A 60,855-nucleotide genomic window follows, 5' to 3' on the forward strand; every position below is an offset into this window, starting at 1 on the left:
GGCATTTGCTACGTCCTCTCGGTGAGTGAGTAGATCCTCGCGCCATAGCCGGAGGGCTTCTAATCGTACAGGCCGATGAGTGGACCTTCTAGGCGGCTGCGCATCGATGTAATCGGGTGGCTGCATCTTGGATCTGCTGTGGTGAGGAAGACCGGTCTTGTTCGAGCCATTGCTTGGCCATGTGCCCTTCTTGTCCACATTCAAAGCATCCTCGTGTGCCCTTGCGACAAACCCCTGGGTGGAATCTCCCACAAGTGGCACACTTTGGATAACTGGGTCGCTTGCTAGATGGTCCTCCTTTTGAGTCACTCCCTGATTTGCGCTTGCTGTTGGAGTTCCCTTTCCAGTTAGAGCTGTGGCCTTGCTGTTTTTGAGTGTGAGAGTTTCCTTGGCCCTTGGACTCTGAGGAGACTTGCTTCTGCTGCCTCATGTTGTTCTGGTAATGCTCTGTGGTCAAGGCACTGCTCACCAATTCCTCTGTGGTTTGTGGCCTATGTATGCCACCAGCCACGTTTACTGCTATCTCTGGCCTCAGCATCTTGAGCATCAACCTGATCTGTTCCTTTTCTGTGCCGACTAGCTCTGGGCATAGACGAGCCAACCTGTTGAATTTCTTCACGGCTTCCTCCACTGATAGGTTGCCCTGACGAAACTCAGTGAACTCGTCATAGGGTTTGTAACCCGCATATGAAAGAACTCCTTCTCAAAGTCAGCCCATGTCATCTGGTTCACTGGGCGCTTCGTTCTGATTCTTTCCCACCACATGCGTGCGTCTCCTGTCAGGCAGAAGGAGGCACACTTCACCTTCTCGTGTTCTGGCCAGTCCAGAAGCTCCATCGTGCTCTCCAGTGTTTTGAACCATGCTTGTGCATCCCATGGTTCACTAGTGCCTGAGAAGTTCTCTGGCTTGACTCGCTGCCACTGGATCAGATAGGCTTCCTTTCTTGGCTCAGCTGCTGGGACTGCTGGTGCTGGTACTGGTGCCGGTGTTGGCGCTGTAGGCTGAGCTGGTGGAACCTATAAGACCTCTGGAGTCGTCAGATTCGGTTCCGGGGTGACTGTGGGGGTATTCTGCTGATTAGCCTTTAAGGTGGCTATCTCCTGTTGCTGTTCAGCGAGCTGCTGCTGTAACTGAGCCACCAGTGCTGTAAGGTCTGGAGGAGGCACTGAACTGCCTGCCTCTTGCTGGGGCTCAGTAGCTAGTGCCCTTCTAGCTGGACGTCCTCGTGCCATTACTAAAGACATAGAGAACATATGTATAACTAATACTATCACAGTTCTATAATCACTGATATCATGTTCAAAAACTATCTCATACTAGCAGGAAGTAGGCATATAAACATGAACTGTAATAATAAACAAGAAGCATAAATAAAGTAGAGGTGTTCTTACTTGGAAGCTGCAGGCACAATGCTGATGTGTGTGTAGGAAGTATGGAACACTGCTCTGATACCACTCTGTAACGACCCGCCTTCTACTACTAGGCTGTAAGGCGAATCGCTACAGTTATTGCTAAACTATGTTGTGCGGAAGACTGGGCTAATTAAAATTTTTCTACTAAACTGATCAAAACTTAATGCTCTGGGTGTACCTAAAAGTTGTACACTTGCTAGGGGAGGTATTTACCACTGGTAACATCCTCCGGACCGATCCACAGACCGATCTGCTGACACTGGTACGGTCACAAGACCCTGGATCGGTCGGTTGTCCGATCCCGAAGCTGCATCGCTTCTGTCCCCAGCTGGATCGGTCTACCGACCGATCCAGGTATGTCTGGATCGGTCGGCTGACCGATCCAGGAACCTGAAAATCGGGGATTCGCTACTGTGTTGTACTGGATCGGTCGGCTGACCGATCCAGGAGGAAACAGTAGCATACTGTATCTGGCTGGATCGGTCGACCGATCGATCCAGTGACACAGCCAGGCCCTGATCGGTCGGGAGACCGATCAGAGTCTGATTTCACCCGGGGAACTCTGATTTCCAATACTTTGGCGTGCCGAAACCCCACATAACATCTAACTAATGCATCATAAACTATTCTAACAACATGTAATAACATTTTAACGACATAAACTAGTAATCTAACTTAACATAGGGCATAGTTTAGGAATTCGTGACAACACAACTAAAAGTGCCTAGAACATGAAAACCCAAACCAATAACTAAACTGCTAAAGTAAATGCTAAAGAGTCCAATGCTCAATTTGCACGTCCCCTAAGGACCTTTGATTCCAGTTCCATACACACCCACCATCTTTGCATTGCCCTCCAGCTTCCTCTGCTAGTCCATTTTCCTTTTTCCTGTATCTGCAGTATAAGGAAAATAGTATCTGTAAGCCAAAAAGCTTAGTAAGAAACCATCTACCTCACAAAAACATGCGACGATGCAAATATGCTTTGAAACATGCTGTTTAAAACATATGCTGAATGTACTGAATAAACTGAGCATGGCATGGCATATAAGCATACAATCATGGCATAACATATAAGCATGGCATAAGCACTGAATCATGGCAAAGAAACCAAATAAACACTGAACTGAATATAGCTAAACTAACTGAAACTAAATCTGTAACTGGAAACAAACTCAACTAGCATAATTGATTTTGAGTTTTGAAATCTAATACATAATAGGTAAAAATACTAAACATGCTGTTGGGCCCGGCAACTGTACTTGCTGTGCGCGCATCCCTACTAGACCCGGGGTTGCAAGTCCCGAATTTAGCAGGGTTGTCTAGGCTATCTGAACCTAGGGACGACTGTGGGAGTCCAACCCAATGGATATCTAATCCAGTACAGTGCCACTGAAAATAAAATACTGATATCTATAGCTAACTGATATAACATGCTGTTTCTAGGTTATCTGAACCTAAAGCTAGGTTATCTGAACCTAGAGGCGACTGTGGGAGCCCACCCATTGGACCGTAGTCCCATAAAACTGAAGTAAACTAATGTGCTGGTTTAAATACCTCTAATGCATCTAACTGAGCTATTAAACATAACTGAGGTGGTATTTAGCTATACTAACATTTTACCGAACACTTGGTGTGCTCCAACTCTCTCCTCTAATAGGGAGATCACCTCTAGGCACCCGACAACGTCTAGAATCTCCAACTAAAGGGGAACAACGTGTCCGGCCCGTCTAGAGGTGTTCAACTAGATCCCTAAATCCTCGAGGAGGGTTAAAACACACCCTATGTGCCGAAAAACCTGCATATAGCTAAATCTAACAGTATGCAATCAACGAAAGCTATTATACTGCAGGTGAGGGGTTTCTTACCTCTTGATCGTAATTTCTTACGATTCTATTCGCTAGAGTTCCGGTGGAGATGATCCTCTCGACGATCCGATCACGTCTTCGCGTTCCTCTCGCGGAGAAGAACCTCTTTCGTGTTGGAGTCGTCGCCGGAAGGTGAACCGATGGACCTTGGGCTTGGTGTGCCGTGCGTGAGGAAGGGGAGAAGAAGAGGGGCGCCGGCGTGAGGGTTTGAGAGGAGAAGGTGCCGAACCAAAATAAAAATAACCCAACTCCAACTTAAGTTTATTATTTATATTAAGTGGTTTAATGAACCCAACTCTAATATAAATATATTTGGTTCTCCTTTCTTTCAGCACGGCCCTGCTGGGTTCACCGGTTACTAATCTTATCCGTAAACCATAGGTCTCGGGTTCGATTCCCGCCTAAGCTATTTTACGGTTCTAATTATTTTTGCTACTTCCGATACTCGGAAAATTTCGGAAAAATATCTAAAAATTCCAGCAAAATCTTAGAATAATTCTAAAATAGTTTTGAGAATTTTCGGGCGTTACAGTTAGAACCAAGGTCTCATATCCATCTCTTTTAAGTTTGTTGGAGATATGTTCTTTCATAAACTTAGTAAATTTTGGTATTTGTTGTAGAGCATCCATAAGGGGAATCTTAATGCATAATTATTTGACTTTCTCTAAAAACTTGTCAAATTCTTTATCTTTCTTTGCATTGAAAATCCTTTGAGGGAAAGAAATTGGTGGAACATATTTTCTTGATGGAGGCTCTTCAATTGATACGACATTCTCCACCTCCTCTTGAACATGACCATTGTTAGAAGAGGAAGGAGAAGGCTCTCCATTTTGTTCAATTCCTTTGTATTTAGTGGTCCCTTGAGATTCACCAAAGGTCCATCCACTTCTCATCTTAATCATATTATAGTATTCAATAGGATTAGATTCTGGCTTCCTTGGAAAAGACCCTGGAGTTCTTAAAAAAGAACCAGCTACTTGCACTATTTGATTGTCAAGCACTTTCAAGTGTTTCTCAGCATTTTCCATCCTCACATTAAGTCGCTTGATATCAGTTTTCATTTCCAACCAGGTGGCTTGTATTTCTTCAAGGACCTTTTCTATTCTTAAGGGTTGGTGGCTTTGTTGATAGTCGGATAACTATCCCACTTCGTCTTGATTATTGCGATATGAAAAATTTGGATGATTCCATCATCTGGGATTATAAGTGCCTGAGTACGGGTTATTGTGCCTTGAATTAAAGTTGTCAATTGCATCCACTTATTCAATCTGAGCCAAATATGTAGTTATGGATCCTAGTTGGTATCTTTTGTATGCTTTGAATTCTCGTATATTTCGTAAGTTGTAATATCGTAATTCACCGGATTTGTGTTCATCAAGTCAAATCTTTTTGTTAGGGCATCCATCCTTGCAGAAATTAGATTCAAAGCATCCACATCAAACTTCCCAAGGATCTTGATAGGGTTGCTACATTCTAAAACCCATTGGTGATGGTTTAGTACCAAACTTTCAATAATTTATTGTGCTTCATCTAGTCCTTTGTTCATGAGAGGTTCGCCTACTGCGGAGTCCAAGGACACTTTCGTTTGATAATTCATTCCATTATAGAAAGTATGGATAACAAGTAATTTCTCTAATCCATGGTGGGGGCACAGTCTTAGCATTCATTTAATTATGTCCCCAGCTTCATACAAAATTCACAATCATTCTGTTGAAAGCTGAAAATTAGATTCCTCATATGAGCGGTCTTGCTTAGAGGATAGAATTTATCCAAGAATCTTTATTCACATTGCTCTCATGTGGTGATGTTGTTTACTGATAATGAATTGAGCCAAGTTTTAGCTTTGTCCTTCAAGTAAAAACTAAATAAAAGTAATCTTATCACTTCGGCTGGAACGTCATTCATCTTCATTGTACTATAGATTTCGTAAAATATCTCTAAATATTGGTTAGAGTCTTTGGTAGGTCCTCCTGATAATTTTGATCAACAAGTAATAGAGTTCTTGCAGTGTTATGTAAATATCTTATGATAGTTTTGATGTGATCAACCAAATCAAAGTTATGTCCTATTGTCTTTTGATATCTTGTGTCTAAGTGTACAAGAACTTAGGAGTACATGAAGTTAAGCAAAAGACGCAGCTAATGAGAAGGATGGCACGGGAGAGAGTCGATGAGCTCGGTGTGTCTGAGGCACGAGACGCTGCGGAAGAGTATGCTAGCGAATGAGGAGGCACGTGACGTTTCCAAGGGATGAGAAGTCGGAGCACAAGGTTGCTTGAGAAGGCTGGAAAATGAGCTTAGGTGAGCCTTATTCTGGATGGACAAAATCACCAAAGCGAGCGGAGCCAGAGCGGAAGACCTAGATGAAAAGTCAACTTGAAGTTAGCTGTGGTCCGGGCACTCAGAGCTATTTCAGGCGCCCAAAGTCAGGGCTCTCGAACCAGTCTGGTCCAGCTTGGGCGCCTTGGCGAGGTGCCCCTATGCGAAGGCGGTTCGAGGGCTCGGAGCTATTCCAAGTACCCAGACCAGAGAAATTTATCCAAATCAAGCTGTTGCGATCCGTTGTGATGTGGATAAAGTTTTATCCATACCTAGGCATCAGGAATCCTTCCAGGCCCCCGGAGCAAGGCTATAAATACAGTCCTAATCTTAGTAGTCAATACAACACTTCTATATTCAATTTCTTTCACTCTGTTCTTCATTTTTTTGTGTGTTCAAGGTTCTATATGAGGCTTCTTTGCCTCTGACTTATGTTGAAGAAAGAGTTTATTAGTTGAGCTTCATTTGTCTCGGATTAGCAACCTCCTTATTTGCAAACCAAGTAAATCCTTTTGTCTCATACTTCTTTTATTCATTTTATATTATTTTTAGTAAAGTGTTTGTCTTATTCAAAGCTGTAAAGTCGAGGAAGGTATTATTATTTTCTCAAGGCAATTCACCCCTCTTGCCGACAGCTAAGGGATCAACAAGTGGTATCAAAGTCTAACCGCTTCAGAAGGACTAACCGCCAACCGAAACACAGAAGACGATGGTCGGACTGAGCATCTACCCACCTAAGTTCAAGAGGGAGTTCACGACTTGGAGAAAGAAAATGGAGGTATTCTTCAAAATATATTTTGAATTATTAATAATTATGAAATATGATTTTGTAGCACTGAAGGATCAGCAAGGGAACGACAAAGAAGAACATTAATGGATGAAAAAGGAGCAAGCTAACATTGCGGAAAACGACAAGATAAAATTTCATTTGCTGAGCATTTTACTGCCATAAGAAGTCAACCGAATCGGAGCCTTCGAGTCAACCAAAGAGCTCTGGGAGAAATTCCTAGAACTACACGAAGGAACCTCGGAGGCAAAACTCACGAGATGGGATCTACTTTGGAACCAGATCAGCAATCTCCAGTTAGAAGAAGGTGAAGTCATTACACACCTCCACTTGAGATCAAAGAACTCATTATTGGACTCACAAATCTCAAAGAAAAGATAATCAATCGAGATTCGCTAAGGTATGCAATTAACGCTTTCCCTAGAACATCTGAATGGTCAACCCTATTAGATGCATATTACATCTCTAGGGATCTAGAGGTAAGTACTTTAGATGAATTATTTTCTATATTTGAAGTACATGAAATTAAATGTATAGATCTAAAGAAGGAGCCTAAGCACAATATTGTCTTAAAGGAAAAATTGGACGAACCGGATCCGAGACATCCCTTGACGATGATGAAACAACATTTTTGGTAAGGAAAGTCAAAAAAAATTTAAAGCTAATAATTTCAATCAAGTGCAGGCCAAGAAAAGGAGAAGAAAAGTAAGATGCTATTAATGCAATAAAGAAGGGCACGTCAAAGACAACTACTCAAAATTAAAGGAAAAGGACAAGAAGCCAACTCGTACAAAGCACAAAAACCTAAAGGCGACATGAGATGAAACGTCATCAGAATCGGAGATCGAAGTTTATGCCGGACTTGCACTGATGACAAGTCACCAAGAAGAAGAAGACGAAGCAAGCTCATCCGAAATGAACATCGAGAGCATCGATGAAGGGGGAGCAATATCAGAAGAAAGCAACACTACAAGGGGAACTTCAGATATTGAGATCGACAAGGTAAGTCAAGTACAATCTCTACCTCCTAACAAGTTATTTAAATTTATTTAAATTTTATCAAAATATTCCTATCAATTAAAAAATGATAATAAAAAATTATTAAAAAATAATGAGTTAAAAGGAACTTTAATAACATCTTGTCGATTAGAAGATTTCGACAAATTAAAAATTAAAAATGAAAAATTAAATGTAGAAATAGAAATTTAAAGAATGTTGCATGTTCAAATATAGCTATTATAAATTTTAAAAGACTAAACTAGTATTTTAGATATCATAAGAGCCAAATTAGAAGAATGCCATAAAAATATATTTTGAGAAAATTTTTATTAATCTAGTAGAAAGAAACCTATATTAGGTTCCAAAATCATGCTTAAATTAAATTTTTATACATGTCATACTTTTAAATTTATTTCATATTTGATGTTTGCCTAGAATTATCTAAATAGTTTGTTTGTATAGTTTTTATTCAAAATTAATTAGAAATTGATTTTTTTTCAAAGAAGAGGATTTCATTTTTTAACTATAGAAAAATTTTTAACATTTTTTCGTTGTATTAATTTTTATGACTTTTTTTTTTAACAAAAATCTTAATCTTTAATTTAAAAATATTTGGAGTGTAATTTTTTGCAAAATTTATTTTTCTATCAACATTTATCATATTCTCTATCTAAGAAAATATTTTTTTAATTTTTAACCATTATTGAATTTTCTATGAATTATTTATCCAAATGCTAATTTTTGACATTAAAAATTCTTGAAGATCAAATTTTTGAAAATTTATTTTTTTGTAAAAATACTTACTCTATTACAGTTTTAGAAAATTTTTTATAATTTTTTCAATCTTAAAAACTATTTTTAAGTAATTTTTAAAGAAAATATATCTTTATGTAGAAAAGAATTTATTACTCTTTAAATTAATTTTAATTTTCATGAAAATTTTATCCCTGGTTTATAATATGGCTGTTTAACCATTATAAAAAATTTCATAATTTTTCCATGATTAAATAAATTTTCAAATTATTTTTTCTAAAAAGAGTTTATAAATTGTAAAAATCCATATTTTCAAAATTTAAAGTTCATAATTTTTTCTGGATGATGGTCACTGTATTTTTTATCCCTTAGACTCTATTTTGAATTTATTTCAAGTTATTTTCACAATAAACCCCTACTTTTAATGTAATCAAAGTGGGAGACTTAGATGTTAAGTCTAGGAGGGTACATCTTTATTTTTGTATTTTTTTTCAAGTTATTTGTTTTTGGTTTTCCCTAATTTAACTTGGATTGCTCACATCAAAAAAGGGGAGATTGTAAGTACCCATGGTAGTTTTATGTGTTCAACCAAATCAAAGTTAGGTCATGTTGTCTTTTGATGTCTTGTGTCTAATTGTGCAGAAACTTATGTGCATAGGAAGTCGAGCGAAAGACGCAACCAACGAGAAGAACGACACGGGAAAGAGTCGACGGGCTCGGTGCGTCTGAGGCATGAGACGCTGTGGAAGAGTACACTGGCGGACGAGAAGGAGGTGCGTGGTGTTTCCGAGGGCCGAGAAGCTGAAGCGGAAGGTTGCTCAAGAAGGCCGAGAAATGGGTTCGGGTGAACCCTATTCCGAATGGCTGAAATCACCCAAACAAGCGGAGCTGGAGTAGAAGATCTGAATGAAAAGTTAACCTAAAGTTGATTGTGGTCCGAGCGCTCAAAGTAGCTCAGGGCGCCCGAACCAGTTTGGTCCAGTCGTGGCGCCGTGGTGAGGCGCCCTTGTGCGAAGGCGGTCCGAGGGCCTTGAGCTGTTCCAAGTGCCCAGACTAGAGAAATTTATCCAGATCAATCTGTTGCGCCGTGGATAAAGTTTTATTCACACTTAGGTGCTCGGAACCCTTCCAAGTGTCCGGAGTAAGGCTATAAATACAACTCTGATATTAGTAGGCAATACAACACTTATGTATTCAATTTCTTTCACTCTATTCTTCATTTGTTTGTGCGTTCAAGGTTCTATACGAGACTTCTTAGCCTCCGACTTGTGTCGAAGAAGGAGTTGATTAGTAAAGTGTTTGTCTTGGATTAGCAACTTTCTTGGTTTCAAACCAAGTAAATCCTTTTGTCTCGTACTTATTTTATTCATTTTAGATTATTTTTAGTAAAGTGTTTGTCTTATTCAAAGCTGTAAAGTTGAGGACGATATTATTATTTTCTCAGGGCAATTCACCTCCTCTTACTGATAGCCAAGGAACCAACATGTTAGACCTTCACATAAAAGAGCAAGTTCCAAATCAAAGTTATTTGCAAATTCAAAAATATAGAATTTAAAAGTAGGAAAGAAAATACAGAATATAAGAAAGAAGATTGAATTGCAAGCTATTTGCAAAATGGGAAAAAGGAAGTTGAGCATTAGAATGCTGGGGTGAAACTCAATCCGCTCTGTAATATAGATATGTCGTTCTGTAACATAGATTTATAGTTCAGCCGACCTGCCCGTTCGATAATACAAACCTGCTACTCGGCACCGAGGAGATAAAACACGGATATCTATTAGTCCTTGGAATAGTAATTGGCACATAAGACATTTACCTCAGTTATGCCGAGATTCGAGTCTCAAATCTTAAGTTGACAGCACCTTATACGTTAGCCACTAGATTGTCCTAATAGAACATGATTATATATATATATATATATATATATATATATATATATATATATATATATATATATATATGAAAAAAAAGATTAATAATAATAATTGAAAAAAATATAAGTTTTTACAGGGCGAAGAATAACATACGAAGAAACACTTGTGATATAGAAACTCATGCATCGAGCATATCGATTTTAAAACTGATTTATTTAGAGTTTAGGATTTATTTAGAAGCAACAAACACTAATTATAATATGAAATGAATTTGAAGGAAATTGATTGATTTATCAGTGAAGTTAAAGTTAATGCAAGTAGTTTTATAAAAAATTTAAGACTCAAGGAAGTAAAAGATAATTTCGGTTCAAGCATCTCCCATGGTCAGTTTTATAACAAGATGAAGGAAGATAAATCATATATCGAGTCGCCTCAAGTAAGAGAAAATTTAATTTTTGAGAGAAATGAATTTCGTGGGAATCGGTTCTTATCCAATGAAATAACTTTACCATTAGAGTACTAATTTGACTACAACATGGGAAACAAAATCCACTTGTCATATAACAATTGTAGTTTCAAGACCTCAATTTAACAAAAGATGATATTGCTCCCTACAAGTATTTAGTATCACCGACCCTATAATAAAATATATATAGATAAATTACAGTACATAAGAATCTCTTAAGTGAGAGGACATGACCCAAAGTAATGAAGCATCAACCCAAATTCAATCCGATAAATTTATCATTATTAATTGTGCTATGTCCGCGGGAGAGAAATTTTTTTTTAAAAAAAAAAAAACCCTAGCCTCCAAGACAAGGTAGTTTTGATAAAAAAAAAAAAAAGGCTCACTTACCTTATAACAATTGTATTAAAAGAAATAGAAAAGTCTTAAGTTTTTATTAGACCACTCTAAAATTTAGATTCCTTATATTATTTATAGTTAAATATAATATATGAGTGGAAAAATATAATAAAATCTATTTTAACGATATTGTTAGTATTATGATTTTTTTTTAAAACTTTTTATCTATGATTAAATCTAAATAAAATTAATATTTGTTTTTTAAAAATATCGTCCGTATAATCCAATTTTTAAAGTTTCAGTAAAAATACTTTTAACTTTCTTTGTTTCTATCTAGTAATATTTTATCTTTTATTTAAAAATAATATTTAATTCCCTTACGAAAAGTCAGATGTAAAATTTTTTATAAAAAGTAATTATACCCTCATCTTTTTTTTATTATTTTTCAATAATAATAAAAGGAGAAAATATATTGAATTGACTATTATATATTTCGATAAAAATCTTTATAAAATTCATATAAACACCAACATAAACAATAAAAAAAAATATAACTCTAAAATGGATAATCAGCCAAAAACTCATTTCACCATCCTTATCAAATCAAAAAGAGTCAGAATTTTAAATTGATAAATCAAAATCAAATAAAAATGGAACAAAATTCATTATTAAAAATTTACTTCTCATCACCAAATGTGACCGACAATGTATAAAAGACAATTGTGTATTCTTTTTATTATTTTTTTGATAATAACCTCAAGAGTGGAAAAATATATTAAGTTAACTATTATAGTCTTTAGTAAAAACCTTTACAAAATTCATACATATACCTACATAAACAATAGAAAATTAACAACTCTAAAAGTCATAACTAGACAAAAATTCATTCCACTATCTTCACCAAATCAAAAAAAAGAACTAGAATTTTAAATTGATAAACCAAAATCATTCATACTTCATTATATACTACATTTATTTGATGATGAAGAGATTTTTAATAATGAACTCTATTTGCATTTAATTTTGATTCAAAATTCTAGAATTCTAGTTTTTTTTAATTTGATAAGAATGGTGAAATGAATTTTTAATTGATTATCCTTTTTAGAATTGTTATTTTTTATAATTTATGCTGATACATGTATAAATTTTATAAAAATTTTTACCCGAGGATATAATAATCAATTTAATATAATTTCCCCTTTTAAAATTATTATCAAACAATGATAAAGAGACGAGAACAGAATTATCTCATACAAAATTTCTGACATCTAATTTTTGATCAAATAGGGTTAAATGTTATTTTACATATGGGGCAAAATACTTAAAACATAAAAAATACAAGGGTTAAAGATATTTTACCTATAAACATAAATCATATTCAATTATTCCTTCCATTTTAAGCATTTTTTATTTTTGGTAAAAATATTTGTTATTTAGAATATAGACATATATGCTATAAACTAGTATTAAAAGTCACTAGTATTAGAAGTTAAAAACAGAAAACCAATTGAAAACTCAACTGAAAATTTTAATAAATTTTCTAGTAAAGTAAATATCATATGTTATAAAATAGAGCTGAAGAATATTTTTTCAAAATTAAAATTATTAAAATATATAAGCTGTCTCAGAAAATAGTAAACAATTTAGATTTTTTTTAATGAAAGTTTGGATGTAAAGAGACTACTGATTTCTCAAGAATATTAAAGCAATTGAAGAAACAATAACAACACCAACAAATCCAACCAGGAAGAAATTATTGCCAGTGCCTTCAAATATGTGAAAGAGCCTTCTGAGGAAGTTTCAGCTTCTGCCCCCGCAAGCCGTTCCAAAAATCTCGTGCACTCATGACCTTCTTCCCAGGAGGTTGAAGCTCTAGAACCTGGCAGCCAAATACAAAAGAAACCATCAAGTATTGTCCAAATCCAAGCCTTCATAGCTTCAACAACAAAGTATTCAGTTACAATCCACCTCAAGCCAAGAATCGCCAGCGCATGGGACAAGCAATGCGCTACGAGAGTAAATTATCTCATTTCCACCTCCATCAACGTCAGTGGCATCAGAGATCCTAGTTGTAGTGATCTTTATCTCAACCACATTGGCATTACCGTTCATGTCAATCACTTGAAACTTAGCACGAGTTCCTGGCCAATCTGCAAATGCTCGTACCTGAAAGAGTGTTCTAATCATTCATACCAATGTAATATCTATTACCTGGCCAATGATGCATGAGTAGATCCAATCTCATTTAAGAAACCATGGACGCGGCAGTCATGAAGTTACCTTGTTGTGTATTGTTTTAGCATCTTGGTCGAATGATAGACATGACTCGTCGTTGGTCAACTACAGGAAAAAAAGGAAGAGATATGGATGAATGTGCAAGGAGCGTGCCCACAACTTACACAGGCTAATTATCTATTTTGATTTTTGGGCAAAAAAAATTCTAGTACAAACATAGCCCAAAACTTATTACCTTTGGTGCCGAAGAGGCTTTAGAGTGATCCTGTGGTTGTGCTTTCAATTTTGCAATACCATCCAAAATATGTGGAAGTTCACGAAGAAGTAATCCAGATCCTATTCATACAAATAAAAGGAATAAGTCTCTTCAAAAAAAAAGAAACTTATCATGCTCTCATGAAGTTTCCACAAAGATGTAATGTGAAACTGCATCGCCTATCTACATAAGAGTACTGCTATGAGGCACAATTTTAAGCCATTAACATAAGATAGGAATGGAAGGTCATTTTTTGAAAATGATTCATCTATAATATAGTGGTTGGTAGTTAAAGTATATTGGTTTCGAGATTGTCATGGAGGTCATACATTTTTTTTTCTATTCAAAAGACATCTTTAAGGTAAGTGTTAAGTGATAATTGATGTCTCCCCCAGAAAATATTAAAAGAGGAACTACTAATTCAGATCACTTTTAGCGGATCACAGCATTCAGTTCTGAAGCATATAATATAACTCAAATAAGTATAAGTAAACGATAAAGTAAAAGCACAACAAAATGTGCACAGATTATGGGTCTTGTAAGTTTGCTATAGAGTGCAGCATTATAAGCACAAAAATAAAATACAATGAATATATATATATATATATATATATAGAGAGAGAGAGAGAGAGAGAGAGAGAGTAATTTTATGTTGCCCAACCCGTCCACAACCTACTCAGACTTCCGAGCGCCCTGCACGCTCAGTTGGCAAAATAACAAATCTGTGTGTGTGGAGGGCAAATCAAATCATCCTCAGCGAAAAGAAAAAAAAAAACATAAAACATTTGGGAAAATATTTTTTACCATTGGCATATATAGCAGTCCACAAAACAACTATTTCAAGACCAATAGATCAAGGTCATTTGAAAGTTTTTAACAGGATGAGTCCACTAAAATAACTGGCCGAGGTTCAAAACGGCCCAAAAGAATGCATTTTTAAAGGACTCCATGGCAGGACCTAAGGTACCATTTTGTAGGAAAGCTCTACTTGATCGCTCTCTGAACAGATCCCCCATTTTCCCCCCTCTCCGGTTCATTCTCAGAGGCACTCATTTGATATAGTTGGCCTTTTCTGCTGACCATACTACACTTGTAAACCCAATTGATTTACAAGTTCAGCTATCTGTCATTTGTGAACAGTGAAAAGTGGGGTACTAAGAGGTAAGGTTCAAACAATCATTACATGTATGAGTTTCAGTTTCCGACTAAAAATGGGTACAATTTCACCATGGCAACACTCAATTTTACTCCTATAATCATCTTCCTCTCAGCTGGATAACAGATATAAGAATCTAGTACTCGGAAAGTTGATTCAATTGAAATTTTAGAGCCACAAGTTAAAAAAAAAAAAAGACATTCCAACGTCCTTGCTATATCAAAATGAGAATTGAGCATTTGAGAGGAACATCAGTACTTAACATCCAAGTAAACCTCATGATTTTCAGGATCTATATAAAATACTGCTTCTATGACATTTGGCACTGGAATTAGTTTCTTCATATGTCCATCTTGATTAACCTTGAGGATTAAACTTGGACTGGCGCAACTAAAATTGGAAGAAGAAGCACAAGTATATCAATATGAATATGAGTAGATCCTTGAAATATTATATCATCGGTATGATCAATGATACATCAAAATCAGGCTATAAGTATAATAAACCTCAATCATAATCAGTCAATATTGGTGCAATCAGTCTCCAAGGTTATAATATTTGACAATATACTTGTGTTTGGTAAGTTTAACCAAGGGTTGATCCAAATAGAGCCTGATGTTTGGAAGTGACAAGTCTAGTCAGGTCAAGGTTGACCAGATGACTAATAAAAAAAAGTCTAGTCAGGTTAAGGTTGACCGGATAACTAGCAAAAGTCCAAGCAGTTCAACAGTGACCAGATGTTTGGTAACGAAAAGCCCAAGCAGGTCAAGGATGACCGAATATCAGGCAAGTGGCAAGTGGCAAGTCCAAGCAAGTCAAGGTGAGTGGATACTTGGCAAGGGAAAATTCAGGCAGGTCAAGAATGACTAGAGGTTTGGTAAGTGACAAATCTAAGCAGGTCAAGATGACCAGATGCTTAATAATCGAAAAACCCTAGGGACAGACTCTAGGTAGAAGTCTTGGAGGAGTGAACTTTAAGTAAGAAGTAAGCCTAGTAGGTCAAGTAGACTTACAAGATTAGTTTTGCTTGTGGTGTTTGTTAGGTCAAGTAGATTTACAAGATTAGTTTTGCTTATCGTGTTTATATGCGTGTCATGTAGGAACCTGAAGCTAGAAGCAAGATGAAGAGCAGACGAACACAATTGGACGCAACCGAGTGAACCGAACTTGACCCGAGTCGAACTAGACCCAAACCGGTTCAATGGATCGGTTGGGTTTGGTTGGCTAGGTTTGAGTCCGGACTCGGAATTGGTGACATGGCTTGGTTCAGTCGATCGGAAAAATTTTTTGATCGACCAATAAACCTGATAACGATGAGATCGCGTGGATTGGTTCAGATCGTGATGAAGTCAATTGTGGGGATTAGATTTTATCAAGTTAGGTCGATCGAACAAGGTTAATCGGTCTACCGATTAAGTGTTATAAAAAAACCCTCGAGATTAGAGTTTGGAGGCATCAATCTTCCAATACTACTATGATGTTCCCTTGCTATGCGCTCGAAGGAAAGACAACTGGAGAAGCGCTAGGAGTGTGAGACGCTCAGGGCTTCCAAATCGATCGACAAGTTTGTGTGTATTTCATTACAAGCATTGTTATTACTTTTCATATACTTTATGCTTGATTAAATTCATAAGAGATTTCTCCAACTCACGAAAGGTTTCGGAACGGAGAAGACAGTAGACAAGTGTCACTTGTGCATAGGCCTTAAATGTACTAACTATGGGGGTTGGTAACTAAGTGAACCCCAAGTTGTGTCTATCGATATCCCCCCCCGGGCTCTTCCTCCTCTATCGATCTCCATGATCCTACAACTGTATCAAAGATAGTCGACTCTGTTGGTGCAATATCTCTTGGGTCAAGGTTGACCAAGTTGACTAAACTTAAATTGGCTCAAACTTGAGTCGTAATGTGTGAGTTTCGATGTTTAGCAATATATGAAAATTGTTTTGACAATGTATGGAGATTGCAGGAGCAATCGTCCGTTTGGGAAATTGGTCAAGGTTGACCAGGTTGACAAGAAGAAGAGTCAAGTAGGTCAAGCTTGACTGGATACTTGACTGGGAAAGTCCTAACGGGAGGTTAGGCAAGGATACCAACGGGAAGGTTAGCAGAAGAGGGAAATCCAAGTGGGTCATTGTTGACCGGACACTTGGTGTTGAAAGTCCTGGTCAGGCAGAAGGAAAATCTTAGTGAGTGAAGTTAGGTAAAAGTCCTGGTGAGTAAAGCAGGGCAGAAGGGAAGTCCTGGTGAGTGAAGCCAAGTAAAAACCCTAGTGAGTGAAGCTAGGCAGTAAGAATGTCCTAGTGAGTGAAGCCAGACAATGGAAATCCAGGTGGGTCAAGGATGATTGGACATCTGGTGATTGGAAGTCCAAGTAGGTCAAAGGATCGACCGGATACTTGGTACAAGGAGAAAAATCTAAGTGGGTTAAGGGATTGACCGGACACTTGGTGAAGAAGTCCCAGCAGATCAAGGTTGACCGGATGCTAGGCATTGAGGAGTCCCAACAGGTTAAAGTTGACTGGATGTTAGGTTTGGGAACCCTAGACTTGAGTTAGGCAAGTTAGGGTTGGTCAATCGATCAGGTGATTGATTGAACCAGAGCCCAATTGATCAACCGATTGATTGGGTACCTTCTCGCGAGCACAGAAAGATTCCCAATCGATCAGCCGATCAATTGGGCAACTCCAATCGATCGGTCAATCGATTGGGGCTGGATTTCTCACAAGGATGTGAAAAAGGCTAAATCAATCGGTCAATCGATTCAGGCATTTTCCAGTGAGAGCACAGAGGCGTTCTAAATCGATTGGTCGATTGATTCAAGCCTCCCCAATCGATTGGTTAATCGATTGGGATATGCCCGTTGCGCAGGATGCAAGTTTTGGACAGCTGGGATCACTAGGATCTGACGTGGCAATCGATTGGGAGGAGGCCCAATCCATTGAGAGTCCTAGATCGCGGAATATAAAGGCGTCAGCGAGTTCAAATAATGTAGCGCTTACACGAAAATCTTCCCCGATTCTTCTCCACCGAGCTCACGAGTCTTCCGCCAGTTCTTGGAGCATCTTGGGTACAAGTGTTGCTGCACTTCCAAGAGTTAAGAGGCATCTACAAGCTACACGAGATCGAACAAGAGAGGTTATTCATTGTATTGTTTACTTTTACTTCTTGTTTCGAGTTGTATGCTTGTGTGAGTTTGTACGAGATTTCTCCACCTCTGGTAGTTACCGAGAAGGAGTGTTTTTCATAATAAAAAGTGCTCGTGTCTGTGGATCCTTGGATTAGTCACTTCTTCTTGAGGTGGATACTAAGTAAATCTTGGTGTTAACGTTGTGAGCTTGCTGTGAGGTTTTCCGCTGCATCATCGTCATCTTAAGCAAGCAAACAAGCGCGACGAGCTATTCACCCCTCCCCCCCTTTCTAGCTCCCGAAGTGACCCAACAGACTCTTGTTCGGACTAACCGCCAAGGGAGCAAAGAGGTCAGAGATTGAGGGGGAGCAAAGGTATGAATTAAGATTTAAATTTTAAGTTCCATATAATATGATTTAAGTATAGGGAGAGAGGACACTAAAAAATAAGTGTTTCACTCATAAGATTCGGATGACATAACCGGTGACAAAAGAGAATATGATGTCAGGAGTCCGAAGGAACAAAGAGCATAACGTGTGCTTCTAGTGCAAGCGAGCCAGACATTACAAGAACTAATGCTTGAAGAAGAAAACAAAGAAGTCTAGGAAAAACGATCTAGGTCAGTAAGTTTAGAATTTATGAAAATATATAAATGGATGATAATTTAACTTCAAATTATTGCAATAAATTAGAGGATAATTTGAATGATAAGTTAGATGAGAAAAAAAAATCAAATTTAAATAATAATTCAAATTTAAATAATAAAGATAACTCTGATTTGAAGAATTCAAAATTGATTATTAATAATTTAAAATTAGTTAATTTTAAAAACAAAATTAATCAAGATCAAGCTAGATCTAGATCAAATTAATTATAATTATGATAGGATATTTGATTTATTCAATCAAGATAATTAAAATTTGAACAATTCAAATGTAATTAAATTAAATAATTAGAAATTAAATAAAAAATTAATTAATCAAAATAAAGTTAATTTGAATACTTCTAATTTAATTAATCAAAATTTAATTAAAAATATAATTAATTAAGATAAAGTTAATTTAAATAATTCAAATTTAATTAATCCAAATTTAATTAATAAATTAATTAATCAAATAAAGTTAATCTAAACAATTCTAATTCAATTAATTTAATTAATAATTCAACCCATCAAAATAAAGTTAATTTAATTAATAACCAAAATAATTCTAAAGATAAATTTAGTTTGAACAAATCAAATTTATTTAAATTAAATAATTTGAATTTAAATAATAAATTAATTAATCAAGATTTGCTAATAAATTCCAATTTTAAAAATTCGAAATTAATTTTTAAAAATTCAAATAATAAAACTTCAAATGTTAAAAAAATTCTAATCTTAAAAATTCAAATATTCAAAATTCAAAATTAAATTCTAAAACTCAAGAAAATAAATCTTTTAATGTTAAAAAGTTAAATTTAAATATTAAAAATCTAAATTTTAAAACTCAAACCAAATTATAATAAAGTACCTTTTAATTATGGAATAATGATTGATTCAAATATAAATTTAAGAAATTAATCTTTAACTTTTAAAAAATTTAAAATTAGAAATACCAACTTTGAAAAATAAAATTACAAACATTAAAAACATAGAATTGAATTACAAGTCTAAATCAAACACAAATCTAAAATCCATAAACTGAATTACTATGGAACTAATTAACACAATTATTCTCAAGAAAATAATAAACTTAATAAAAATAAAAAATATGTCAAAATGGATTGACACATTCGCAGATTAACACGAAATGTATCAAATCGAGAATTTGATATATTATTAGAAACCAATAATTATTTTATCGACTTGTGCGACATATTGCATATTTTCTATGTACACGCATACTTGTATCTAATTACCATGTCTATTTATGTCATGTCATACGTGCTAATCTTAAATTAATTGCTTATTATAGAACGGTTAGATAGGAAAAAGGGTTGTCTGATCTTGACAACATAGTATCAAGACTCAGTGAGATGATCATACATTAGGGAAACTTAGTCTAAGTATGTCTGGGTTGGATAAGGAGTATCCTACTTGGTGCACTCAACTAAGAGGAACTAACTGAAGCTATCTCACTGTATCCTAAACTAGTTAGACTAGGGTTCTGCACTAAGTTAAGTGTTCAATTTCTTGAATTGGTTTTGTGTAAGTGGTCATTGATTCGATTGAGAAGGCTCTATGTCTCGCCACGACCTAGAAGACAAGTCTAGAAATGTTCACTTAATTAACTGTCGTTTAAACTTGAATATAACCCAAGGTCACACAACCTTCCCCAATTCAAACTTAACGTCAATTAAGTAAATTTGAAAAATCATCTCACAAAACTCATAAGGCAACCATGTATTCTATGCATTGAGACACATAAAATGGGTGAGAGGATAAAGACAATTACATTGAAAATATTTTGAAATTTGTTTCAAAATCTATAGGATTATTTTCTAATAGTAATTTCAAAATAGTAATTAACATAGTGATGTTTAATAAAATTCATAATTGATTGGGTATATATATATATATATTTTCAAAAATCTATATACCTTTGAAAATGATACTTGTTGACCAACACTTAGAGTTTAAATCCTGAAGTCAACTTTGAATTTCTATAACGCTAAGACACATAGGTATGTCTTCCTTGTGATTAACAAGGACGTCCTAAGGGTGTGTTAGATTAAAGGCGAGGTACTTTCTGAAAGACTAATTTTTAAGGGAATTTTTCAAAATTAATCACATCTTCAAAATATCTTGAAAAAGAAAGAAGTATTTTGAAAATTTTAAAAATAATTTTATAAATTCCTTTAACAAAGATTTCGAAATATTTTTCGCATATGATTTTGAAAAATGTTTTCAACAAGCATTTTTTTCGTTGAAAGATCATTTTAAAAAAAGTTTGGAAATTATTTTAAAAATTACTTTGAAATTATTTTTGAAAATATGTTTTAACATGACTTTCAAAATATTTTCAAAAACTCCTTGAAATTATTCTATAAAAAAAATATTTTGCAAATATTTTCAAAAACCATATTTGTTGAAAAATTTTGAAAGATATTTTCAAAAATGTTAAAAGTTAAGTAACTATTTTCAAAGAAAATTTTGAAAATATAATGGTCTTTCAGAGGTATGGGTAAGAATTTTGACTAAGGAAAACATTGTGATTGTGGTGCAAAACTTAAGGAGGGCCTGAGATAATTGACCTTTTGATGTATGTCAAAAGAGGAGAGAAAGACTTAGATAAATTTATAACCTCTCAGTTTAGCATAAGATCCTTAAAACCTAAGTCTAACTTAAGAGTATTTTCAAATATCAAAAAGGAAGATATTGTTAATGCAATCAGCCTCTATAGTTTCAATGTTTGATAATATATTTGTGTCACCAAGGGTTGATCCAAACAAGACCTGATATTTGTTAGTGAGAAGTCTAGTCAGATCAAGATTAACTGGATGACTAGCAAAGAGAAGTCTAGAGTCGTGCCTATTAGGAGGCAAAAGAGTCATCCGACTCGGATAATTTTGAAAAAAAAAAACTATTATATAGCAGTGTAAATTTGTCCAATATAATCCCTTGCACTTTAATCCTTCTCACAAACCGATCAAAGAACTTTTTTTTTTCATCTTTCCCCTTTTCAATTCTTAAAAAGCAATGAAAGATTTGATGGTAAAATCATTTTTTAGTACCTTGAAAGTTTGATTTCTTCATCCTCTTGCTTTTTTTTTATTATTAGTTTAGAATATTTTTCTTTTAAAAGTAGGAGTAGATATTTCGACTTGTTTAATAGATGAAACAAGATTTGTGTATGTTCTTTGAGATCTAGAATTGACTGGAAAAAATATTTATGACTCCATTAATTTTGTAGATTATCCAATCAAAGAAGATAAAGTGAGCTTTTAGTTTGAGTTTTTGTTGTTTTCACTACTTTATGATAATAATAGGAATTATATTAATCTATTATAAGAAATCTTCATTAAGATGAGGCATTGATTCATATGCTTACTAAATTTTGAATAAATATCTCACAAAATTGCAATATAAGTAAAAGTATATGTGACATTCCTTCGAATTGTTTGTTGAATTCTTAGGTTAATCATACCTCCTAAGTACATGTCCGGATCTAAAAAAAAAGAAAAGGAAACTAAAGATTGAAAAATAATTCAAAGATAAGTTGGAGTTATCAATAATTACTTTGTTTCAAACGAAAAAGCAATTGCAAGTTGGAACGTAGTTGATAATTCAATTAGTAAAGAACAAGATAATGAATTGGATGAGAATGAGATTGATATTGAAGAAGTTCTGTGTCAATGTGAATGAATTGAATGATAATGAGAAAGACAATAAGTATGTTCAACATGAGAACTTGAATCGGGAGACTTGCTTTGATGATCCAGGAAAGTGGAACAATATTGATCATAATTAGAGACTTTTTAGTAGAAAGAGCTCAAAGAGAGATGTCTATAATGTGTTTCATAAAGATAGTGCTAACAAACATTTCAATACGTCACATTATAAGAGAATTCTGCAAAATGGGGAGGAAAGTGATAGAAGATGGCTATTATATTCAGTTTTTTCTCGCAAGATTTTTTGTTTTCACGGTAAGTATTCAAGAAGCAAGCATAGTTAGTTAGCCAATGAAGGATACAATGATTGACATAATTTGAGTCACTAAATTACAAATAAAATCGATTTGCCCTGTGCTTATGTTTTCTTTCGTTGTGTATTTGATTTCCGCTGCATGTTAATCTTTTGTAGACGAATATGAAATCAAGATGAAGCAATCAAAGTTATTCACCCTCTCTAGCTTACACGGGTCTTAACAATCAATTGAAAAAGAAATACTAAACAACTTGATTATATAGACTTAATTAGTTTTTTTAACTCTAAAATTGTAAAGTGGATTGTTTTTAAGCGATCATTTTAGGCATGTTTTTCTTATTATTCGATTATAATAAAAATATTTTGACTATTGTGTATTGTTTAGCTTTTGGTATTGATTTAGTTTGAAAAAGTTGTTATGAAACTAAACGAATATGAACACACATCATGATTTAGGGATTTTTTTTTTAAAGTTGAACTCAAGCCTAAAAATTATTAGGACCGGCCTTAGAGAAGTCTAGTCAGGTCTTGATTAACCGGATGACTAGCAAAATGAAGTCCGGTCAAGTCAAGGTTGACCGTATAACTAGCAAAAGAAAAGTTTAATCAAGTCAAGGTTGATTGGATGACTAGCAAAAGTCCAACTAGATAAGGTTGATCGGATGTTTGGTAAGGGAATGTCCAGGCAGGTCAAGGATGACCATATATGTAGCAAGTGACAAGTCCTGATGCTTAGCAAGGGAAAGTCCAAATAGATCAAGGATGACCAGATGTCTGGCAAGTGGCAAATCCAAGTAGATCAAGGTGATTGGATGCTTGGCAAGGAAAATCTTAGGGGAGTGAACTCTAGATAGAAGTCTTGGAGTGACTCCGAGCAAGAGGTAAGCTAATAGGTCAAGTAGACTTACATGATTAGATTTGCTTGTTGTATTTGTATGTGTCTTGCATGAACTTGGAACTAGAAGCAAGACGGAGAGCAGACGAGCACAATCAGACACAGCTAGACCAAGTTTGGAGTGAACCAAATTTGACCCGGGTCGAATCGGACCCATGCCAATTCGGTTAACCCATCCACTGGTTTGGTCGACTGGTTGGGTTTAGTTAACTGGGTCCGGGTTTGAACTTGGACTCGGTGATGTGGCTTGGTTCAGTCGACTAGAAAATTTTTTCGATCAATCGATAAACCTGATAACGATGATAACGACGAGATTGCGTGGCTCGATCCAGATCACAATGAACTCGGTCATGGAGGTCAGATTTGACAACATCCGTTCGATCGAATGAGGCTTATCGGTCTACCAATCAAGTACTATAAAAGAACCTGCAGATCATTGTTCAGAGGCATCAATCTTCCAATACTACTATTTTGTTCCCCTGCTCTATGCTCGAAGGAAAGGCAACAACACTTTGCTCATGTGACCGAGGAAGCGCACCAAGTGGAGTCCAAGACGTTCAAAGCTTCTGGATACAAGTTTGTGTGTATTTCATTACAAGTATTGTGGTTACTTTTCATATGCTTTTTGCTTGATTAATCCGGAAAAATTCCAGAAAGGAGAAGACTTAGTGGACAGGCGTCACTTGTGCATAGGCCGCCTGTCACTTGTGCATAGACCTTGGATGTATTAACCCTAGGGGATTGGGAACCATGTAAATTCTCGAGTTGTGTCTATGTTTATTTATATTTCACTGCTAGTACTAATCTAATAGGAACGAACAACGCGATTGATATTCACCCTACCCCCCTTTATCGATCCCCACAATCCTACGGTCAAAGCTAGGGTCTCCTATATATCGTCGTAGCTATGGACATGATTTGGTTTACCACACTTATATTGTGGCAAAAAGGAGAATACGCTCGCCCCCAGCGCCCCCGCCAACCCGTCCCAGGGCCAACACGGAGGAGGTAAATCACGGGCGGCTACTAGCCTTTGGAATAGTGACTAGCACATAAGGGAGGTATTTACCCCGGCTTTGCCGAGATTCGAACCCCATACCTCATTGTGGCAACACCTCATGCACTAGCCACTAGACCCATCCGAGGGGACGATTTACCACCCTTATATTGAGTTCATTGATAGTGGCTCTTAATTTTTCTAGCACCACGATTGTCATAGTTATGGACAAGCCTCTAGCTCAAGTGTTGGAATTAAAGGAAAATAGGTTTCACCACATCTCCATTATCATTGCCTCCGAGAAATTGCACTGCTATCAATATCACTATCATGATTTTGAACTTCATGTCGGACAGTAATATCAGAACGTGATGAAGTCTCCTTACTTTCATTATGTTCTCAATTATAAATTGCATCGATGTCTTGTATAATTGATTTCGGACAATTTTCTCTCTTTTTCAGCTATTATAGGAGTTTGTTATTTCCTTTGTTTATGGTCTTCAACTCTATTTGAGTTATGATATATAGGAAAGTTTAGGTCAAGAGCCAAGAGCCAAATAATAGAATATGTGACCAGAAAGTTGCATCTCATTTTTCTTGCTTTTGAACACCACCTCCAACTTGTACTTATTCAATCTTGTAGTGGATCTCTTGCTTAACAAATAATGTATACTCAGCCTCGACAACACTCCACTAATGGTTATCGGATCATCCTTATACTTGACAAAGCAAATAACGAATGGGTCTACAATGTAGAACCTTTGTTCTTCCTCTCTTCTACCATTACTTGCAATTTCCGACATATGATACAATAAACATAGATCATCTTCTTTTTTTGACTCTTATGTCTGCAAGACAACAACCCTTCCTCTTTGACTCATAAACAATGTTAACGAGGTGTCTTCTTCTCTAGCATCTCTATTGTTGCTAGTTCTCAGATTGATGCTTCCTCTCCGTAGTATTTCTATAGTGCATCATCTCCTCCTATCATTGGCATATAGAATCTAGTGCATCATCTTCTCCCTATTATTGGCAAACAGAATCATGAGATGATGAGTCACAGGAAGATAGCATCCTTATCTTGATCTATTCCAGATGGTACCAAGATAGGTTTGGTTGCAATCAGTACCGAAATTGTTTCGACAAAGACAAGATAGTGACACTTAACCTATACCAACGTAATATCAGTAATAGTCAATGGTTGTGTCAACCCATACTTGTTGGCACTTGAAACTATCCAAGTGGATGTAAAAAGTGGAAAAAATTAAAGAAATGTCAATCTTGTTGGCACCTGAGACAAAAGCAATCATTCCTTTCTATTAAATAATTCAGATTTTCTAAATCAAATCTACTAAAAATAGGGTTATCTTGTATTTTGATAGTTGGGACAGTTTCTCTTTATCCAAGGAAGTGCATTGTGGGTCGCAGATGAATTTTTTCTATTTAACATTCACAAGATGGAGCTACTGATAGTCTTAAAGACTACATGGTGATAAAGGGGTACGCCAAGATTTTTAGTGTTGACTAGCTTGAGACTCGTTTTTTTTTTGGATAAAAGTATATATATATATATACATACTAATATAGATGATGATATAATAAGAGATAGAGCTCAATGGCGTAAAAGGATTCATATAGCCGACCCCACCTAGTAGGAAAAGACTTGGTTGTTATTATTATTGTTGTTATTGTATATATATATATAGCAAGCTCAATCAAGTCCATTCAGCCATACATCCAGTCTCACACAACTAATATTCCTTAACCTCTTCATACACACTCAACCACTCATCCAAAGGAAGCAAACGGAAGCGCCACGTGGTGTCCATGAATTGTGGTGTCCATGAATTGCAACACCGACAGCTCCAATCTGGATTGGGTAGCCTAGTCTGTTATGATCCAGTTGTTAAGGCCCATCAGCATCCAAAGCCCAACTTATGAAGCTAGAGAAGAGCAGCCCACTCCTTGGCAGGCCAGTCTGCTTGGGCTATATCCACAACCCGGCCCAGCAAAACCAGTACCAACCTGGCTTTAGATCCCAGTCACAGCCCAAATCTTCAAGCTTCAACCCAGTATGATAGGCCCAAGCCTGCAGCCCACTGGTTTTGGCTCTATGGAGGCAATCATTTTGGAGTTCAAATTTCTAATTTGCCTCCCTTTTGCACGCTAACCTAGCCCATCTCACTATCAATGCGTGTGCTCAGTATGTGACAACCATCTTCCCAGCTCCAGCAAGCCATCAGAGCTCAGACTACCATCCGGGATGTCAGAAAGAAGCCATACCGAAATTTCCCAAATATAGAACTTTGCTTCCCCTCCAACCAACGAACTCTCAACCAAGGTTTAAAATACCCTTCTATCCCAGGCAAAACTTACCATTCCACCCGGCACAACACCAGAACCGCGGTCGGCAAAGGCACCACGGGCCGCCACCGCGGCGAACCCATAGGGGTTGCCGGAAGCATTGCAACCCCGAGGGTCGTGACAAAGAGGCGTGCACTTGGGACCCCGCGGAGAGGCACACGCCCAAGGGCGCGCGACGACCCATTTTGTTGGTCGCGACAACATCCCACTATCATTTTGATTAATAAATTCAATCAACTCCTAACTGTAAATGAGATAATTTAAACAGACTTAATCAAATCCTATTAAATCTATCCCATTACATATATACTATTTATTTTAATTTTAAAAATATATAATAAAATTTATATTTATATTTATTTACCATATAATAGTGCTCAAATATATTTTCCTTTTTTAAATATTTTTTTAATTTTTAAAAATATTTAAATTATTTTTTATTTTAATTAATATATTTGATATTTAAAAAATACCGAAATCATATCGGCATGGTACAAAACAATACTGAAACCGTATTGTTACGATTGACTGCACAGCTCGAGATTTTAAATCATACTCTCCACACCCCCAAACTAGAGTTCTCTCTGCACCCCTAGTCAAGGGCTCTGCATAGTCTTAGAGCAGCTAGAAGGGATCTCGCCGTCGCCTCTTAATTAACTTGACATAAAAATGTCATCTTGCTTTTTGACAAAGTCTATATAAAGCAACCTCATACCGATTTATGTAAGCTAAAGAAATCTCTATATTGATTGAAGAAATCTCCAAAAGATCCATTTGGAAAATTTAGTTTAGCTCTTCGACAATATGGAATAACATGAGTATTATGGATCATTCTATGTTCTACTTTATTTGACAACTTAAAAGACAAATTGATCCAAAACACAGAAGGCTAGAAGAAAATTATATTATTTAACAATCACCAGACTCGGCATTTTATTGTTAATGTGATGAGACACTTTCAAAAGAATCCATGTCATGACTATCAGATTGCAAATATAAAAATTCTACATTACATAAGAGGGTGCTGCAAGAAAATCTTATCTTTAGATCACCCTACATTGTGCACATTATACTATATAGATAGATGATGGATTAAGCATCCGATAAAGCTAGGATATTCCACTAAAGTTGTTGAAGCTATACAGTAAAAATCAAACAAAAATGAATACAATCTTAAATCTCATGTCTTCTAAGAGCACAAAGCATCTAAAGATCGAGTCACTTTATCTTAGAGTTCAATCTAACTATAGCATGTGTAAAAGGCTCATCTGTAAATATGTAAGAAATAAAGAACCTACTTATAATATACCTTTATCAATTAACTTTTATATAGGTAGAGGGGCTAATTCCTAATAGACACTTTGCAACTAACATTTACATCCCTCGCATTTGTCAAAATAATAGTGGTATTTTCTCACATCATATCAGTCTAAGATTATTAATAATCATGTTTAAAAAGTATAATTGCATGGTATAATGAAGAAAACAATTTGTTTTGTTTTTAATTTAAATGATGGATTATGATTAAACTTAGAGCCATCAATTTGAGTTAGACCCGTCGGTATAGTTCACCCCACTAAATAATTTAAGTCCATTTAAAGGTGAGTCTAGGTGGGCCGACCAATCAGGCTCGTGACTGTGCAGGTATGCCCGCGGGGGGCTTAGGTTGGCCCGCGGATTGAGAAAAAAAATTCTCTAAGGAAATTTTTCTCAAATAAATAGAAGAAGCAAGAATGAGAGATTAAGAGGTGCTCCTTTTGTGCAATTAAATTTTAGAAAAATAAATATGAATTCTACTCTTAGTCAAGGAAAAAATTAATAAACTATAACCAAATCATTTATCCTTCCACAATTTCTTTGTAGACAGGAATCTTCAAAGATAATAAACACACAAAAACATGCTTGATTAAGGTTCCATGAAAGTCATAAGCCCTAAACTCGCCTAACTCGTAACCCAAATTTAAAAAATATTAATCTTTGATATATATTATTTTATTTTATTTTTTTGATGGGCTTGTGGGTTGGCCCATATAACCTGCAACCCGCCATGGGTTGGGTTGGGGATTTCCCAACATGTCAAGATGATGGATCAGCACACCCCGCCAAATGGCGGGCCCGCCACACTACAAGTCAGCCCGTCTAACAGCTCTAATTAACCCAAGTATAGAGAAAAACACTATAAATCTTTTTATAAATGATAAATTTATTTCATGAACTAAAATATGTATGATGGTTACTAGGTCAAAAGTAGATAAATTAAATATATGCTATTTTTCTCTTTCATATGAATTGGTATGATAATGGTATACATCCATTATGTAAAGAAACTAATTAAATATAGAACTTATGAAGTAACCAATATATTAAAAAAAAGTAATTTTCAAAAGTGAGTTGCAAATGTACGCACAAATCTCTATCAATCTACAAGATAGTTCCACCAAATCTGCTCTTGCAATTTAAAATTGCAAGGATTCTTAGATCATATCTAAAGCCAACCTTACATTAGATCAAGTGAATTGGCTCCCTACTTAAACTTTCTTATTTCTTTAATGAGCAAGGCCCACTTGTTAATTAAAGAGACTTAATATTTAAAGAGAGAATAGAGATTCTAGCATCATTGTTGTTGTAACTCAAGGTCATATTACACCAATTCTATCCACATAATGACCGGAAGAGATGGCTGGGCTAAGTCTCAAGTGATTGAGGCGACACTAGTGTGCAAGGTTCACTTCAAGGGTGCAAGGAAGGAGTTCTTATTCTACTGCCAGTTGACAGATTGGAAGGCAGCTGGAGTGTGACTACTGGTTCAGGCTCTCGCAAGTGGTGTGCAGGAGATCGAACTTGAACACAACTATTGATGCACTAGGTCATCACAGTGATGATCACAAGATCATATACGGCAATAAGGTGCCTGGAACATTGTTTAAAATTTTAGACGGTGTCGGAGGTTCGATTAATGACATGAACAATAAGATTTTGATATTATATCATGCCATGCCGATACAGTTTTGGTACTTTTCTAAATATAAAATATATTAATTAAAAAATAACTATAAATGCTTACTATTATATTAAACTAATACCAATAATAACTAAGCATTATCACACTAGGTGGGGTTGGCTATATGGATGTTTCTACGCCATTGGGCTCTATCCCCTACTATATCATCATCTATACTTAAATAAATTTTATCTTATTTTATTATTGCTAACCAAGTCTTTTTGGGTCTTCCTCTTCCTCGTTTGATGTGTGTATTTATCATAGTTTCACATTGTCTAACTGGAGCATTTATTGACCATCTAAGTACATGTCCTAACATCTTAAATGTGTCACTCGGAGTTCCCTCAATAGATGCAACTCCGACTTTTTCTCTAATACTCACATTTCTTATTATGTCCATCATTGTATATCCACGCATCCACCTTAACATCCTCATCTCTGCAACCTTCATCTTCTTCTCATGTGCTCGAGTCATAGTCCAACATTCAGCACTATATAACATAGTCAGTCTAACCGTCGTTTTGTAGAACTTCCCTTTAAGTTTTAGAGTTCCTTTATGATCACATAAAACACCCGACGCTCTCCTTCATTTCAACTATCTACTTATATTCTATGTAAGACATCTTTCTCAATCCCTTCATTATTTTACAAAAATGATCCTAAATACTTAGTGCTTTTGATTCTGGACAACTTATCATCTCCTATCTTAACAATTGTCTTATTACGTCTAATATTGGTAAATTTAAATTTCATATATTCTATTTTTACTCTATTTAACCTAAAGGCTCACTTTTAGTATTTACTGCCAAGATTCTAGTTTAGCATTTACTTTTTCACATGTCTTATTTACCAAAACAATATCATCTCCAAATAACATGCACCACGGTATTGTGTTTTGAATGTGTCTAGTGAGTTCGTCATGATTACCGTAAAAAGATAGAGAGTTAGAGCTGATCTCTGATGTAACCCTATCTTTATGGAAAATGCTTCAATCATTACTTCCTCATATAGATATTTAATCAGTTTAATATATATTACGCTAACACCTCACTTTTCTAGAATTCTCCATATAATTTCTCTTGAACTCTATCATAAGTTTTTTCTAAGTCAATAAATATCATGTGTAGATCTTATTTTTACTCTCGATATTTTTCAATTAGTTGCTTAAAAATATGTAATACTTTTCAATATTAAACTAATATTTTAAAAATTAGAATTGAGTACAATTTAATTTAGGATTAATTAAAGTCTAGATATAATGATTAGGATTAAGTAAGTTTAAACTAAATTCTTATTTAATTTATTTTAATCATTTTATGGAGGATATTTTTTTGAGAAAAGAAATAATAAAAAAATTTAAAAAGTCATATAAATAAAAAAAAAAACATATAAGGAAGAAGGAGAAAGAATTAATAGGAGAAAGAATTAATCATTAAAATATAAAAAATTAGAAAAAAAAAAAATTAAAAAATTCACCTCGCACAAGCCCTGCGGCTCATGCGAGGCCTTCGCAATAGCCATAGGGACTCATGCGGGCGCCTCGTGCAAGGCCCTACAAAGGTGTGGGACATTCCAGTATCATCGTCATGTTGATCGGTGGGCAAAAGGAGATGTTTTGCCCGTGCCTCTCGGTCCGATATGAAATTTTAAAATATGCCTAGATCTACTTGTGGAGGAAGCACACACAGAATGCAGAATTAGGGAAGTTGCAGCTTGGGCATTAGCATTGAGGCCTCGGAGGACAGTGGTTCTCATCAAAAGTGAAGATGGAAAAGAGTCGGTTATGATGTGGATGGAGCCCGAAGGTGTTAATTATTGTGATTGACAGAACTAAGTTGCCTTAGGGAGTAACAAGGAAGATGGTTGGCAGCAACCTTCAGAGCCTAGTATGGCTCTACTGTGAGGTGGGGAGATTGGTCATTCTTAAGGATTGACAGGGATGATGATTGGTAGCGACGTTCAACTATGACTTAATTGTGACTCAATCTCTAACTTAACATTACAATTTTTAAACAAATAACCAATTTCTATATAACTTTTCCTACTATCTTAACAACTCTAAAATCTACAACTTTTAGAAACTTGTAGAAATATAATTTACATTTCTAACTGAATTGTTTTTTCTAATTTTAAACCTAAATTTGTACTACACAAATTTTGCCATCATGCCATATAGCTGATTTTTTACTCTTATTCAGTTTAGTTACAGTGGAAGGAAAGAGCAAGAAACTTCATCCAAGTTGCTAAGGTTTACTGAACTGAACATGTCTTCTAGAAATTGAATCACTCATCAACTTTGACAAACTATGTTTCACTGGGTTACAAGTTTGGCCTGTGAATCAATTGGTTTGATGGAAGTTATTGAAACATCTCAGAAAATAGATGTCATTTGGTAAAAATTGATTTAAAAAACATAAATAAAGTGATGGCTGTCAAAAACAAGTCATCTTGGAAGTCAGAGATGATCCATTGTCTGTGATTTTGTGCTCTGAATGAACTAAAGATTATATGAGCCTTATTGCAATATATTGTTCTTAGAGCTGAAGGATTAATGTACATATCTCAAAGCAGTAGCACTTCGGCCTCACAGATAATGCAGCTAACTACAGTACAAGCATTCCCAAAATAAGAGAATAGTAGCATGAGAGTGACAAAAGTGAAGAGTTTTTACCTATCTTAAACAACATTGTCAGCAAATCTGGTGCCTGCAAGTGGGACACAATAAGATTGAGCATAAAAAAATGAAACAAACTCAATTAGAACATGGTCCCCATTCAAAATCAGCATATTTTGAACATGTATTTAGTGACTAACAGTTTCATTGCACAAAAATCAGTTTAAAAAATGGTATGTAGTGTTGGGATTTACGTGAAAAATTACATATGTTTACGATAAAACACGCAGTGAAAGCGAAAACGATTTTCTTAAAAAGATTACACGCATCCCAAAACGACAAGACCATACATGTGGAAGACATAATCATAGATCAAGACAAGTTTACAAGTAATACCTTTCTTATGACGTTTAGAGGAAAATACATCAACTTGCAAGTCTCACAAGACTTACCTCTATTAGCATCCACGCCAAGTTGTCTTCAAGATGACTTCGCAAGTCACAAGTTGCGTCTCTGCTTGGTAATAGCCAAATCAAAGAAACGGAACAAGAGAAGAGAGGGAGTTGGCGGCACCAACCAAGAGGAACCGGCAGCACAAGAGGGAAGTCGGACAACGGTTTGGACGGCACACGGAGGAAGCCTTCACAAGGGGAGCCTTGGCTAGCCAACAATTGGACCTAGCGGCACAAGGTAGGAGGCGGCACCAAATGGGGGTGGCGACTTTGGGTTGGGCGGCGGCACAAGCAAGAGGAAAACAAAAACTAAAACTCTTAACCTCTTACTCCATAGAGAGGTCTTTTATACCTCTTCATTAAGGCTTGAGGTCCACGCCCAAGCCCACATCACATGTGTTATTCCAATTTACCTACAAGAAGCGTGAACATAAAACTCAAACTCATGTTACATGAGTAGACTCAACTTGCCTACAAGAGACGTGCCCATTAGTGCTTCCGTCACGACAAATACTTTTCATATTTGCCCTTCGTCTAGTCCAACCAGACTTAATTTCTCTCCCTTTGAGAATATTATTCTTTAACTTATTTTTAAGTCTTTAAGACATACTCATAGTGTGTGACCCAATGGTTCCAGTTATGTTGATCGTTTATAATTAACTATTAATTATGAATTGATCATGTGACACCTAGTAGTAAATCATGATCCCATTGACCGGAAAATCACAGTTGACTTCAGAATATATTTTGAACCCTTCAGCAACTATAGTTATCAATGTGTCGGTTCCTTTTACTCATTTTACACTCACTTGGTTCAAGATATGGTCTATATGTCAGTCCCCACTAGGCAAACTACGTCGCACCTAGCCCAAGTTGTAGTTCCTTATCTTGTGGATTCAAATTACTCAAAAACATATGTCCAAGAAGACCATCTTCTTAACATGTTTGCTTTAGTCAAAGACTTATGAGTAACATCCTGACAAGAGGCTATATAGGGTATATGTTTCCTTATAGAAGGAGTGGTGAATTCTCTTTTGGCTATTCAAACACTTTCAAGCATATTGACTTATACCCAATCATCCAGACCAACACCTCATAGGAGATGTTATGCTAAGATGTCAAAAGTCTCCGTGACTAACATGACTTGAATACCTCTAGTATAAGGAAACTTGCACTCGAGCTGCAATGAAATCTTCATCGACATGTAAAGAACCACATGAAGTCTCATAGTAGGTCACATTCAATGAACTAGTTACCCTTAACTAACATCTACATATTAACTCTCAACATCTGTATAGTTCTGGTCATCGAGGATCGACTACTTGGATAAACCAAGGAGTATAACATGTGATACTCTCACAAAATTGATAATGTCCAATTTCATCAATTTATCGATTAGGGAAGATTCCAATACGTAAATAATTATACGTGATGAAATACCCATTAATTGTGATTCAATCATAATTTCTCTCATGCATTGTATTGTGGACTTCATTAATTCAATTTAAGATCGAATCACATACATATAGAATGCACACTCAAATAGTGAATTTTATTTATCAAATAAATAAGACAACGTTTAAGGCAATTGCCTTTAGGACATCTCAAATATAACATGTATGTCTCACATGCAGGTTCACTAGTTCTAGATTTTCTTCCAAGATTGTCTCATTGAAATGTAATGCTTAGATGGTCTGACTTTAATAATGCTAAAATGGTTTTACTCAAACAAATTTCCCTTTAACTCACACTGCAATGAACAAGAATAACCTATATTTGCTTAAACCCCTTTAATCGTTTGTTCAGTTGAAAGGATGGATAAGTTGAGGGATGAATGAAGATGGATGGATGGACGAATGAGTGGTTGAATGGAGATTGTTTCATCCTTATGTCTGATAGTTTGGACGGATGGATAGAATAATGCATAAATACATTCACCCTTAAACTTGTTCAGTTGAAAGGACAAGTCAAATGATGGATAATTAAGTTGAAAGGACAAGTCAAATGATGGATAATTATATTTGATAAAAAGACAACAAACCACTTTATCTATAACTTGTACACTCTTTTCTCTTCCATTCCATCCAACTATCTTCCACAATCCACACAATAATTTACAATTTCGTAAATGAAAATTAATTATTTTGTTGATGCTTCTTTTCTTATTTTTAATTGGCAACAAATATCCAACATACATCGACTAATCTTGGGTGACCGGCCGGCCCCACGGCAACCATAATAAATCGGGAAGCGCTCGCAGTGGACGCCCATTAAGGGAAATTCATTCATTAATTCACTGAAGCTAGGGCTCGATACTTAGATGTCTGATAAACTGAGAATGCACTCTGTCATTGCCCCGGGTTGTTGATGTTTCTTTTTGATAAAATGAATAATTTCATATTTTTAATGAATATTATCTATGAATCAAATTTCAATTATAAAATAATTTTGAAATAAATAAAATTTTCAAACTACACATCACACTATTTTGTAATATAATTTTGTATGAATTAACATAATGAAAAAGAATAAATCAATGATATGTCACAGTAAATATAGATGGTGATATGATACAATGATGATAAAATTTAAAAAGTTTAATTAATCATATTTTTTTCTTTGAAAAGTAGACATTAGAAGAAATAAATGACAAAATTGGTGTCCAAACAGTTGTCGATGTTAATGTTGTGGTCATGTAGATGATGTAAGTACATAGGCAATAGTACACAACAAAACTCTTTGTGATTGTGGTGGTAGAGCGCAAGGGAATCCATGACAAATAATCACCATATGGATAATATGTTTATAAGGACAAAAGGAGTAATTTTGTAATTAAATAATTATTCTCATCCATCCTTCCCTTGATCCTCATGATTTAGGAGGGCAAAAATGAGGAATAATCTGAATCTTCAAGTTATCCCTCCAGAATGATCCATCCTTCCAACATAAGGACTTAAGGAATGCATATATAGATAGATCCATTGTCCACATCCATCTTATCCTTCGACTTGTTGGTCAAAATGAACATGCCCTAAGGGATTGAAATAGCAAGTTAATAATGTTACAATCTATGGGACAATTACATATATAGTCTGTAAACACATGAGAGAACATCAAGGACTAACATGCCAATGATCTGCCTACAAAGGTACAAGAGCATAGTGGATCATAGCATAAGCAGAGCTTCTATGATCACAAGTTCTGTTTGAGATTGACAATACCTGGATTCAATTAGAAGACTATATGCTTATGCTTTATTATATAATATCTCATCATGCAATATCTATACTCTATCAGCCTCTCTTAAAGTCCCACTGCCATGATTACCATAACAAAATGTGTTGGGCGTGCATGGTATCCTAACTGACCAACCCAACAACTTTTCCTTAATCAATGAATTCACCCTAGACAACTAAAAAGGCACTCCTCTCATAAATGATCTCATGTAACTAAAATTTTAGTATTGATGACTTTGTATCATCCATTCAATTACATTTCAGCAGGCAAGCACCATGAATGATTAACCAGCACCATAGAGCAAGTCCATGATGAGGTTTACCATAAACTTCACGTCACATCCATGGCATTCTCATCCATGATACAGTCAGCATAAAGTCAAAACCCATAACCCTCCATAATAAAGACAGAATAAAATCAAAGTAAAATCATTCATCTAAATAAGGTACTAACGGATATAAGGTTGTCAATCAGTCCATTTTTTGGTTCATATAAAACAACATTGGTTCGATGCAAGTTTTCACGAAATTGTAGACATCTCCAATTGAGAAGATGCCTTCTTCATTTTTTTTTTTTTTTTGCCTTTTTTGCACACAATAAAAACAAAGGATTTATACACAGACAACATTGAACTTGTTGGAGGAGAAACAACTTGTGCTTTATGAATGGGAACATATTATTTTAATATGTTGAGGATATGGTTAAAATTAGTTGTGTTATTTGATTTAATATGTGCATCAAGTGTTCCAATACTAGGTTATGCATATAGTAATCATGCAAATCATGGACTCAAGGCCTAGAGGCTAGAGGCCTAAATCAAGTAGAGCTTATAGACATGATGATCATGGAGATCGTGTATTTGAGTATGGAGATTGTGTATTCAAGTATGTATTTGAGTATGGAGATCATGTATGAGTATGGAGATTGTGTGTTCGAGGGGGTTGGAGGCCTGGATAGACTCAATAGTATAGAATTGTGGATATGGAGATTATGTGCTCAAGAGTTTAGCTTGGATCAAATTGGTGCATGGAAGCTCGGGGAAGAGCTCATGGCTCAAAAATTGGATCTGATCAAGATGCTGCTTGGATCCAATTGTTGCACTGAAGTTGGGGAAGAGATTGATGGAGTTGGGGAGCTAAAGACCCAAAGGTATGAGAGTCATGAGATAATAATGTTGAATGATTGAAATCTTTGATTTTTGTCTTTGGGCATGTAGCATTATTGTAATAATGTTGTGATTACCTTGGTAGTGGGTGAGCTACCTAGGGCTAAATGGTTGTGAAGTTTCGACTTTGAGATATACTCCTACGTGATATTTTGTGAACCGGATGAATGTCAACTTTTGCGTAGGCTCATGATGGTGTGCTAGCTAAGTATAGAGGAATTGCTCAGTTCGACTAGAGGTGATTTTCAATCCACACAATATGTCAATCAACTGATCAGTTGGCTAGGCATAGGATTTGAGTAAATAAAATGGTTCTATTTGAGCAATAGCCAACTGGAAGGATTGTCCAATCAACTAGAGGCTTAAGGAGTCAACTAAAGATCCTTTCCAACCGAGTGGCAATATAGCAGTTGTTATCCAACGGTCATTTGGTTGTATCTGATTGACTAGAGGCTTTTTCAAGTTGTCTAGAGATAACAAGAAGTGATACATTAGAGGGCTTTGTATATAAGTATAACCACTTGGAAAGCTTTTGGGCACTAAGAATTTATTGTAAACATCTAAAAAAAAATTGTGTGATACAAGTGGCCAAAAGAATTTAAGAGCTAGTAGAATATGATTAAAAGGCTTCAATTATCAAGCTCTTCTTAATTAATCTATTCCCAAGTTCCTCTTTCATTTTTAAGAAGAGGTGAGGATTTATTTGAGTGAAATCCCTGTTAAAATTCAAGCTTCTGATATATTGTGTACTCCTGAAGGTTGGGTAAGGTGTTATCGTTGTTTGTAAAAGTTTATCTCATTACCTCCTAATGAAGGGGTGGGTTATTGAAATATATTAAGGAACGACACACCAAATGCATCATATCCCATAGAGATCTAAGAACCAAGTTATATCATGTGTTTGTCTTCTTTTTGTATTCATTCTATTTCCACTGCGCACATACTCTGGACTCGATCAACCGAGAACACACACAGAAACAGTTACACTATTGATTCATTGTCTTTGTTTGTGTTTTGTATGAGAATCAAAGAATTTGAGTATGCCGTCTATTCAACCCTCCTCCCTCTCCCTCCTTTCAAAAAGTCACACTAAAACCTACAGAACTCTCATGTCTCACACATTTCAGCATTTTATGAAAAGAAAGAGTTGAGAACTTGGTCCCTTGTTGTTCCATGTTCAGGGAGTTAAGAAGCTTCAGCTTGTTAAGCCAACTGTTATTTCTGCCTTTATGTTTAAGTATTTTTGAGAGATAAGGATATGGATAAAATATATATTTATATAGAATACAAATAAAAAAAGGACCAAATTGAAATGTTAACCAGGAAAGTGTATGTGCACCTTTCCAGAATATTAAAAATCATCAAGAGTCAAATGCAAATCATTCATATTAATGACTTCAAAAGCTTCTGCCTAATAATGAAAGATATTGCAACTGCTAAAGGCATGAATAAAATAGTAGCATTAAGTTTTTGTGCAACTCAAAGGGCCAGTGACAAAAGAATACCTTAATAATATCATCAACAGGCACTTTTTCACTAGCAATAATTGGCCCAGAATCCAGAGCTCGGACAGTATATGCAAGTGAAACTCCTGTTTCAGTGACACCATCCTATTAACAAACAAACAATATATTGGTACTCGCACGTAGAAAGTGACAACAACACAGATGGGATAAGCTAACCTGCAAAGCTCTTTGAACAGGAGCAGCACCACGGTAGAGGGGCAACAGACTTGGGTGTATATTAACAGTACCTACACAATCAAAACAGAATATTAAACATGTAAGCCAAAGTAATACACTTCACAAACCTGCTCAAGGGAAACATCAAGAGCATGTAGCAAAAAGTCTAGGGAAGTGCACTCTAGATATTGCTTTCCTCGAAACTGAATTAACTCAAAAACTATCAATTTACAAAGACATATACTTATCTATATCTACCGTACAGTGAAGATAGATTAAAATAGAACAGGCAGGTAACTAAATCAAATCAGCCAAAATATCTGATGAAAGAAATGCACAGAACCTGACTAATATCTGTCTATTGCATTATCTTCTCACAGTTGTGCATAGACTCACACATCATTAACCTGACCATTGAATCAGAGGACTCATGATGAAGATGGGTGTTTTCTTGCTTATTTTCTCTCTAGAATAAATCATGGAACATAAGGTTATTATGGATTTAAAGCTGCTGTTCTATTTTTAGAAGGAGAACAAAAGGATGTTTTAAAGGTTGAAATGAGTGAACTGAAGTGTAGGAAATAATGGGTGAATAATAATTGGTGAATCTCCTTTATCTTGATATTGATCTGCTACATTGCTGATTGAAGAAGCAGGATATTAGGATGTATTCTGAAATGGTCCAAATATCTCTCATCTTTAGTAACTTGTCCAATTAGTTGCTTTATCTTTCATGTAGAATCTTGGATGGAAATTCCTAAGGATACTTGTTGAATGAACCTAGAATAAATTGGTTAAAACTAACTGTAAATGGTAAAGTTTACACATTGGTGATTTTACAAGAATAAATATACAACAATAAATGAATGGAAATGATGAAAACTTTAGGCAAGCTATGTGATATGGCACTTTGACTCTTGCGCTTGCGATTTGGCCCATAGACACATTAGTGGGAGCTTCATCTCATTTCTATATTTTTGTAAGGGCTTCATCTGACATGCTTGTGGTTGGTACTTCAGCCTATTACCACATTAGTTGAGGACGCCAACCCATTTATAGATATGTTCCAACTTAGAAGCATCAACTAATGCATTAGATGATACCTTTGAGGTCAGTGAATATGCTTATAGTGTTTCACCTTAATAAAGAGAGATAAATTGTAAACAAAGGTTGTTAAATGGGAGATAACTTATTGGTTGCTAAATGATGATGTCTTAAATATGGATAATTGATGATAATTTAAGGTTGGTAAATTATTCATAAAGCTTGTTAATCTTAATTGACATTCTTATCTAAGCATTCTAATTCGTGCAGCTATCCTTGACCTATTGTTCACTTAATTGTTATTATTTCTTGGTTTCTAATTGCAGGCCGGCTATCAAGTTGGCCAAACCTTTGGATATGATTTCTCATTTGAGGTTGAGGTAATGTGGTTTAGTTAAGTCTCTTTTTCCTGACATTACTCTAAATCATGCACATTGAGTAAAGTGAACTGAACCCAAGTGGCATGTGACAATAAAAATGTGGACAAAACTTGGTTGTATGTGGCATCAAACTGATGGCTATAAGTTAACGAGAATTGTGATCGAGTAGAATTTAAATATCCCAACTGACTGGATTGTGAAATTCCACCCAGAACCTTATTATTTGGGAGTTATATTCAAAACGTAGATTTGTAATGTTCCCATGGATCCCCTAATAACTAGATGGATTCCCTAATAATTAGAATTATAAAATTTTGTAAACCAAACAGTATCAGAATTTTTATGATTTATGAAATAGTACATTAGGAAAAATCAAAGAAAACAGACTCAAAACAATCCAGTAACTAAAATTATTTACTTACCACATGGTGGGATTTCCAGAAACTTTTTAGGTAATATATTTCCATATGCTGCAGTAACACAAAGTTCAGGACTTATAGACCTTAAATCAGCCAAGAAATTATCCTACATGAAAAAAAAAAATGCAGAGCATTTATAAAATGCCCACTTTTATAAATGCAAAACAATCAAGAATATGTGTAAAATTGGTGTAAATACCTATGTATAAGAGAAGTTTTACTGCCACAGCTAAAGCAATAATGGAATGGAAATTTTACTCAATAAGAAAGGAAGAAAACAAGCACGATTTGCTCGACATATATATTGAGTAAACATTCTATGCACGTTGAAGCTTATGCAAAATCTGGGGTAACCAAAACTTCCAAATTCATGATTGAGAAAAAAGAATGGTCAAATTATCTCAATTTACAACCAGTGTTTTAAATGCCACATTGTTTGCAAGTCCAAAAAATCCCCCAATTGCCAATTATAACCAACATAGGCACAAATAACATATGAGCGATTTGAAAGTCAGTAATAATTCCAACATAAGCTTGTCATCATCTTCCTTTCCTTGATCTAAACAATTTCCTCTCAGCTTCCCCCTTATCATTCTCTTGATCTAAACAGTTTTTCTCTGTTCTCCTCATGATTGGTGTCGATCAGCACCACCTTGTACTGACATATGCCCATTGACATTTGAGCCATCCTATTCAAATTGGACATCAAAACATTGGCACAATGGAAACTACAAACTTGTGCTAGGTAAAAAAATATTAGATATTATTCTAGGCAAGACATATCCGACCTTATGCCTATGTTTTAAATAGTATTAGTCAGATTTAAGAACTATAGAGTTGCAACTCTATTTCAATGCAACATCATCATAATACAGCATGCTTTCCAAAATTACATACAATATCATGGTGCTTTTCTAGGATTAGAACTTACTAGTCCCTTAGAAGGAGATCAGTGACTACCACCATTATTAGAGGCCTCCCATCATCCAAGTCATCCTTTTTTCTCTCTATATTCCCTTGTCTCTTGCATGGAACCCTGCCACAAATGTATTTTGCGCCTATTGCCTCCTCCATGAACATGAGCACATGATGCTTCCAAGCAACCAGATTTTCTTTCCTTCACAGCAACTACTTGACTATGAGTCTTCATGGAACTCAATGATCCACAAGGCTTTTCCGCCACCTACACACCAGCATTGCCTTCGCTCGTGCACATGTTGCCTTCATCCATAGGCATGTGTGGAAGGGAGGACTCACTTGATCCTAATCACCATATCTATATATAAATTTCATTTAACCCTAAACTTATTATTAAACACAAAAATACTACTTTCCTTTAGCTTAAAATTTTTTTAAAAAAATTCAAACATAAAAAATTTAAATAAAATTTATCTCGGTAGTGATTCTTTTGTGTTCTATGTTTTGTAACATTTTATTTTAAGAACTATTTTCAAATTTAAATGTGATTTTATCAAAAAAAAATCTTAAATATAAAATCTTCAAATTTAATTCAATAGAGTAATCATATTTCATATATTTATTTTTTTTAAATCATAATTATAAATTAAGAAAATTATTTGATAAAAATTGAAATATAATTTAGACCTAAATATAATATTCTAGGTTTCAAATTTAAAAAAAAATGAACCTTTTTATTCTGCACTATAATAATTATAATTACATACAACAATAACAAGCTTTTATTCCACTAAGTAAGGTCCACTATATAGGTCCTCCTACACTATTGGGATTTGCGATTGATACCTTATTATATCATCATTTATATTTAAATAAATTTTATCCTATTTTAGCTAAATAAATCTTCTTTGGTTTCTATCTTCCTCGATTAATGTGCATATTTATCATGATTTCACATCACTTAATTGGGACATTTATTTGTCATTTAAGTACATCTCCATACTATCTTAAATGCATCTTGAAATTTTCCCTCAATAAGTGGAACCCCAAGTTTCTCTCTAATATTTTCATTTCTTATATGTCCAACCTCACATGTCCGCATATTCACCTTAACATCTACATCTCTAGGACTCCTATCTTATTCTTGTGTGCTTCGTTTATAACCCAAGATTCAACTTCATATAAAATAAAAGTTCTAACTTAGTTATTTTGTAAAACTTTCCTTAAAGGTTTAATGCCTATGTAAAACATCCTTTATTGACCTCTGTATCCTTTTATAAAAAGGATCCTAGATACTTAAAGTTTTCAGTTATAAGTAGTTTGTCATCTTCTATCTTGACAATTGTCTTAATACACTTACTACTACTAAACTTAAATGCATTCTATCTTTATTCTATTAACCCTAAAACTCTAGTATTTTCCTCTAAGATTCGAGTTTAGTATTTACTCATTCACGTATTTCATTGATCAAAACAATATTTGTAAACATCATGCAACATGGTAGTATGGGTTGGATGTGTTCAACGAATTCATCATGACTAATATGACTAATGTAAAAAGGTATGGACCCCGTCTTTATAGGAAACACTTCAATTAATTTGTTTGGAGTCTTCACTCTTATCATTATATCCTCGTATGTATCCTTTATTGTTTCAAATTTTCTCAAGACTTGTCATAATCATTTTCTAGGTTATACTATGTGCAAGTTCTAATAATTGTATGAGAAGATACATACCTTCTATTGTCAATTTTTTAGGCATGAATCTAACTTTTTATTATCACTCTTTTCTAGAGTTTCAAAGCATGGCTCACTAGCTTAATGCCCTTATTATTAGCACAATTATGTGCATCTCCTTTGTCTTTATACAAGGAAGTAGAGTACTTAACCTCCACTGATCAAGTATTTGCATACCCTTGGCATTTATATATCTCTATTAGAATATCATCCAATCCAACTGCCTTTTATTGTGCATCCCATTCAACACTTGTTCTACTTCTAAAATTTAAATTATATGTAAAAATTTTAGATTTTTATACTACTCTGACCTACTTAAATTTTCTAAATTAAGTTGATCGCCTAAACCTTCATTAAAAAATTGATAAAAAAAATATCTTCTCCATCGCTCCTTTATTTCCTCATCCTTCATTAGTACCCTATTAAATTGGTTTTTAATGAATCTTATTTGGATAAGATACCTTATTTTTCTCTATCTCGCTTTAGTTATTTTATAAATATCTCTTTCCCCTTTTTTGTATCATGCTATCATTATGAATGTTCAAAAGTTTATCCTTTGTTTCTCTTTCTTGGCCTTTTTCATTATTACTGCATACTTTTTAAAATTTTCTTCATTCTTATAAGTGAATAGTCACTTTCTCCTATACTTCCTTATTCCACTAACAGGATTTTTTATTTGGTGGTGTCATTCTCTTGACTTACCAAGCACCCTCTTGGCCAGCATTTTCAAATTTGATGTCATCTTTTTTCATGCCGTATTCAAGTCACCACGTATATCTCCTAATACTTGCTCTACTCTCTCCTTAAAAATATTTTATTTCCCATTCTTTAACTTTCACCTTTTAATCCTATGAGTTATGCATATTTTTCCTCAAACTAGACTTGGGACACATATTTAACACTACTAACCTATGTTGAATAGTCAAGTTTTCATCAAGGATAACTTACAATCTTTAAAAAAAAGTTGTCCCTCTTTCTAACCATAAGAAAGTCAATTTACGATTTATTATTTTCACTTTTAAACATAACCTAGTGCTCTCTCTTTTTGAAAAATGTATTAGCTATTATAAATTCATATGTGTGAAATCTAATATAACTTTTCCTTCTTAATTTCTCGTTCTAAAATAATAACCCAATACATCCTATCATATTCCTTAATTTTTGATATGCACGTTCATCTAGATCTCCTATTAAAATCATCTAATTTGTCGACAAAAATTTATACTAGATCACCTACCAAAACTTATGTTTGGTGTGTTCATCTAACCCTACTTGAAGTGCATATATGTTATATCTATTAATAGTTTCTTTGCAACCACTATCTGGAGAGCTATAATCCTATCTCCCTTCCTAACTATTCATACCACTTTGTCTCTTAACGAACTATCTATAACAATACTCACATCATTTCTCGTTTTACTCTTTTCTATATACTATAACTTAAAAGTTGAGTTCACTATCAGCTTTACCTTCTCCCCTACCCATATTGTCCCATATAAATATATATTAATTCTTCTCGTATCCATTGTTTTGCTAGTGATATTCCTATGTTACATGTTCCAAAACTCAGATAATTAGTATTCTTATAATGTAGATTCTTATCTAACCTAGGATGTTAGAACTCTTATATAGGACCTTGTTAAGGCATTGTAGTTGGATCCTACAACGTTTTCCTTCTAAGTAAGACCTCACATTAATTCAATAGTTCAATAGATATACACTAGCTGTAATCTAACACAACCCTCCTTTATTTGTACTTTGGATTACCTATGGCAAGGTTTATAATTATGCAAAACAATTAAAATTACATAATAGAATTTTAAATTATTTTGCCTTATCTAATTTCTTTTTTTCTTTAAGGTGTTATTATACCAATATAAAAAAATGATATTTAATGCTCAAATTCTTACCAAATGATTATAAATAAATTTCATAAAATTACATAAAAATACCCACCCAAAATATAAAATTAATAGTGGCCATCTATAGCAATAAAGTATTAACAAAAATATTTTTTTTAATTAATATACTTTTATATTTTAAAATATAAAAAAAGTACGGTATGATATTAAAATTGTATTGTTCTGCCCCGAGATAGAAATTCCAACTTGATTGGAAATTTTAAATCTTGTCTTTGGCTATTCCTGCTCTGACCCACTGCCCTCATCTTCCTTATGACATAGTTTTTGTGAGTCACCTTTGCTCATGACAAAGTTGAAGGCACTTATTAAGTGTTGTTGCTTTGTTGATCTTCTATCAAGCCCTTCCTAGATCCATATCTTGTCATTGAAATCTCTAATCCAACATTTTCACCACTAATTATATCCTGGTTGATGTCTTGTCCTTTTCTCCTGACATCTTTTCATAGACTCACTCATCTTCAACCTAATAACCCATGTTTTTTATAATGAGATTGTGTTCTTCCCTTCTACTTTTAGGATCACCCTGATGAACCTTGTGTACAGGAACCTTGTGGAGGGGATATTATTTTCCGTAATACCCTTCTACCTTCTCTTAACTAACCTGCTTAGTGGGATAAGACTTAGTTATTGTTGTTGTACCCTTCTTCCTTCTCTCACCTAGATTTGTAGTTCTTAATAATACTTGAAATAATTAAATACATTGGAGCATTGTCTTATCTCTTGGTCACACCATGCCTCCTTCAAACTCATCTTCTTCAAGTAATTTCGCCAAGGGGAGTTTATGTGCATTTATTTATATTAGTTTTCCTTAAGTCCCAACCCGTCTTTGTTCATCTTTTTGTAAGAGTTGCAATGCGCTAGCTAAAAGTAAAGACTTGAATTGAGAAAATAACCTATTCTCATATCCTTAAGTCTAAAGTGTTGAACTTCCTATCTTTAGTAAAATATGAAGAGAGAAAACATTATATTTTCATTTTGCTACTTCCAACAAAGCGTCAAGTTATGTTATCCATCTCCAGTGAAAATAGAGAAAATGTTTCTTTCTCATTTTACTACATCCAGCAAAGAGTAAGTTGTATAATTTTTTCCTCCAAGATCCTAGTGTTTTTCTTCTCCTTCAAGAGTGTTGATGCAATCATCACTTCTGAGAGCATAGAGATTAGTTATGTCTCTTCATCATTTCTCTCTTCCATCCTCTCTTTTTAATGTGTTAATTTGAAATCAAAGGAATAGTTGACTATATGTTGATCTAATCTTAAAAGGATTGAGGTTACATGCTCTATTAACTTCTTCAGTTTCGCATTGTGTATGAATGATTTGATCTCAATTCATTATTGTCAAGTCTAGTGCATGTTTTGTTTATGGGACCTTTTCTAGCTTAAGTAATAAACTGGACAGACATAAGATCTATGTTTTAGCTTGAGGGGAAGTGTCAATAAAAAATATTAGATATCACCTAGTCTGAGACATTCCTAATCACCTGTCTTAGAATTAGTCATGCTTAAGGACTACAAAGACAAAATGCAACTCTATTTCAATACGATAATATCAAATTACAATATTTTCCCAAATTCTGAATCTTATTTACTGCATTTGTTCCCTCTTCATGTTTACCATAATTTTAGCTACCAATGCATGGGTAAGATCTTAGAAGAAATTTGACTTAATTCCAAAATAGGTAATAGATTTTCTAAAAGCCATGATAACCAATGAAACCATACTATTGAAAACATCAGTTTAGCATGACCATCTTCTTAGAAGAAATTTGACTTAATTCCAAAATAAGTAATCGAGTTTCTAAAAGCCTTGATAATCAATGAAATCATACTATTGAAAACAACAATTTAGCATGACCACCTTCATAGTTGGTTGCATATGTCTCCTTGAGACGAGCAGTTGGCTAATGCACGGTGGTGTTGCCACCATAAGGTTTGGGGATCAAATCCCGACTATGTCTGCCCTCCCCCATACACTATTCCATTGCCCAAGGGTGGTAGCCACCCGTAATTTATCTCTTCCGTGTTGGCCAAGGGATGGGCTGACGGAGACGCTAGGGGCGAACGAATCACCTTTTGCCACCAGTATTAGGTTGCATACATGCAAACACAGTAATCATGACATGGATCACAAATGAAGAGAAATCAAGTCATTATTGCATATAGCCAATACCTCTCCAGCCTTCTGTGGTGTGAGTATGAGGTCTTGAGGGAATCCTTTGTCCAAGGCATGCTGAGCAATAGGAGATGGCATCAGCTTCCTCCCTCTGCCCCTTCCAGAAGGTGGTTGGGTGACTATTGCTGCAAGCTAAAAGAAATGATTAATCATTGGCCATACAACAGATCAACTATCTTCACCAATAATAGCAGCAATAGAACTCGTGAAACAAAGTAATGAATTAGCAAGCGATAGATCAACTTGTGAAAATAATAGAACTCAGTAGTCATAGTTTTGAAATTATGAGTTTATTTCTTCTCCAAGACAAGTGTGATCAAATAATTAACTTACAAAGTAACTACAGATTACAAGAGAAACTCTAAGCAAGAATGCTCCATTTTGATGCGGATGCAATCTTCCTGCACCGGAAGGCACTATTATTTACATTAAGCTTAGATCCGCCTTGGTGGGAGCCTCATGCATTATTTGGCCCTTTACAATTCTACATAATGCCTAAGCATTGAACTTAATGGCGGGATAACATTCATGTAGCCAACCTCATATAGATGACCCAGGGCTTGTAGTTTTTCTTTGAATCAAATAGATCTAACCTCAATTAAACAAATAAATAGATATTACGCCTAAATCAACCAGTGCTTGGAGGTTGAGAATTACAAACAAAAGAAAATCTAAATGGTATATCTCAAAAGTTGATCGATCTTATCAAATATGATAGGATAACAACAAAAACAACAATGCCTTTATTACACTAAGTGGGATCTGCTATATAGATCCTCCTATAAATGTGAAAAGATATGGAGTTGATTTATGATGTAACTCTATTTTTATAGGAAACACTTTAATTAATTCACTTATAATGTTCACTCTTGTCATTACATTATCATACGTATCCTTCATTATTTTAATATTCGCTATACTGACACCTTTCTTTTCTATAAGTATCTATATAATTTCTCTCGAGACTCTGTCATAAGCTTTTTCTAGATGAATGAATATCATGTGTAAGTCTTGCAAACTCTTCTTCTCTTTTATTTCCTAATCCTTCACTAATACCATATTGAATTCATCTTTAATATATTTTATTTGGATAAAATCCCTTATTTTCCTATCTCTACCTTTAGATATTCTATAAATGTCTTTTTCCCCTTGTTTTTATATCAAACTGTCAATACAAGCGTTTAAAAGTTTTATTCTTGACTCTAATTACTCCTTTCTTTACCTCTTTAAAGTTTTTTCGTTCTTATAAATGTATAGTAACCATTGGGGAGTTCTTTTTCCTTTAATTTCTCTTATACTTCCATATTCCACCACAAAGATGTTGGTCCACAGTGAGAGGAGGATGAATTACCTAAAATAACAAAAATATCTTTCAAAAACTTTCGACTTTGATTAATAAACACTTGTTAATAAGAAAGAAAGAAATTGCATAAAAATTAAATAAGACTACCGAATTTACTTAGTTTGCAACCGGAGAGGTTGTTAATCCAAAACAAATGACGCGCACTATCAGAACTCCTTCTTCAAGCAAATTCTCGGAAGCAGAGAAGCCCTGTCCAATGACTTACGGCTTAAAAAATGAAAACAATAAACAAAAGATTTGAATACAAGTATTGTTTTCAACTAAGTGATCCCGGGCTCTATTTATAATGCTTTGGTAAAGTTTTATCCGTTGCTGATGTGGTGGACTCTGGGCCCCTGGATGGTGATCTAGGCGCCTGGATGGTGATCCAGGCGCCTCTAGCGAGGCAAACCTATCTCCACGCACTGACTGAAAGATAGAAATTTTCACGTTTAAATGCCTGGACCATGTTCGTGCGCATGGATCGTTGCTGACATGAACCCAAAAAGTGATACACTACGACGAGACGCCTGTTTAGCACCCTAGTGGTTCGGGCGCCCAAACCAATCAACCAAGTGCTCCAGCGCCTTCTCCAGTTGCTGGCTTCTTCTCCAGTCGCTTGGGTAATGCTCCGGCTTTCCAGAGTTAAGCACACCCGAACCCAGCTTCAGCCTTCTCTCCTCGAGAAGTCTTCAGCTCCAGCTTCTCGTCCCTCGGAAGCGTCGCGTGCGTCATTTTCGCTCCATCGGCGTACTCTTCCGCAGCTTCTTGTCCCTCGGATGCACCGAGTCCGTTGACTCGATTCTCGTGTCATCCTTCTCGTCGGCCGTGTCTTCTGGTCGACTTCTTGCGTTCCTAAGTCCTTGCACACTCAGACACAAAGCATCAAATACGAGTGAGCACGGACACTCTGGTCCGCAATTTGCAAACTAGAGGATGGTCCATTTTGTGGATTGGTTCATTTTGATGGACCCCATCACTTAAATGATGGGTCCATCATAATCCATCAATCACAAATAATGGACCATCCTCTGGTCCGCATATTGCGGACCAGAGGATCCCGCCTGATCAAATACGCAGAGCCTAACTTGACTTGGTTGATCATATCAAAATCCCGGGTACTTACAATCTCCCCCTTTTTGATATGGATAAACCCAAGTTAAGTTAAGGTTAAACTAAAACAATAAAATAAGAGTAAAATACATAATTATGCAAAATTAAATGAAATGCAATTAATAAATATGTATCATTAAATGCAATGCAATAAATTGGAAAAAATTATTCCTCCCCTTGACTTAATCTTATTTCTCCCCCTTGATCACATTAAAAATAGGGGTAATCATCAAAAAAATTGTGGAAAATTTCCAAGGGTTATATAAAAGTGACTAACATTTAGAAAATTTATGGAAATTAATTTTCGAAAATCTAAATTTTTACAATTTAAAAACAAGTTTTTGAAGAAATAATTTTTAAAATTATTTTTAATCTTTGAAAATTTGTCACTGTTAAACATGCTTATCCAATGTTGAGATAAAGTTTGCAAAAAAAATAACATTAATATTAGCGAAAATTAATTATTTTATGCAGAAAGATGTAATTACAAAGGAAAATATTTTAAAAATAGATTTTGAGCTTAAAAAATCTTGTAACTTTTTTAAGTATGTAAAACAAAAAGTATATCTGTAGAAAAATTAAATTTTCGAAAATTTACTTTTGGAAAAATTTTAATATTAAAAATTAACATTTTGACAAAAAATTCATAGAAAATTAATTAATGATCAGAAAATTTTAAAATTATTTATTCTAACTGAGAATTTGTTGTTTTGTGACTATACAAATTTTGAAGAAAAAATACTTACAGTAAGTTTGCAAAACAAAATTTTCTAAATAAAGCAATTCTAATCTAGTAAATCAATTAAAAAATTTAAATTAGACATGATTTTGGAACCCAATATAGGTTCCTACCTATTGGATTAACAAGATATTTTTTAGGAATAAATTTTTGTGATATCTTTACAAGTTGACCCTTATGGTATATAAAATACCAATTAAGCCTACCATAATTTCTAAAATTTAAATTTTGAAAAGAACTTGAATTTAAGCATGCATCATTCTTTTTCAATAATTCTATTGTTCTTTTAATTTTTCATTTTCATTTTCGACTCTATCCAATTATTCCAGTGGACATGATTTTGCTAAAATGACTTTTAATTCGAAATTTTCCTTTTCTAGTTGTGCATTCTTTGTTTCTATTTTACAAGAACTTCTAGAGAGTAATTTGACAAATTTATACAACTAATCGGGAGGTAGAGTGCGTACCTTACTAACCGTATTGATTTCGTTGTTCAACACTACCCCTTTGTCACCGCTTTCTTCTTTAGCTCCCCCTTCATCGATACTCTCGATGCTCATTTCGGATGAACTTGCTTCATCGTTTACTTCTTAGTGACTTGCCATAAGTGTAAGTTTAGCATGGGCTTCAATTTCTGCCTCTGATGATGACGATTTGTCTCACGTCGCCTTTAGATTTTTGTGCTTCGTTCGCGTTGGCCTTTTGTTCTTATCTTTCTCCTTTAGTTTTGGGGAGGTCCTTGAAGTGCTCTTCTTCTTGACCGTTATAGCACCACACCTTTCATTTGCTTCGTGAAAGTTTATTAGCCTGCGACTTGCTAAAAGTTAAACTTAAGGAATTTACCAAACTTTCTTACCATAAATGCAGCTTCATCTTCGTTGAGTGATGTGTCTGAATCTGGTTAGCTTTCAATGTTAGGTTTTGAGCTATCTTTTCTTCTTTATTTTTTAAGTCTGCACATTTCGATTCATGAAGTTCAAAAGTAGAAAATAGATTTTCTAATGTACTCGCCTCAAGGTTCTTAGAGATATAAAAGGAGTCAACTATGGATGTCCACTCAGATGTTCTCGGAAATGCATTTAAAGTGTACCTTAATGAATCTCGGTTTGTTACCATTTCTCCGAGATTTGTGAGTCCGGTGATCAACTCCTTGATCCTTGAGTGTAGATGGGTAACTGTTTCACCTTCTTCCATTTTGAGGTTGCTAAGTTGGTTCCGGAGCATATCTCCCTTTGCGAGTTTGGCCTCCGAGGTCCCTTTGTGCAACTCCAGGAATTGCTCCTAGAGTTCTTTGGCTGACTTGTAGGCTCTAATCCGATTGACTTCTTATGGTGGTAGAACGCTTAGTAGATGGAATTCTACATTGTCATTTGCTACGAAGTCAGCTTGCTTTTTTTTTATCCCCAGGTATTCTTCTTTATCGGCTCCTATCTTTATGTGCTACAAAATCATATTTCATTATTAATAATAAATCAAAATCTGTTTTAAAAAATATCTCCACTTTCTTTTTCCATGTCATGAACTCCTCCCTCGAAGTTAAGCAAGTAGATGCTTGGTCCGGTCATTTCTCATGTGCTTCGGTCGGCAGTTAGTCCTTATGAAGTGTCCTCGCTCTGATACTAATTGTTGGTCTCGTGCGGCGACAAGAGGGGATGAATTGCTTGAAATGACAAAAATACCCTTCTCAAAAACTTTTGACTTTGATTAATAAACACTTGCTAGTAAATAGAAATAAATTGCATAAAAATTAAATGAGGCTATCGGATTTACTTAATTTGCAACCAGGGATGTTGCTAATCCAAGATAAATGACGCGCACTATCAGAACTCCTTCTTCAAGCAAATTCTCGAAAGCAAAGAATCCCCGTACGATGACTTACAGCTCAGAATATGAAATAAGTAAACAAAAGATTCGAATACAAGTGTTGTTTTCCAACTAAGTGATCTAGGGCTCTATTTATAGTACTCTGGTCAAGTTTATCTGTTGTTGATGTAGCGGACTCCGGGCGCCTGGATGGTGATCCAGGTGCTCCAACGAGGCAAACCCTATCTCCACGCAACGGCTTCGCAGCGGCTGGAAGATAGAATTTTTTCATGTCTGAGCGCTTGGACTATGTCCATGCCCCTGGACTATGTCCATGCCCCTGGACCGTTGCTGACGTGGACCCAAAAAGTGATCCGCTGCGACAAGGCGCCTGTTCGGCACCCTGGTGGTCCGAGCGCCTAGACCAATTAACCCAATGCTGACTGTCCGGTGCCTTCTCCAGTTGGCTTCTTCTCCGAACGTGCTCCACCGGCATACTCTTCCACAGCTTCTCATCCCTCAAATGTATCGAGCTCGTCGACTCGATTCTCGTGTCATCCTTCTCGTTCGTCGCGTCTTCTGCTCGACTTCTTGCGTTCCTAAGTCCCTGCACACTCTGACGCAAAGCATCAAATACGCAGAGCCTAACTTGACTTGGTTGATCACATCAAAACCCCCCGGTACTTACATCCTCTTGACTCACTAAGTACGCTCTTAGCCACCGCTTTTAAATTTAGCGTCATCTTATCTTATATTATATTCGAGTCGTCATATATTTCTCCCAATACTTGTGCTCCTACCCTTTACTTAAAGATATTTTATTTTTCATCATTTAATCCTAAGATTCATGCACATTTTCATTCTACTAATATTATGTTGTGCATATCTAACATTATTAATCTATGTTGGTTGGTTAAGTTTTCTCTAGCTATGACCTTACAATCTTTATAAATTTTTTATACCTCTTTCTAACCATAATAAAGTCAATTTACGTCTAATTATTCTCACTTTTAAAAGTAACTAGGTGTTCTTCTCTCTTCTTGAAAAACATAACTATTATAAGTTCATAAGTTATTGTGAAATCCAAAATAGCTTTCCTTTTTTCATTTTTTTCCCAAAACCATAGCCCTCATGCACCATATCCTATTTCTTTTTCTTATTTATTACTCTTACGTGTCCATTTAGATCTCCTATTAAAATCATTTTATTTATCAGAATATTTTATAGCACCACATCTAGGTCTTCCTAAAACATATATTTGATATCTTTATCTAATCTTACTTAATGTACATATATACTATTAATTGTTTCTTTTACTACCACTATATTTAAAGCTATAATCTATCTCTCTTCCTAACTACACATACTACTTCGTTCATTAACGACCTATCTACAACAATACCTATTTCATTTCTCGTTTTATTCTTTCTTATGTACCATAACTTAAATCATAAGTTCTCTATCATCTTTTGACTTCTCCCTTATCCATTTTATCTCTTGTAAATATAAAATATTATTTATTCTCCTAATCATCATATCTACTATCTTTATTATTTTGTCAATGACTGCTCCTACATTCCACATTCCAAATATAAGACAATGAATATTCATATAATATATATTTTTATCCAACCTAGGATGTGCTTGCATATTTAACATTATGCTAGAGTTCTCATACAAATGTAGCAATCCTTACCAAAACATTACATTGGACCTTACATTCCTTCCGTAAACAACATAGTATTAGTACAATAGTTTGATGAATCCATACATAATATTTGCCTATGTTTTAATGTTCGCTAGCATCGTAACACAACCCCCTCCTCTTTTATCTAGGCTTGATACTGTCCATAATGGAGTTTATTCGCCATGAGCAAAGTTTATGATAAAATACCACAAAGTAAAATAACATGTTGTCCTTCAAATCAAAACTTCTTTCGCATAAAATTTAAAAGGATGGAAATAATGACAGAATCACAAGCAATCACAGATACAAGCTGATACTTTCCCGGGTTGTTCAATTACCTGAAAGTTTGAACTCGGATCTTTAGAGGCATCAAGTAGTGCATCTAGAACAGAAACACACACCTGCATTAGAGTATCGTTTTCAAACCAGAAGCGGTGAACTAAATAACCCCCAAAATGACTTTTTTTTTATTTAGAAGAAAAAAATAGGAAAGCAGGGGCCACCTGAGGAGAGCCCAAGAAGACAAGGTTCTTCTTCGGGGCGGTGAAAGCAGTGGCTTCGAAAGAAGCGCGGCAACAGAAGAAGCGGCGAAGTGTGAAGTAAGAAGTTAGCATATTGTCTTTTTCTCTTTCTCTCGGTTACTTGTTGCTCGCCTTCTTCGGAGATACGCTAGAGTTTCTAAATGTCTGGAAAAGACATGGTCTTGCGGTGGTAGCCCGCCGCCTCTGCCCTGCTCAGGTAGCGACGCAGCGAGCGGCGGTGGGCAGTCTGCCCGATGAGGTTTCGCGAGGATGTCTGAAGGGCTGTAGGTGATGGAGACGGCGTTGAGGTGGTGGTCGCTGTCGCCGGTGAGACTGAGAACAAAGAGGAACAGGCTGGGTTGAATCGGCGGCTATGTGGAAGAAATCCGGACTGGAGTGAGGAAGATGGAAATGCAACGAATACAGAAGCGGCAGCTCATGCGTGGAGGATCTAGGGTCAGAATTTTATCATCGTGAGAGGATTTGCTTGTTAATTTCAACTGCAATTTCCCAAATTATTCATTTAACTTAAAAGAAGGGTACCGTTTTTTTAAAAGGGAAAATTGGTACGTAGTCCTATTGGTAAATAAATCTTTGTACGTAGTCTTCATCTATAAAAATTTTTATTTTCACTCACTAGTTAAATATATTTATCTAACTATCTATGATACTTTTAGGTATAAAAAGTCCTAAAATCAATATAATATCTCTTAAATTCAATATATTAAATTAAAATAAAACATATTTACCTAATTGCCCATGATATTTTTAGGTATAAAAAGTCCAAAAATCAATATAATTCCTCTTAAATTAAGTATATTAAATTAGAATCTAGTATATTTTCTATGATTCAGTACATTCTATATAGGGAGTGAAAATAAATTTTTTTATGATTGGTGACTATATGCAAAGTTGTGATTATGATTAGGGATTTTTCTCTAATTTACCGTATTTATATTGTCATCTAAGTATTTATAGTTCAATTCCTAGTTACTACATATTTATAGGAATTTTTTTCTTCAAATGAGGAGTGTAACTAAATGATGCTGGGTTTCTGGATTGACCGTCGCATGCACTTCTCGATTTATTCTGGTGATTGGTGGAAAATTTTCGTAAGTCCGGGTTGATCACCCCAGGGATAGTCAATGAGGCTAACTGGGATTATCATTTTTTTATCCCCGAGGCTATGGGTAGGACATCCAGGTTGTCACCCAATCACTCACGGTTCGATCTCCATATATGACGTATTTGTAGGAATTTTTCTTCCAAATGGGAGGAGGGGTGCAACTGGGCTTCCAGGCTGATCTCCGTGTGTACTTCCTGATTTATCCTGACGGTCGGTGAGAAACTTTTATAGGGTCGAACCGGTCATCCCTAAGGATAGTGATATTATAATTTTGAATTTTCAATTTAAATTTTATGATTATTTAAATTTTTTTAGAAATTTATATTTATTTAATTCATTAGTGTGCTTGATATGGCAAACTTATTTGTTTAGTTTAATAGTTTATTTATTTATTTATTAGGTTAATAAGATCGTGATGAGCATTAAATATTATTAATGAACATCATTGACAAATAATTTATAATTTTTATTAATAAATATTAATAAATTGAATATATATATATATATAAAAGTTTATTCATTTAATTTCATAAATTGTTTAAATTTATTTTATTTGATTGATTACGTGTATATTGAACAAATATAGATAAACTTTTATCTTCCAGACTATGGTGTGTTCATATATTCTCCCAAATATTTACGATTTGATTCTCAATTATTATCTATTTTAGAGCATTTTTCACTAGTAAGATGATATATTTAGAATGTTAATATGTTACGTTACTTGTTATGAAAACTTTTTAAATTTATCTTAATAATAGATAGAAAAATTTTTACAACTGAATCACTATCTTTAAAATTACTTAGTATGTCCTCAGGGCGTAGCGCAGACGGTTGACGTATGGTATCTCTAGCGTAATGGTCAGGGGTCGATTCTCAAGAACTAACGACCTGGGGTTTACCCCGTCATGCGCCTATGGCCTGTGTACCTGTATGAACCTCCCTCCATATCCATGGGGCCGATACTAGGGAGGTCGCTAAGATAACGGATATATATATTTTTTTAAATTACTTAGTACAAAGAATTAGATATTTGATGTTATCTAAAAAAAAAATTAAACCAAACTAAATGTGAAACTTTTTCAGGTTTGATCCATCAACAATCCTAACTATCTCAACCGTCTGCCCAAATTAAAAGGCTAAATCTGCCTTCACATGTTTGAATTGAACCGAATAATGATATAAAGCAAATGTCTTAGTTATTTTGTTAACCATCCCTTAAATTGATATTGTTTCATTGTTAGTATCCGAGCATGCAACCTAATAAATCCTAGGAGTGTGATCCAATCCATAGGAGTTTTATATGGATTTCAGGACGTAACACAGACAATAGGCGCATGATATCTCTAACATATTGATCAGGGATTAATTCTTAGAAATTGACGACCTGGGGTTTATCTCACCATGCGCCTGACATCTGTGTACCTACATGTACCTTCCTCCATATCCATAAGACCGGTACTAATGGGTCGTTAATATAATGGATCTATATTTTTTTCTACATGCCACCAAAGTAAATACAGAAGCTCACATCGAGACTCATCTTGACAGTCAGCGTTCTCGAGTATACTACCTATTGAGAAAAAAAATCTTCCACAATATACTACCGATGAGTCTCAAACTCTAAATATTTAACATGTCGTTTAAGTTTTATCTTATAAATTGATATATGTGATATGAGTCTCAAACTCTAAATATTTAACATGTCGTTTAAGTTTTATCTTATAAATTGATATATGTGATTTGAGTGTTTAGAGACTTGCAAGAACACAAAATTTATAGACAACTTTGACTTGACTTCGAGGTCATCTCAAGGGATCCTAGGTAAAAAAACAAAAATATTTTAGGCTTTTAATATTTTTAAAAATAAAATGAAATTTTCTCTCATCCTTTTCCATTCCGATATGAGACCAATGATGAGTTTAAAAAAAATAAAAATAAAATATTAATTTTAAAAATATTTTTTATAAATTTAGTTTTCTAACTATTAAGATATAAAATCATTAATTATATCTTTATATTGATAATATTTTTTTCAATTGATAATATTATTAAATTATTTAATTTTTTTTTAAGACATTGTTCAATTTTATTAATTCTAATTTTAATCTTTCTTCTCCATCCGTAATACAAAAATTGAAAAGATTATAAAAGAAAAGGCAAAGAGCACTAAGATATATAGTATGTTACATATGATCGACCAATAAAAAAAAAATTATGCCGAGGACAAAATAAACTTTGAAATAAAAAAGTGGCAATAGACATGCACCTAAACGATTAATCGATCCAAATTATAATTGACATCCGCAATAGAGCTACGATTATAATTGTGATAAAAAAAGGTGAATACATTCACTCCTAGTGTTCTCGTCAACTCGTTTTAAGGCTACGTTTGGTTGGGTGTAATGTAATCTAGCTTTAATGTAATCAAATTTGTAATGTAATGTATGTAATCTTTGATTACAAAGGTGATTTCATTCTTTTATTTGGTGTCTATTATTTTTTATAAGGAATGTAATTCATATTATTATAAAATGACAAAAATATCCTGTGATCTCTATCGGCGGTCGCCACACCTCTGCCGGAGTTTGCGGCAGCCATCGGCAACCAGCTGTCGCTGTCGCTGCCACCGTCGATCGCCGCAGCAAGCCACCGTCTTCACCAATCGGCGGCGATGGACGACGGCAGGCGGGCGACGACGGGTGACGACCAGCGGGCAACGGTGGCGGAGGCGGACGACGATCGGCTACCGGCGATCGATGGCCGGCAATTGGCAGCGGCGGTGGCGACCGATTGCCGGCGCCCGACGGCAGCCGACGGCCGGCGGCCGGCGGGCAGCGGCCGGCGACCGGCGGCCGGTGACGAAGGTCGGCGACCGATGGCGGGCGGCGGTCGACAACAGACTAGGGGTATATTCGGCATTTAAACTTTGGTGAAACAATGACATCGTAATGTAATCGGATTACATAGCATTTGCTTTGTAATCCAGATTACAAATCTTCACTACCTTTTGTAATCCAGATTACATTACATTACAAGTTTTAAATCAAACCAAACAAAATAATCAACTTTGTAATGTAATCTGGATTACATTACAAGGTAGATTACAGGCTACCCAACGCAGCCTAAGGTCAACACAGAAAAAGTAAAATCACTGGCGGCTACTAATCTTTGGAATAGTGACTAGCACATAAGCGAGGTATTTACCTCGGCTTTGTCGAGATTCAAATCTCAAACCTTATTATGACAGCACCTCATGTGCTAGCCACTAGACTCATCCGAACTACAACTATAATGCAACAACCAATTATGACGGACTAAATATAATGACATCAAATTGGCAGACTATTGAAAATACATCCCTTCATATACATGATTTTTATTCTTTCTTTGGTTGAATCCAGCACTATTTTTACATGACAAGATTGTTATTTTAGCTAAACACTATGCAAGAAATTACTTAGATTTTTCCTCAGTCGAGATTCTTTGGACCGCAACTCTTGATCCGCTCTTAGACTAGAGGTTACTGATAGGTGAGATCTCATGGACCCTACCTATATAACAGGTAGGGTTCATGAATTTTCACCTATGAGTGAAGTGATCCATCTTTTGGATCGCATTTTACAGTCCAGAGGATCCGGTCTCATTTTTCCTAACGATATTTGGGGTCATCCATGATGTATCCTTTACACAGAATATCTTATCTTGTAATTATCCTCTATCCCAAGAAAATATCAATGTTTCTAATATACTAATAAACAATCAATAAGTATCAAAGTTTATTATGAATCATTCTAAATTAGATACTATGATTAATAAAAATCTAGAGTTCTTAATAGGAACAAGCAAATGTTTATCATCATACAAAAATTGTAAAAAAATGATATTTCAAAAGACTAGAACTCTACTGTATTTGTATGCGTAAATAAATTTCTAATTCATATCCTTATTGAGTAAGAAGATAAGAATGAGAAAGAAATATTATCGATCATAGAGGAGGATGTCCTATGAGAGAATCATGGATAAGGGAGGAGAAACACGGAGCACTAATGAGAGAACGAAGTCCCGATGACTAAGATTTTTGAGATATATTAAAAAGAAAAGAGTTGATTATATCTTATAAATTTATAAGACATATAATTAAATGGATTAGTGTTGTCTAATTGGCAATTGCAAAATGCGGTGGAAAATAAAATAAAATATAAAATGCGGTAGATAAAATTTCATATAAAATTGGGAATGAAATTAATAAGGAAATACATTTATTAATGTGAACATGCATGATGACAACATTAAAATTGGTGGCTCACCAATTAGAGATTTTGTAAAAATAATGATTGATCTTCAATTTCAAAGATTTTGTAAACATAATGAGCCTTAATTTTATTGGGATCATAGCCATAGACTTTAATATCTTATGCCTTAAGTTAGATATGCCTGGCATGGCCAAGATGGTACGTTGATGACTTAAAGATTTGTGGAGATTGAAAAGGGATAATATGAGATATTTGAGAGACTGCAAAATAAGAAGCACTAAGGCGGCTCTTGAGCGTTGACTTGGTGTGGCCAAAAGTTAAAGGTTTCGTGGCTGAAGGTATGTGATGTGCGTGATTTATGTATATGTTTTTTTTGTGTTATTTAATATTCATCCATTGCATCACATGAGCATACTTTTCATAGTTTCCAAGCTTTTGTGATTCTTTTTATCTTTTTGGTTTGGAAAATTGATCTTTCTGTATTTGATTGATAGGATGCGAAGTTGAAGCTCAATGGATACAGAAAGCCTTGGAAGCGCAAGTTGTAGCATGATGCATGATCAAACCGTGGTGGCTACCATGACAGTGCATCACCTAAGAGAGTTGTTTTCCAAGGGATACATCCTCACCCACCAAAGACATAAGGAGATCTTCCGAAGATGACGTCTACATCTACAATGGAGTTCCTTCTAAACTTCACTCTTTTGTTGAGTTGTAGAATGCTTTCCTCCGTGTCTTTAGTTTGTATCTTTATCTTTATGAAGTAGTTTTTTTAATTCTAAGAGTATGGAGTAACCTGATGTAGAGTTGACCCTTGTGTTTAATTAATCTCCTCTTTTTATCGCATGATGTGTTTTGATACTTGATTCAGTTTTAATATGCTTACAACTTAATTAGTGCTAGTGTGCGTTAACATATCACAAGGAAAAAGGGAAGGGCCGAAAGATGAACCTAATTCTCTGACCTATAAATTCCAAACTTGAGGGTTTATTCGTGAAAGTAGTCCAAAATTTCTCAAGGGTACCATTGACTATCACAGAGTGTAAAGTG

General features: G+C 35.0%; 1 protein-coding gene across 6 annotated transcripts; it reads right to left on the reverse strand.

Annotated features, from left to right (window-relative positions):
• Window positions 1-12,441: 12,441 nt before the first annotated feature.
• On the reverse strand, window positions 12,442-54,895 carry LOC122045562 (methionyl-tRNA formyltransferase-like). Of its 6 annotated transcripts, none has more exons than XM_042605835.1 (13): window positions 54,406-54,479; window positions 54,241-54,303; window positions 51,269-52,072; window positions 50,880-51,189; window positions 47,216-47,350; window positions 40,475-40,577; window positions 38,629-38,699; window positions 38,452-38,556; window positions 32,150-32,183; window positions 13,288-13,388; window positions 13,098-13,157; window positions 12,786-12,983; window positions 12,442-12,696 (listed from the first exon to the last, which is right to left on the reverse strand). In XM_042605835.1, exons 4-13 carry the CDS (start codon window positions 50,970-50,972, stop codon window positions 12,586-12,588), a joined length of 1,011 nt encoding a protein of 336 aa, XP_042461769.1. In that variant the 5' UTR covers window positions 50,973-51,189; window positions 51,269-52,072; window positions 54,241-54,303; window positions 54,406-54,479; the 3' UTR covers window positions 12,442-12,585. The 6 variants fall into 6 exon arrangements, with proteins under 6 accessions (XP_042461769.1, XP_042461770.1, XP_042461771.1 ...); XM_042605836.1 differs by lacking the exon at window positions 54,406-54,479 and having other exon boundaries at window positions 51,269-51,365; window positions 51,503-52,072; window positions 54,241-54,284; XM_042605837.1 differs by lacking the exons at window positions 50,880-51,189; window positions 51,269-52,072 and having other exon boundaries at window positions 40,475-40,522; window positions 47,216-47,343; window positions 54,241-54,284; window positions 54,406-54,895.
• Between the last annotated feature and the right edge of the window lie 5,960 nt (window positions 54,896-60,855).

This window comes from Zingiber officinale, chromosome 2B (genome assembly GCF_018446385.1).
Source record: "Zingiber officinale cultivar Zhangliang chromosome 2B, Zo_v1.1, whole genome shotgun sequence".
In the NCBI taxonomy this organism is placed as follows: Eukaryota; Viridiplantae; Streptophyta; class Magnoliopsida; order Zingiberales; family Zingiberaceae; genus Zingiber; species Zingiber officinale.

Bases quoted from the DNA above. Each gene is read 5' to 3' on its own strand.
- LOC122045562 (XM_042605834.1), bottom strand. From the start codon at position 54,516: ATGCTAACTTCTTACTTCACACTTCGCCGCTTCTTCTGTTGCCGCGCT. The intron at 38,700-40,474 runs GTAAGTAAATAA...TTGATTGTGTAG, and splicing joins TCTGGAAATCCCACCATGTG to GTACTGTTAATATACACCCA. The intron at 13,389-32,149 runs GTAAAAACTCTT...TTGTATGAATAG, and splicing joins GACAATGTTGTTTAAGATAG to GATCTGGATTACTTCTTCGT.